Genomic DNA, 72,089 nt, shown 5'->3' on the forward strand with positions numbered 1-72,089 from the left:
TTTCAAGAAATGGTAATACCCACAGCGTCTACGAAACCTCTGCAAATAACTTTCCTAGAAGGGACTGGTGTTAAGGCCTTCAGGACTTTGATGTCCGTTAGTTTTATTTTGACATTCGAGGAGCCCTCGGTAGCTGCACGTCGTGAAAGATTCACGGTGCACGTAAAATCGGGTAATTGGGCATTCTGGATCATGCTCTTCAAATCATCTGGTTGCTAGCGCTATATCCTTTTGATTACTCTTACGTAAATATTAATACATATAATAACCTGAGAATTATTTAGTTTTATTTGCAGTGTAAGAAACTTAAACTCTGAAATTAAAAAAGAATCTGAGGAGGGAGTCGACCCCACGACCTTACGATTACCCTCTTTTCACTGTGCCAACCCCTGCCTTGAAACTAAGGCATCAAAGATGGCTCATACTTTGACCTGGGCTAAAAATGCTGCATTTTTGTCAACGCTTAGTCATCTGTAGCTCTCATTTTGGTTTCGCTGTGGTATTTGGTTCTCCTGAAATGTCAGTTGTGGTGAAAGACTGATCTGGACGACAGCCCGAGGTCTCCGTTAAGTTGGAAGTGACAATTTAGTAGTGAGTAGGAGAAGCCAGTCTACATGACGGCCAAATAACGGTTACGGTAACGAACTGACCTGTAGCGCACCCTATTATTTACATCCTCTCCATATTCTAAAATGCAATACAATATCTTCACTCACAGATCTGTCACAATAATTTCTGGCCAAACCCTGCATATACCGTAAATTAGGATGAAATCTGTTATGAAGCGTAGACAACTTCACCTTATGAGTTTGGGTGAGAAATATGGGACGACCTTCCAAGCTGCTTCATTTCTATGCAAGAGTCCGTCAATCTTAGTGACTGGCTGGTGGCGGCGTATCTTTCTCTTGGTAGCACATGACGAAATGTTAACAACGGCTGAGAGATCTGGAGGACGTGCTTGTCAGGGTCACAGTCGAATACCCTCTCTCAGTAGCTAGGTCAGTACAACATGGGCCACATGCGGTCTTGCGTTTACTTTCTGAAAGATAACATCGAGGAAATCTTTAAGACAGGGCACAGATAGCTTCTTCAACATGTTACAAATGTAACGGCTGCCGTTCAAATTACCGGCTATGCGAACTATAAATGATAGGATTGTGCGTTCAGTCGCGCCCCGTGTGACGCCCCACATGCTGGGTCTGTATGGCCATTGGAATTAGGAAAAGATGGTTTTCATCGGATCCTCTGCAGATAGATACGTATTTCGTGATGCTGAACGCTGAGCCGGGACTTGTTTGGAAGGACCGTGTGGTACCACCCCTGTGTCCAGAGGTGTAGTTGGGCGTGCCTTCCTCCGCTTCCACGGCACGAGAAACTGCTATAATGGTCACCGTGCTGACGGCCCTTGGCACTGCAGCCGTCGACGCACTATCCTTGTGAACAACTTACCTTGCTGCATACAAACACATTTTCTGACTCAATGTACATGGTGTGGTTGTACGATCGACCACGATACGTGTCTGTCCTCGTGGATGCTATTCGCTAAGATACTCTGTAATCCTGCATAGCGTTGGGTATGGCCCTCGTAAATGCAGTGAATCAGTATAAGTATGACAGTCGTTCAAACCCGTGTCCGCCATCCTGCTTTAGGTGACTGCCCTAATTCACTTCAGGCAAATGCCGAGATGGTTCCCTTGAAACGGCGGGGCCGATTTCCTTCCCCATCCTTCTCTATTCCGAGCTTGTGCTCCGTCTCTAATGACTTTATTGTCGAGGGACGTTAAGCACTACTCTCCTCCTCCTCCTAGTACGGCTTCGAATACCGAGACGTGCTGATAGACATTTCTCCTTAATATACGAAGTATACCACAATCTTCTCCGTAGAATCGCCGAAGAGAAGAACATATGGGGAACACTGACAAGAAGAAGGAACTGTATGATAGGACATGTGTTACAACATCAGCGAGTAATCTCTGTGATACTAGGGGCGGAGGGGGGGGGGGGTGTAGAGGGCAAAATCTGTAAGGGGAAACCTGATATTTGAATACACCCGACAAGTAATTCAGCGAGTAGGGTGCAAGTGCTTATCTGAAATGGCTCTGAGCACTATGGGACTCAACTGCTGTGGTCATAAGTCCCCTAGAACTTAGAACTACTTAAACCTAACTAACCTAAGGACAGCACACAACACCCAGCCATCACGAGGCAGAGAAAATCCCTGACCCCGCCGGGAATCGAACCCGGGAACCCGGGCGTGGGAAGCGAGAATGCTACCGCACGACCACGAGATGCGGGCGTGCTTTTCTGAGATGGAGAGGTTAGCGCAGGAGAGGAATTTGTGGAAGGCCTCATCAAACCAGTCAGAAGATAGATGCTTCCTTATAAATAAATTGTAGATATTGTTTCTTCTAACTACTCTGCGCGGTTGCGCTTAAATATCAACCATCCACGTACCAAGAGTCTATTGCCTTTTATGCCAGTTTGACGTTTGTTTCGCGTTATCTTCATAGTTTTGCAATTGCCAGAAGTCCACAAAAGCACCTGCAGATCACAGAAGTTAAAGACGCTAAGGTACAAAAACACAGTCACTGTTGAAGTTAGTGTACTTTATCTTCCCGCCTTTCAGCAACATGCACATTATATTATACACACACACCAAAAAAATTTTTGCGTCACCTCGTTTCTGAGAGTTCCGGAATCTGTACAGAAAATTAGAACAGAGATCAACCTAAACATCATTTCCGCCCTTTTTGTTGCTCATGAAAACACACATTTCGTGTTTTACCACCATACAGCGAGACCTCAAGATAGCTGTACACACCGGTACCTCTAATACCCAGTAGCACGCCCTCTTACGCTGATGCATGCCTACATTTGTCGTGGCATACTATCCACAAGTTCATGAAGGCACTGTTGGTCCACATTGTCCCACTCCTCAACGGTGATTCGGCGTAGATACCTCAGAGTGGGTGGTGAGTCATGTCGTCCATAAACAGCCCTTTTCAATCTATCCCAGGCACTTTCGATAGGGTTCGTGTCTAGAGAACACGCTGACCACCCTAGTCGAGCAACGTCGAATCCTGAACGAAGTAATTCACAAAATGTGCACGATGCGGGCGCGAATTGTCGTCTATGAAGGCGAGTGCCTTACCAGTATGCTGCCGATATGGTTGCACTACCGGTTGGAGGATGGCATTCACGTATCATACTGCCATTACGGCCCCTTCCATGACCAAAAACAACAGGGAACATCCACCTGACTGCATTCGCTTGACAGTGTGTCCCGCAGTGTGTCTAAGGCGTTCAGCCTGACCGGGTTGCCTCCAAACACGTCTCCGACGATTGTCTGGTTGAAGGCATATGCGACACTCATCGGTGAAAAGAACGTGATGCCAGTTCTGAGCGGTTCATTCGGCATGTTGTTGGGCCCATCTGTACCGCGCTGCATGCTGTCGTGGTTGCAAAGATGGACGCCATGGACGTCGGGAGTGAAGTTGCGCACAGTTTGAAGTCGCAACACGAAGTCCTGTGGATGCACGAAAAGCATTATTCAACATGGTGGCATTGCTGTCAGGGTTCCTCGGAGCCATAATCCTTAGGTAGAGGTCATCTACTGCAGTAGTAGCCCTTGGGCAGCCTGAGCGATGTGTGTCATAGACAGTTCCTGTCTCTCTGTATCCCCTCCATGTCCGAGCAACATAGCTTTGGTTCACTCCGAGACGCCTGGATACTTCCCTTGTTGAGAGTCCTTCCTGGCAAAAAGTAACAATGCGGATGCGATCGAACTGCGGTATTAACAGTCTAGGCATGGTTGAACTACAGGTAAGACGAGCCGTGTGGCCCCTTCTTGGTGGAATGACTGGAACTGATCGGCTGTCGGACCCCTCCGTCTAATAGGTGCTGCTCTTTGGGTGGGTTTAGTGACATCTTTGAACAGTCAAAGGGGCTGTGTCTGTGATACAATATCCACAGTTAACGTCTATCATCAGGAGTTCTGAGAACTGGGGTGATGCAAAACTTTTTTTGATATATGTAGTTCCTTCATTCATGAACATTCAAGTCCGTCTATCATGCAAGAGCTTAAGCTCGATCAATTTATGCCTCTTAAGCTTGTTGCAAATCCGTCAATGGCGCATTGGCATATTGAATTCTTTGATGATAGGATATTTCGCGGCTGTGACCTAAGCCTTACACATACCGCTGTTACCGCTTCTGGCAACGAAGTGTGTGTGTGTGTGTGTGTGTGTGTGTGTGTGTGTAGTTGACGATTCCTCAAAATCAGCCCTTCTCTAGCCACTGGTTTTTTATCATGAATGATAAAAATGTCCATGTTTTATACAGTGTCTGCCTTTTTACAGTACTAGGTCTTTCAGACATGTATGCAAGTCTGAAGGAACAGTCACTGTTCTTGACGAATACAGCTGTTGAAATAATTACGAAATTTATTAGCAGTTAGCGAATATGTATTGACGTCAGCTGTTTGTGATACGTGAAAATGTCGGCTATTCGTGCACACCTCCAGGACCAGTCCAGACCCCCATATACCACGTTGTAAAGTGGTTAAGACAACCGCTCACGTTGAGTCCCGGTCCGGCACAAATATTCACGAGCTAAAAACAGCTGACGTCAATACATATTCGGAAATTGCGAATCTGTTTCGTAAAACCGGTTTTTAGTCGAACGTTCTCCTTGGTGAACTATAGCCGTCAGATTTCTACGGAAAACGGTATACAAAACAAAATATATGACTTTTTCCGCTGCAAAACGGGCGCACCTGATTACCGCCACATTTCGTGAGTCTGTAAAATGACGATAGAATGTACGTACGCGAAACGGGAAGGACTGCTAAGGAACATATTAGCGAACACAAACGAGACACGCGCTTAAAACAAAATGTAAAATCTGCGGTAGCTGAACATCAGGAGAACTGCGACCAAGACATTGAATTCAGTCCACGTTTACTGGCCAAGCAAATTAATATTTATGAAGAAAATTACGAGAAACGATTCAGATTTCCAGAGACAGATGTAACTTTAAAAGAGAAGATGGCTATTTTCGAGGTCATCCGCAATCAAGGAACTGAATACACAGAGGGTGTGACTAGAATAACAATGACGGTGGTAGGAGTGAGATGGCGGTTGCCTCGGCTGCGTTGGAGTCGGCCGAACGCTCGAGCTGCGACTGCAACAATAAACTTCGAACATGAGAAGGACAGAAATGCAAGAGGTATTGAGGCAGCATATGGAATGAAGCGGAGTGCTCCCACTAATACTGAAGCCAGGTCCAGCAGTCATCGTCTTTCGTGTCACCATGTTTCATGTGATCTTCTTTCATGCAGCAAGACATTGTGTGATGCTTCCAAAACGTGTAAAATGCATCGAGGGACATGACAGCAGAACATTTGAAATGAATAAATATAGCACACAATAATTCCAGAAGAGTTTACATTTACATTGTTTTCCCGTTGGAATACCTCTTTTGGCTGTTTCAGTGACGACATTATACTGTTTTTATTGTTTTTTTCCTCGATCCATCTTTAATGGAATCAAAATTCCATGCATTTAGTTCTTCTTCCAATTCTTCTAGAAACTGTTTCCAGTTTGCCTTCTTGAAGTTCCAGTTACTTTGTGGTAGTATACTTATTCTAGCTTTTGCTTCATTTTGTATCTGAATGTTAGAAATTATCATACGGTGTCCTCCGTCAGGATTAACTATTATTATTTTTCTAGTTATATTAGAAGCAATATCATCAGATGCCAAAGCTAAACCCTGACTTTTCGTATTACTCTAACAATGCGTGCAGAGGATATGTCAGTGGAGCTACCTACATACAGTGAACAGCCAAAGAAACTGGTACACCTGGATAATATCGTGTAGGGCCCCCTTGAGCACGCTGAAGTGCCGCAATACGACGTGACATGGCCTCAAGTAATGTCTGAAGTAGTGCTGGAGGGAACTGCACCATGAATCCTACAGGGCTGTTCATAACTACGTAACAGTACGAGGGGGTGAATATCTCTTCTGAGCAGCACATTGCAAGGCATCCCAGATATGCTCAATAATGTTCATATCTTGGGAGTCTGGTAGCCAGCGGAAATGTTCAAACTCAGAAGAGTATTCCTGAAGGCACTCTGTAGCAATTCTGGACGTGTGGTGTGTCACATTGTCCTGCTGGAATTGGCCAAGTCCGTCGAAATGCACAATGGACCGCAGAGCCGTATTCTGTCTGATTACATATAATATCTGTATTTGAAAATGCATGCGTATACCAGTGTCTTAGGGGCTTCAGTGTAGAAGTTCTGTGACACTGGAAGATATGAATTCTTCAAAGATTTACCTCCTTCATTAATATTTTCATATCGACTAGAGGAATGTGAGCATTAAAATTTGCAGTTATCAGTGTTTTGGAACATATATTGATAACAACTAAATCGTGTTTTTTGTCAGGAGGATTGTGTATACAATAAATAATTTTAATCTGTAATTATAGTTTCATCACTTCTAATTTATCCTATTCATTCATTTGTTTGACTCCGGAAAAATCATTTATTAATCAATTCAAAACACCACCCAAAAATTACACTGACTTTCAGTCGTGTTTTTTGTAGCAAATACTTTTGGTATTTTGTAAACTCACAGCACCTTTTATTATGGTCATTAATGTTAGCTTCGATTATTACAAATACATCTACTTTTTCTTCATCTACTGATTTCCAAGTTCAGACGTTTTAGCTGAAGACGTTCCTTCAGTATTCCACTGTAATATGTTTAATGATTTGCTGTCTCGTCTGCATTTCAGTATCGTCCCATCCCGGAGGTCCGAAAGGAGGACCGTTTTAATCTAGATAAAGTGATATTGAAATGAATCTTGAACATCTTCTGCAGACTGTTTTCTGTTACCCCGGCTGCAACCTGCGGGAGGCGGTCTGCATTACACCCCAATAATAGTTGATTAGCTGATTTAAGTTTTCAGTTTACAGGAAATTTATTAATTTATCATGTACTGAGGTATGTTTTTTCTCGCTGACATTAATATTACTACTGCTGTATTCATCCATAAGAATACTTAGCGAGCATATTTATTTTTGTGCTTCATCAGAATGTGCATTATAATGAACAGCTGCGAACTCGATCTTGAACATGGACGCCTGACGTTCGTGGTCAGAGTACTACCAGTATTGAACACATTTGTCGGACATACTCAGTACTAAGCTCGCCACCCTCCATACCTTCCAAACCCGCACAGTCTCTCTCATTAAACTGATAGATCCTTGCGCTTGGGAGAAATGGTACAACAGAGGTTTTGAGGAATGTTTAAGAGTTGACAAAAATTTTACTCATTTGATTTTGGAGGGTATGGAAAGATTTTAATTGGTCCACGATGAGGTGTCGGTATTGACAGTGATCCTGATTCGGGGTCAACTTCTGACTCTAGAGACAGTTTCAATGCGTCGCAGTTGCTCATAATATACGTGAGGCCTTCGTCAGGGGAACGTCGTGGACAGCGGACAGATAAGATGAGAGGTACTGGCACACTGCCTATGTTGAGAGACTGCAAATGCCGACTGTTTTAGTTTATTTTGCCGATTGGACAGTTGATATTGAATCACATTTTAGGAAGACTCTGTTGCAAGGTAATTGACCACGAAATATTAATATTTCTGCTTATATTTTTATCCGACTCGCTTTTATAAGCTTTTTGTAGAATAATTCTGATGACGACGGGTTGTTCCTTCGGAATACGTCAATTTTGGTGTTTTTGAATGGTGAAATATGGATGAGTCTACATGTTACCATTCAATTTAACAATCACGTTCAGCAATCTACCATGGATAAACTAAATATAAAATGTAGGTACTGTGGCAGTAGTTGTTGTAAAACGCAGATCTAAAGATGGAAAATATAGATAATTATGCTAATTTTGTACAACCAAGAGCAGTGTCCACCGAGGTACTGTTCCAAGATGATTTGATGACGTTTCTGCACTTCCGCAGAAAGACAATTTAAAAAAGTCAAAAACAGTTTTAGTGATAAAAAAATTAAACTAAACTCCTCACGAACAGGCCTTGAAGGCCCAAATGTACCGACGGGTCGCCGTATCATCCTCAGCCCACAGGCGTCACTGCATGTGGATATGGAGGGGCATGTAGTCAACAAACCACTCTCCCGGCCGTATGTCAGTTTACGACACCGGAGCCGCGACTTCTCGATCAAGTAGCTCCTCAGTTTGCCTCAAAAGGGCTGAGCGCACCCCGCTTGCCAACAGCGCTCGGCAGACCGGATGGTCACCCATCCAACTGCTAGCCCAGCCTGTCATCGCTTAACTTCGGTGATCTGGCGGGAACCGATGCTATCACTGCGTCAAAAATGGTTCAAATAGCTCTGACCACTATGGGACTTAACATCTGAGGTCATCAGTCCCCTAGAACTTAGAATTACATCAACCTAACGAACCTAAGGACATCACAAACATTCATGCCCGAGGCAGGATTCGAACCTGCCACCGTAGCGGTCGCGCGGTCCCATACTGAAGCGCCTAGGACCGCTCGGCCACACCGGCCGGCCACTGCAGCAAGGCCGTTGGCTTTTTTATTACTAAGCTTCACATAAGTTGTGTAGAAAAGGTGAGCACAAATTCTGAGAGGTTGGTGTGTTTCTCGATGCACGAATTAATTCTAGTAAAGAGAAATTGGAAACGAGATTTTTTTGTGGGTTAGATATAACGCTCTCTTCATGGTATGATTATTGCACTATAATAACGTGACAAAAAGGGAGACTACGATACTGCAGGATATTTTCTTCAATTATCCGAATTGTCCGCTCCCAGTAGGTTATCGTAAACCTAAACTGTTTCGGAATGAGTATTAAAGCAACCTATTACTTTCAAGGAGGCTAGTTCGTTAATGACAGGCAGAGAAAATATGACCTCGAGAAGCATCTTAGAGACGCGAATAGGATTTAATAACATCGCCTGTAATATTTTCCACCTTTCTGCAACTGAGGGGTTTCGTATTTAGCGCAGAGTCTCCGTAGCAAAACCTGTTGTCGACGAAGCTTCCAGCCCTGTCATAGGCTCGGGCTGTTAGTTACGGCAGCGGCAGGGCGCAGTCGAAAGCCCGCCAGCCGTGATGGAAGGCTCGCGGTGCCGGCCGCTGTCAGTTCGATCCATTAGGCGCTGGCGTCTGCCGGCCACCGCGCATGCGGTGGCGCCGCGCCCGGATTAACTCCCAGCGGGAACCGCGGCCCACGCCGGCTACCCGCTCCCTGTCCTTGTTCATAGCTTTACGATACGACTGCCGCTTCGCTTCGTCATCCACCTACCGGTCGGATATGGTTTGCAAGTAGCTATTCATGGACTGTTATATAAATGTACAGTGAAGTGTGTAATATGTAGCACAGTTTCATGACTGTGTCAACAACATGCTACACAAAATGTACCAACACGATAACAAAAAAAACCTTTCTCAGACTAATGGGTAAATAACAAAGGACTTGCGAGAGTGGATGAACCGGATGGATAGTCCTGAAATGAGGTTATAAGTGGACATCAACAAAGCTTGAACAAGGGTTATGGAATGTAGTCGAATCACATCAGACGATGTAGGAAAAATTAGATTAGATTTAAATGTTACGAGTTCTGTCGTTCAGGTATTGGTCAGGACTGTAAGAAGTATTTGAAATGGCATGTTACAGACAAATACTACACATTAAATTAACAGATCGAGTAACTTAATAAGGTTCTGAATCCAACTGGACGAAAACAAAATTTATGACGCAACTTAATTAAAGAATTGCTCGGTTGATTGGACGAATACTGAAGCATCAACAAGCCTTTAGTTTGGAAAAGAAGTGAACTTTGGGGGGGGGGGGGGAGGGGGTAAAAATTGTAGAGGGTCGTAAAGCGATAATCAAACTGAAATGGATACACACATACTCACAAAAAAAAAAAAAAATGAAGCATCCAGAAGAGGAGGAGGAAACGAAATGTAACTTGATCGATTGAGCGACTATGTGACTTTATTGTAATGGTTATAACAATGAGTGAAATTTACAAGGAACTCGGCAATTCGAACCCAGTTGAAACCCCGCCCCCCTCCCGCCGGTCAGGATTCTTGCACTTCATTCGCTTTGGAAGGGTGTCATAAAGGCTTTGTGTCCTCTCCTGAGGTAAACTGAACCACAACTGTTGTCACTGGTCCTTGATATTCAGAGTACTGGCACTGGGATGGAGGTTCGAGCTGGTCTCACACATGCTGCATCGTTAACTGATCTGGGAAATTTTTTGGCCTCGGGAATACTCCAACATCATTCAGGCAATTCATTAAGACACATGTCATGTGTATGGACCAACATTGTTCTTTTGAAAAACTGCGCCACCGTACAACGGCGTGAGAGGTTACACAGAAGGACGCACTATCTCCGTGACGTACCATTGTGCTGTGAGAGTTCCCTCAATCACTGAATGCCGCGAGTTTATGTCATATCCAACGGCCCCCCTCACTGTGACTCCATGAGTAATATCACTATTCCTCTCCAAACTTTGGAAAAATCGGACTTCACCAGGTCTCCACCATACTCGCCGACGATGGTCATCTGTGGTTCATCGCTGACCACAGTGCGACGACATTCAACAGTTGTCCATGCTTCCCGGTCATTGCATCATTATGAACACAGCCGAATGTGTTGCGGTGCTAGCCTACGCACGAGACGGTATATCCCCACTCCGGCTGCTGTTGATCTCTGATCAATTGTGCAGGATGACGCAGAATGTTGCAAGGGGTCCATTACTTTATCTACGATGTCAGGTGCAGATGTGATGGGATTATGACGAGTCTGATACACAATACGGCGATCCTCCCTGGTGGTAGTCACACGTGGTCGACCAGAGCCTTTACGACGATTATGCATGCCCTGACGTTCCCGTATAGTCCAAAATCGTGCGACAGTCACATCCAAACGCCCCACATGTCTGGCTATTCCGCGTCGTGTCGCAAAAGGAAACTTGCTATACGAGTCTACCACAATCAACAAACGAGTGTTACAAAAAGGTCCGGCAAAGTCTATGTGCACACGTTGCCGTGCTGATTGCGACTTAGGCCAAGCACTGAATATTTGTGGTGGAGCGGACTGATTTTCAGCACATGCGTGACGTTGTGACGTGGTCTGTTCTATTTCGGTGTCCGTACCCTGCCAAGTACAGTGTCGACGCGCTAACTGTTTCGTATTAACAATCTCCCAGTGTCCTTGGTGAAGTGACTGCAACACTTCTTTTTGCAAAGCTTTAGGGATCAACACACGTGACTGTCCACTGTCATTCTTAACAAGAATCACACCTTTCTGTACAGCGAGGCTATGCCGACGTGCAAAGTATTGGCACACTACTAAGTTCTTTATATTATTCAAGAAAGGGGGCCAATATGTGCGAAAGTATGTTATCAAAATGTTCAAATCTGAATCAGCTTCCGTGACCTGTACAATTTTTCCTATAGTTCAGAGAAAAGATCGAAGCAATTCAGAATCGTGAGCATCGATGTGACAAGATGCAGCAGAAGCGTCGAAGTCTGTGTCAGGGCCAATCGGAAGACGTGAAAGTGTGTCCGCATTACCATGTTGAGCCGCCCGACGATACACAGTCTCGTACTGGTATTGAGACAACAAACCCCACCTTTGCAACTGTTGGGCAATTCCTACAGGAACCGGTTTCGTCGGATGTAACAAGGACTGCAAAGGCTTGTGATCCGTTACTAGGTAGAATTTTCTGCCAGACAATAGGATTTGGTTTCACCATACACAATAGCCAAAGAGTCTTTTTCAATTTGTGAATAGTTACAGTGAGATTTGGACAACACTTTTGATGCGAAAGCAATATGTCTGTCTTTATTACCAATTCTGTGCGAAAGCACTGCACCGATCCCGTAAGAGGTAGCGTCAACTTGCAATACAACTGGCTTGTCAGGACCAAACTGAACTAAGCGTCGATCACTGAGTAATGCATCCTTAAGTTTTTGGAAAGCTACTTGCGACGCAAACGATGCAATTGAGCTGCGAATTTTGCGGCTTTCGGTATGAACTTAATACAATAGTTCATTTTCCCTAAGACTGACTGCAATTCTGTGACATTTCGAGCAACTGTCAGGTCACGTATGGCTAACAAATGTGACTGAAGAGGATGTACATCTTGAGTGTTTATGACATGACCAAGATACTGCAACTCAGGTTTAAAAGAAAAAAATCACACTTGTCCAGTCTCCTTTAGCCCTGCATCAGATAACACTCGAAACAGAGCACGTAAATTTGCAATGTGTTTTTCAGGTGTACGACCTGCTACGACAAAATCATCCAAATAGTTTGGACACTTTGGCACTTGTGCATTCAGCTGTTCCGAATAACGTTGGAAAATGGCGGGTGCGTATGGACTTCCAAAAGGAAAACGGAAATATTTAAACAAACCCAAATGAGTATCTACTACACACACTTTTTGAGATTATTCATCGAGCGGTACTTGAAGATACGCGACGCGCAAATCAATTTTTGAAAAGTAGCGTCCAGCGTCTAATCAGTCCATGAGATTCTCTAGGCGTGGTTCAAAATGGTTCAAATGGCTCTGAGCACTATGGGACTCAACTGCTGTGGTCATCAGTCCCCTAGAACTTAGAACTACTTAAACCTAACTAACCTAAGGACATCACACACACCCATTCCCCGAGGCAGGATTCGAACCTGCGACCGTAGCAACAGCGCGGCTCCGGACTCGAGCGTCTAGAACCGCACGGCCACTGCGGCCGGCTTCTAGGCGTGGCAATGGGTAAGTACCAATCACAGTTTGGGAGTTATCAGTAGACTTAAAGCCAATACAGAGGCAGACGCGACGTGAAGGTTAGGGGAGCAAAACCAGTGGACTTTGCAAGTGACTAGTTGATGTGGGCGCAATAGCTCCGCTGTCGTGCAATTCTTTAAGTTCAGCCGCGACTTTGCCCGTAATGCAATGGCCCGGCAAAATTTTGGCAGAACATTGTCTTCCAGCATAATATATGCAACTTTGTTAGCTTTGCCTAAACCTTCAGGAAAGAGTTCGGGGAAATCTTTTAGCAAGGGAGCTACACTGTCTTTTGCATTGAATGCACTGACAACACATTTTCCTGAATGTTAAAGCCAAATAAATCAAAAGAATCAAGACCAAATATGTTCTCACAATTGAAGCACTGCAAAAGTAACTGTTAGTGTATGCGAGCAACACATGACAGCCAAAGTACATTTTCCTAGAACGGGAATGTGTTGTCCATTATAAGACGACAGTTGCGTGCTAGTTTTAGACAGGCGTGAAGAGCCTAACAGTTCACATGTGCGATGATTTAGCAATGTGACAGAGGCACTCGTGTCCAACTGAAATTTCACACATTTCCCACAGATAAGTAAAGGAACAAAAAGTTTGTTTGACTGGCATATCACCGAAGAAACTGTTCGGGTGCCAGTTTTGCGAATGCCTGTTGCAGACTTTGAATATAGATTATTAATGACATAGGCCTTGTGGGTGGGCCGAATTCTTATGTTTGTTCCGTTGCAAACATACGGATTGTACATGTCCTTTCCTACCACAAGCGTAACACTGAACTTGTCAGCTGGGGCAGTCATGGCGTTTGTGCCGCGAATAACACCGCCGGCAAGACTTGATGCTGTTCACATGTGTAGCCGCATGTTAGCGAACTGCTTAAGCGGCGTGGAGAGGCATTCTTTACTCGGCTAGGCTAGCGCAAGCTGCCGCGGAATAGGACGATCATGAGCAAGCGGTAAATAGCTGGGTAAATAGCTGGCTGCTCAAATTTAACAGCCGACAGGGCACCGAAATAGTACTGACCTAAGATGTGCACTACCTGTTGAAATGATGGATCTGACTGTTTCAAAATCTGTTCTATGAGTTTGACATCAGGTACACTGTACACGATCGCATCACGCAACATAACATCTGAATTTAAAGCACAGCACAATTGAATTTTCCATTTTCTTATCATACCCTGCAAATCTGTTTGTGCTAACCGTTTTTTGCAATTAAAGAATTGATACCGAGTTACTGCTTTTACACTCACTTGTTGGTCATAATAGTTAACGCCCCTTGCCACCTGTCCATAACTAAGTTCACTCGGAGTGGCGTTAGGGAGAAGTTTGTTTATGAGGCGGAAAACTGCACTTCCTACCGCTGATAACAGATAGCCAAGTTTCACAGTACCTGATACATTGTGGGCTATGATGTGGGCTTCAAAATGGGACAAACACTCGAGCCATTCCTCTCCTTGTTTGCAAACCTGTCGAACAAGTGGTATAGCATCTGTAGTAGATGGTGCTTGTTTCGTCGGGCGCGCAGCGTTGGCCAGTAGCTGCTGCACGGTGTTGAGTAACGTAGAAATTTGCTGCGTCTGGAACTGAAACATCTGCATTAGCTGTGTGGCATCTAACGCTTGCGGCTGTGGCCCCCGAGCAGGGGCGGGTCAACTGGGGTGGGCATGTTGGATATGACAGATGCAGCAAACAGACAAGGCAAGCAAGCAAAATGAGGACAAAAGCAAAGAAATTTTCTGCTACGCCCACATGAAAACACTGATTAGCAAAAACGACAAGAAACTGTTAAGGCGATGGTACGCCCCTGCAAAGTAAAGAACTCGTCGCCAACGTGGGGTCTTGGTCACTCGTCTCTTACAGGGTGCCTATAGGATGCTGCTTTCTCGGATAGCTATGCCACAATTGAAGCAAATCACATTAATTTCTTTATTACAATAAAAAAGATTGACAATACATAACTCTGGATTTACAACGAATTGTCGCAAGCGATGGGCGACAAGCAATCAGTGTTCTTCACTATACAGGGTGAGTCACCTAACGTTACCGCTGGATATATTTCGTAAACCACATCAAATACTGACGAACCGATTCCAGAGACCGAACGTGAGGAGAGGGGCTAGTGTGATTGTTTAATACAAACCATACAAAAATGCACGTAAGTATGTTTTTTAACACAAACCTACGTTTTTTTGAAATGTAACCACGTTAGTTTTGTTAGCACATCTGAACATATAAACAAATACGTAATCAGTGCCGTTTGTTGCATTGTAAAATATTTATTACATCCGGAGATATTGTAACCTAAAGTTGACGCTTGAGTACCACTCCTCCACTGTTCGATCGTGTGTATCGGAGACCACTGCAACATGCATCGCGTTTCTACAGAATGATCTGCCAACGTTGCTCGAAAATGTCCCACTGGAAACGCGTCGACGTATGTGGTATCAGCATGATGGCGCACCTGCACATTCCGAAATTAACACTAGGCTGACCCTTGACAGGATGTTCGACGGGCGTTTCATAGGACGTGGAGGACGCATAAATTGGCCAGCCCGTTCTCCTGATCTTACACCTCTGGACTTCTTTCTGTGGGGTACGTTAAAGGAGAATGTGTACCGTGATGTGCCTACAACCCCAGAGGATATGAAACAACGTATTGTGGCAGCCTGCGGCGACATTACACCAGATGTACTGCGGCTTGTGCGACATTCATTACGCCAGAGATTGCAGTTGTGAGCAGCAAATGATGGCCACCACATTGAACATCTATTGGCCTGACATGTCGGGACACACTCTATTCCACTCCGTATTTGAAAACGGAAACCACGTGTGTACGTGTACCTCACCCCTCATGGTAATGTACATGTGCGTCAGTGAAAAAGACCAATAAAAATGTGTTAGCATGTGGACATAATGTGCTGTTCCAGTCTCTTCTGTACCTAAGGTCCGTCACCGTTCCCTTTGGATCCCTACGTAATTCGGTGCTCTCCGATACACACGATCGAACAGCGGAGGAGTGGTACTCAAGCGTCAGCTTTAGGTTACAATATCTCCGGATGTAATTAACATTTTAGAATGTAACAAACGGCACTGATTACGTATTTGTTTATATGTTCAGATGTGCTAACAAAACTAACGGGGTTCCATTTTAAAAAACTTAGGTTTGTGTTAAAAAACAGACTTCCGTGCATTTTTGTATGGTTTGTATTAAACAATTACACCAGCTCCTCTCCTCACGTTCGGTCTGTGGAATCGGTTCGTCAGTGTTTGATGTGGTTTACGAAATATATCCAGCGGTAACGTTAGGTGACTCACCCTGTATACACAGTTCATGCAAGTTTGTCACACAGTTTTGTGGAACACTAATAACGGCTATCGTAGTGCTCTCTTCTGGGCGTCCTTTCTACCAATGTCCTTCTTCTTATGTCCGTTTATTGTCCGCTGAGGCCGGCAGGAGCGGCGCTCTTATTCTCTTCGGATAGGGGCCGCTTCTGTCGTGGAGCCGGCCTAGTCAGTGGGCTACTGGTTGACGTCGTCTCACAGCCTTCTCTGCTCTTGCGTTCTTCATCTTCATGCCGCCCCTTGTCGATACGCCGGAACAGTTATAAGTATCAATGTCTTTATTATTTTTAATTCTGTATTTACTTCATGGATTTGACAGCAGATATAATGGTACTTCATTAATCTAATTTTAACTGGTTCTGTTAATAGATAGAGGCTGTTGCACTACAATTCGGATCAAGAAGTAAGAGGTACTAAGATGACTGGTGTGCCGGGGAAAATACTGACACTGATTTGGTCTGTCTTGTACTTGTTTGTTAATTGACACTTGATGTACGATAGTTGTATAAGAGTGTATGTACTGGATTTTCTTCTTAATAAATAACGACTGCCACTACGCAAACGTCTGGTATTAATGTGGATGTATTCTGCTCTAGACGGAATACAGTACCATGGTCGAGTAATGCTTTGATTAAATCCCAGGTATTATCTGTCCTTTTAATAGCTCTGAATTATGCATGTAGGTTTGAGACTGTTGCATCAATGTAGATGATAAAATGGATAGTGCATTGGGAAGCTGTGTGATACTGTTAGATATATATTATGTAGGTATGGTCCATTTAAAAAAAAAGTGTATTTCTTACGAAACGCTGCGCTATAGACGAAGACTCAAGTACCCTTCACACTGTCGTAATTCTAGTGTAGTAATCACACGAATGCGATATAAGATATTAGGATAAGCAGAACGGGATATTTATAGACAATCATTCGATATCGGTGTTTTGTAGATATTCTGCTTCTTAATTTCTTTGTGCAGTTCAAGTATGCTCTGAATGACTGCGACTTTCCTCCTGTACATTAATGTTCTATTTTTCTAGTTGGGATAGCTACCTAGTTACTGACGCATGGAGCACACTAGACAGCCTCGTGACTAATGGAACAGTGTTGTCGGAACTTGATGGGTTTTCGGGAGACTTAGCATGGTCTGTGGCTTGGTGGGGAACGTCTCTTACAAGTCGAAATGAGGCGGATTCAAATGCTCTACGTCAAAGACTGGAAGATTCGCGAGAATATGACAGGTGAGTGGTACTCTTACGAAAGAGGAGTTATTCTAAGTGTTGTGGGCAAACATGTTATAACCTCTCACATACGTCTCGCGAAGTGACTGCTGTGAGAAAATTATGGGATAATACGAAGATTTTTACCGAGAGACAATCAGCAGCAGAAGATCCATTTTTTTTAATTTTCTCATGAATAAGAGGAAACATTCTTCCTTGTGATTTGTGTGCCTGAAAATGGGTCGTAAGGGGTGGCCGAGCGGTTCTAGATGCTATAGTCTGGAACCGCGCGACCGCTGCGGTCGCAGGTTCGTATCCTGCCTCGGGCATGGATGTGTGTGATGTCTTAGGTTAGTTAGGTTTAAGTAGTTCTAAGTTCTAGGGGACTGATGACCTTAGAAGTTAAGTCCCATAGTGCTCAGAGCCATTTGAACCTGCAAATGGATGAGTGACATCTTAATGGTTACACTATGTTTACATCTAAAACTATATTCATACTTCACAAGCCATTGTACGGTGTGTGTTGGAGGGTAACTATATTACTACTAGTCATTTCGTCTCCCATTCAACTCGCACAGAGAGCGAAGGAAAGAAGATTGACGATATGCCTCTGTATGAGCACTAATCTGTCGTATCTTCGTCGTCCTTACGTGAAATTTATGTTGGTGGCAGTAGAATCTTTCTGCAGTCAGCTTGAAATGTCGGCTCTCTGAATTTTCTCAATAGTGTCCCTCGGAAAGAGCATCTCCTTCCTTCCAGGGATTCCCATTACAGTTCTCGAAGAATCCGGCCACTAACGGTGGAAGCCAATACGAATGCTTGTACATGGCAGTATTCTGAGAGACACCCAGATCTGCCTGCTCATACGTGTTTGGTGGTGGTGGCGTTGGCTACTATCCGCATGCAAGCCGCGACGGCGGCGGCGGCGAGGCCTGGGGGCAATATTAGTTTGGGAGCAGTATGTTGGTAATCTAAGTGACGTACTTCAACCAACTGGACGAGGCAATCGATAGATAGAGCGTCATTAACGTTGGATGTCTTCAGTTATTTGATGACGGTTACCACCCATTCTGGTATTGGTGGAAGTGACTACCCAGCATGTGGGAAGCTCCAAGAGATTTTGCAGAAGTGTCTGTCAAGTTACACGTTGAATATAATCTGACTGCAGGAAAAAATTACTCAGCACCCAAATAGACTTTCATGATCAATTTAATTAATGAGTGAATCAATTTAGTATCAATGACGTGTTTCCAAGCTGGTTGAAGAGGGGGCGAGAGTACCACAGATATGATTCGTGACTTGGAGAAGTAGTGAGGCGTTTCTTCGTTGTGACGAGATCTTTCAACGAGATGTTAATCTCCCACCTACACGGGGAGAGGTGGCCATCGTAATAAAATCAGCTATATTACCGCATTTATAAAGTGATACTTAGTTGTTGTTGTTGTGGTCTTCAGTCCTGAGACTGGTTTGATGCAGCTCTCCATGCTACTCTATCCTGTGCAAGGTTCATCATCTCCCAGTACCTACTCCAGCCTACACCCTTCTGAATCTGCGAAGTGTATTCATCTCTTGGTCTCCCTCTACGATTTTTACCCTCCACGCTGCCCTCCAATACTAAATTGGTGATCCCTCGATGTCTCAGAACCTGTCCTACCAACCGATCCCTTCATCTAGTCAAGTTGTCCATAAGCTCCACTTCTCCCCAATTCTATTCAATATCTTCTCATTTGTTATGTGATCTACACATCTAATCTTCAGCATTCTTCTGTAGCACGACATTTCGAAAGCTTCTATTCTCTTCTTGTCTTAACTATTTATCGTCCACGTTTCACTTCCATACATGGCTACACTCCATACAAATACTTTCAGAAACGACTTCCTGACACTTAAATCTATACTCGATGTTCACAAATTTCTCGTCTTCAGAAACGCTTTCCTTGCCATTGTCAGTCTACATTTTATATCCTCTCTACTTCCACCATCACCAGTTATTTTTCTCCCCAAATAGCAAAACTCCTTTACTACTTTAATCGTCTCATTTCCTAATCAAATTCCCTCAGCATCACCTGATTTAATTCGACTACATTCCATTATCCTTGTTTTGCTTTTGTTCAAATGGCTCTGAGCACTATGGGACTTAACAGCTGTGGTCATCAGTCCCCTAGAACTTGTTGTTGTTGTTGTGGTCTTCAGTCCTGAGACTGGTTTGATGCAGCTCTCCATGCTACTCTGTCCTGTGCAAGCTTCTTCATCTCCCAGTACCTACTGCAACCTACATCCTTCTGAATCTGCTTAGTGTATTTATCTCTTGGTCTCCCTCTACGATTTTTACCCTCCACGCTGCCCTCCAATGCTAAATTTGTGATCCCTTGATGCCTCAAAACATGTCCTACCAACCGATCCCTTCTTCTAGTCAAGTTGTGCCACAAACTTCTCTTCTCCCCAATCCTATTCAACACCTCCTCACTAGTTATGTGATCTACCCATCTAATCTTCAGCATTCTTTTGTAGCACCACATTTCGAAAGCTTCTATTCTCTTCTTGTCCAAACTAGTTATCGCCCATGTTTCACTTCCATACATGGCTGTACTCCATACAAATACTTTCAGAAACGACTTCCTGACACTTAAGTCTATACTCGACGTTAACAAATTTCTCTTCTTCAGAAACGATTTCCTTGCTATTGCCAGTCTACATTTTATATCCTCTCTACTTCGACCATCATCAGTTATTTTACTCCCTAAATAGCAAAACTCCTTTACTACTTTAAGTGTCTCATTTCCTAATCTAATTCCCTCAGCATCACCCGATTTGATTTGACTACAGTCCATTATCCTCGTTTTGCTTTTGTTGATGTTCATCTTATATCCTCCTTTCAAGACACTGTCCATTCCGTTCAACTGCTCTTCCAAGTCCTTTGCTGTCTCAGACAGAATTACAATGTCATCGGCGAACCTCAAAGTTTTTATTTCTTCTCCGTGGATTTTAATACCTACTCCGAACTTTTCTTTTGTTTCCTTTATTGCTTGCTCAACATACAGATTGAATAACATCGGGGATGAGCTACAACCCTGTCTCACTCCCTTCCCAACCACTGCTTCCCTTTCATGCCCCTCGACTCTTATAACTGCCATCTGGTTTCTGTACAAATTGTAAATAGCCTTTCGCTCCCAGTATTTTACCCCTGCCACCTTCAGAATTTGAATGACAATATTCCAATCAACATTGTCAAAAGCTTTCTCTAAGTCTACAAATGCTAGAAACGTAGGTTTGCCTTTCCTTAATCTTTCTTCTAAGATAAGTTGTAGGGTCAGTATAGCCTCACGTGTTCCAACATTTTTACGGAATCCAATCTGATCTTCCCCGAGGTCGGCTTCTGTCAGTTTTTCCATTCGTCTGTAAAGAATTCGCGTTAGTATTTTGCAGCTGTGACTTATTAAACTCATAGTTTGGTAATTTTGGTTCAAATGGCTCTGAGCACTATGGGACTCAACTGCTGAGGTCATTAGTCCCCTAGAACTTAGAACTAGTTAAACCTAACTAACCTAAGGACATCACAAACAGCCATGCCCGAGGCAGGATTCGAACCTGCGATCGTAGCGGTCTTGCTGTTCCAGACTGCAGCGCCTTTAACCGCACGGCCACTTCGGCCGGCTTGGTAATTTTCACATGTGTCAACACCTACTTTCTTTTGGATTGGAATTACTATATTCTTCTTGAAGTCTGAGGGTATTTCGCCTGTCTCATACATCCTGATACTTAGTATTAAGCTGATATTTACAATTCCTACGTGATGAGGCATTTGGCTACTTTCAGAGAGTTCAAAGGCGAGGAGGCTTCCCGAGACGGAGATAGAACATGTACTCAATCATGAGCCAAAAATGAGTTTAATATGCTAGACCTGTGATGCAGAACGTAACAGATATTAAGCCGATAAGAACAGATTTGTTTTACCTGATCAGAAAATACTTAGAGGAAATGTGGCTTGTGCCATAATGTTGTACACGATTTTCACAACACGTATCGATATTTTAGCGATGTGAAAATGTGTGCATGCTCCGATTTCTTCTGTCTTCGAAAATAACTCATATAAAAGGAAGGAATATACATTTTGTGTGAGAATTTCGAGGCATATCAGCCACGCGGTATTAGCCGAGCGGTATAGGGCGCTGCAGTCATGGGCTGTGCGGCTGGTCCCGGCGGAGGTTCGAGTCCTCCCTCGGGCGTGGGTGTGTGTGTTTGTCGCTAGGATAATTTAGGTTAGGTAGTGTGTAAAGTTAGGGACTGATGACCTTTGCAGATAAGCCCCGTAAGATTTCACACACATTTGAATTCGAGGCATATCAACTACAACGAAGTCATTTTGGATTGGGTAAAGTGGATTTTTTAAAGGTGAAGTGTTTATACAGAGGGTGGAATTACAGTTAGAGCTATACATCCAAGCCGACCTGCTTGTCTTGCACAGTGCCGTGGCATGAGGCTTTGGTTGACTGGATGCCGTGGCTTAGTGTTGCGTGACCTGTGGCTACAAAGAATGCTTTGACCTGTCGGCTCTTGCCTGCAGTCTCACTGACAAGTCGTAGCATCCTTTGGATGGTTGAGTACCGAAGTAGCTATATGCTGGTTCAGCAGTGACAGAAGTAAACGTGTGTTGTGTGAGAATATTCAGTATGTCGAGTGTTTGTGCTACACGATTACTCCACCCGCCCACTCCCTCCCCCCTCACCCAGGCAAATTGATTGATTGACCGCTTGGTGGTCACGATGAAAGTATCTCCAGACTCTGAGCTTCTGGTGTAGCTGGCATGTGGATACCTGGAGGTGTGTGTGCAATTGCCGGAATGTCCGACACGAGTGAGGGTCTCTAGTCCTCTCCTGACAGGTGCGACCGCAGCTCCACAACAGTCAGTGGATGGTGCACGCTTTATGATCAAGAGTGTGTGGAGTTGGAAGGCTTTTCGCGCCGGATATATTTAGTGTAAGGTGAAAAACTTGTGATGGAGAAGCGTGCTTGTGTTCTCAAACATCAGTGCATAGAAGACCTCGTAAATCTTTAGCTCTGTGATCTGTTTGTGACGGAAATTTAATTACTTGATATGCAAAATCTTTGTGTGTGATTCTCAAATGCTGAAAATATGTTTCACTGCAATTAAGACTCGTTGTAAGGTGGTGTTGAGTGTTTTAAGCGATCTATTTGACTTCCGTCAATTATTAAACAATTAATTTGATGGGATAGTGCAAATGTACACTTCCCCGCCATTTTTGATTCCCCTATTCCAAAAGAATGGTTCATATGGCTCTGATCACTATGGGACTTAACATCTGAAGTCATCAGTCCCCTAGAACATAGAACTACTTAAATCTAACTAACCTAATGATATCACACCCATCCATGCCCGAGGCAGGATTCGAGCCTGCGATTGTAGCGGTCGCGCTGTTCCAGATTGATGCGCCTAGAACCGCTCGGTCAAAGTGGCCGGCGATATCCCAATTGTCCTGAGCATTAGCCAACAGGAACACAGTATTCTGAGGCGTGATGAAAACCTCATGTCTGGATGTGTGATATGGGTTTGAGGTGCAGGTGTTAAAGCAAGAAGAAGCCACTTGAGAGAGAGCAGAGGTAGTTTACCAGGTATCGAATATCACAGGACATTAGCTTCTTGTCTGTGTTCCGTGGTATTCACTAGAGTGATGTGTAATTAGTACATTGGGCAGTTTTTGAGCTCCATGACATGCAGACATGTGCTTGGGACTCTGCCTGATGTCTGACGACAGACACATGTGCAGGGGGCCCAACATCAGGACTAATATACCGCAGGTTCATTCTATTCATCGGTGCTTACAGCTATTACATCATTGGATGTGGGGGGGGGGGGATAGAGGGGGTGCTATGTGCAGATGTGAGCTCTACCTAAATTGGGGAGCCCCATGTCTCACAAAAGTAAATAAAACATATTTCCAGATGGGGAGGGAAGCTGGGGAGTGGGGAGGGGTGGGCTGGTGAATTTCCCAGAGGGGGAGGAGGTAATTAATTGATCAATTTAATTAATTAATCAATTTCTTTGGTATCTAAAGTGTGCTGGTGTCAGGGAGAGGGAGGGGACAATGAAGATTTCCCAGAGGGGCAGTGGATCAGGTGAGAGATGGGGAACTCTTCAGAAGGATTAATTATTTCCAAGGGGTCGTAAATCAACTCTCAAGGGTTATAAATCAATTTTCATAACAATAGGTTAAGGGGAGGGGATAATTTACCCCTGAATGAATGCAACCTACACATACAAAATGATCCAGAACGAACATTACCCCAACTCTTATATGTACATAAAGCTGGTGAATGAAGAACTGTGCACTAATGTTGTGCAGTACCATGATACTGATCTCAAGTTCCGATACTGTGCCGGCCCTAAGGGAGCTGTCATGGCTGGTCAAGCTGCCTTGTGGCAATGCTGTCAGTCATGTGGCTGAAACTTGGAAGACATTCGAAACCTATTGCATCCTCTAAGATATGTCAGATAAAAACTGAACTGCAGAAACCATTGCCTTCTTACCTCATTATTGCTGGCTCCAGGGCTTTCATCATGTATTATGGCCAACAATGCACTTGTTCAGGTTGTGCCAGGAAGGTCACGTCCACTCTGAATCTCTCTAACGTAGACTGGTTCAAACACTAATCAGAACAGCCACTCAACCTGTGGCACTCACTGTGCTACCTCTATCTTATGTTTCCACTGCAGGGATACCTTCTAGGCCCACTCTGTATCAGTCAGCACTGGCGCTGATTCATATCTGCCGAGGGATGGATGGTTTGTGTGTCTCTCTTACATTTTTGCCATATGCAGTAACAGTGGACGATGGACATAAGCAGATACAAGCCATCTGTCCCAACCCCTTGCTTGTTGACCATGGGGCTATACCAGCCGCTGCCTTTCTGCTGTCTGGCCGTCAGGCGACAGTTGTTCACCATATGACATGGAACAATATGTTAGGAAGGAATGGTCACTGAGGGAATGGAAGAGACAGCGCCATATCTCTTCTCATAACTGCCTGCTGGTGATGTGCTCTCCTCCAGTGCATTCACACCAGATGATGTGATGTCTATCCCCACCATCTCTGGTCAGCAGTCCACCTAAGGACACCAACCTTCCTCAACTTGTGCAAGATATGGCTACCTCTCTTTCTGTGTCAGACGCTACCTATGGGCACACCTCAGATAGTGATCTATGACCCAGGCTGGTGAGATGTCTGTCTCATGGGCGGACAACATCGATGCTGAGTATGGATGTTCTGGTGGTATACAGAGCGATGCAATGCCCTTGTTGAGGTGAGCTCCCTCCCCATCCTAGTGATGGGTCCTTCTAAAAGGGCCTAAAGGGGAGTTTCTCATGCTTCCTCCATATTTCCATTGCCTGGCGATTGCAGGTTTTTATAGCGACAGTCAATGTCTATACCATTCCTGCAGTCCACATACTGGCATTACTCCATGATATTCGGTGTGCTGGGAACCTTGACGTTGGCCTCCTTCAGGAGGTGCATGTTTCAATCTTCTGTGCTCCCCTTAGCTTCACAGCACACATCTCCCAAGCATCCCCTACTGGTGGTGGAGTGGCAGTCCTCTTATGTGACAGTATCCACACTGATACAGTTGCCTATCTCCACGATACCAGAGGTATGGCTCTCACATTCAGTGACTTCAGGATCACTCACATCAATGCTAAATTTGGTTTGGTCCACTGCTGTGAATGTTTTACTTTCTTCTCTGAGGCAGTCACATCGCTCTTCCTGGGACAACAGAATACCTTAATTGTGGGATGTGGCTTCAAATCCAACCAATGGCCTAAAAACCAACTGTCATGTCATTCTCTGTGTATAGCACTAGCAGCAATTTTCTAGCACCTCAGCCTTGTGGACACTTGGGAGCATATTTATGTTGATCATCTGGGGTGTAGGCTCTTCAGTAACGATTCTCCTACATGCCTTGATCATGTTTATACCTTCTGTGATATTGTCGGCAGGGTGCAGGCTGTTGAAGTCTGGTCCATTGCTCTCTCTAACCATGGCGCATATACACTCCTGGAAATTGAAATAAGAACACCGTGAATTCATTGTCCCAGGAAGGGGAAACTTTATTGACACATTCCTGGGGTCAGATAGATCACATGATCAAACTGACAGAACCACAGGCACATAGACACAGGCAACAGAGCATGCACAATGTCGGCACTAGTACAGTGTATATCCACCTTTCGCAGCAATGCAGGCTTCTATTCTCCCACGGAGACGATCGTAGAGATGCTGGATGTAGTCCTGTGGAACGGCTTGCCATGCCATTTCCACCTGGCGCCTCAGTTGGACCAGCGTTCGTGCTGGACGTGCAGACCACGTGACACGACGCTTCATCCAGTCCCAAACATGCTCAATGGGGGACAGATCCGGAGATCTTGCTGGCCAGGGTAGTTGACTTACACCTTCTAGAGCACGTTGGGTGGCACGGGATACATGCGGACGTGCATTGTCCTGTTGGAACAGCAAGTTCCCTTGCCGGTCTAGGAATGGTAGAACGATGGGTTCGATGACGGTTTGGATGTACCGTGCACTATTCAGTGTCCCCTCGACGATCACCAGTGGTGTACGGCCAGTGTAGGAGATCGCTCCCCACACCATGATGCCGGGTGTTGGCCCTGTGTGCCTCAGTCATATGCAGTCCTGATTGTGGCGCTCACCTGCACGGCGCCAAACACGCATACGACCATCATTGGCACCAAGGCAGAAGCGACTCTCATCGCTGAAGACGACACGTCTCCATTCGTCCCTCCATTCACGCCTGTCGCGACACCACTGGAGGCGGGCTGCACGATGTTGGGGCGTGAGCGGAAGACGGCCTAACGGTGTGCGGGACCGTAGCCCAGCTTCATGGAGACGGTTGCGAATGGTCCTCGCCGATACCCCAGGAGCAACAGTGTCCCTAATTTGCTGGGAAGTGGCGGTGCGGTCCCCTACGGCACTGCGTAGGATCCTACGGTCTTGGCGTGCATCCGTGCGTCGCTGCGGTCCGGTCCCAGATCGACGGGCACGTGCACCTTCCGCCGACCACTGGCGACAACATCGATGTACTGTGGAGACCTCACGCCCCACGTGTTGAGCAATTCGGCGGAACGTCCACCCCGCCTCCCGCATGCCCACTATACGCCCTCGCTCAAAGTCCGTCAACTGCACATACGGTTCACGTCCACGCTGTCGCGGCATGCTACCAGTGTTAAAGACTGCGATGGAGCTCCGTATGCCACGGCAAACTGGCTGACATTGACGGCGGCGGTGCACAAATGCTGCGCAGCTAGCGCCATTCGACGGCCAACACCGCGGTTCCTGGTGTGTCCGCTGTGCCGTGCGTGTGATCATTGCTTGTACAGCCCTCTCGCAGTGTCCGGAGCAAGTATGGTGGGTCTGACACACCGGTGTCAATGTGTTCTTTTTTCCATTTCCAGGAGTGTATCTGCCGCTAAAGAGTGTGGTGTGATTGGGAACTATGAAAGGTGAACACAGTTCAACTTACTTCACCCGACTGCTGACAGCTCATCACAAAAGCATTGACTATATTCTGCCATGTTGGGTGCTTCGCGGCAAGCCTGCCCTTATCAAGGCTGTGATTCATTATGGAAGGGTGGTCACAGTGTGATAACAAACCCAGGATTTCTACTTCACCATTCTGCAGGAATTTATTATGATGCTGTATTTACTAGACTATCAGGTGATGATGATTTATGCCAAAGCACAGCTCACTGCCATCTCTTGATGTCATCTTGAAGAATGTGTGGTCAGTGTGTTCATGGATCATGGATTAGTGTAGCAGTATACGTCTGTGTACCACATGTTTTTGGAATGGTGCCACCATTGGAGGACTTTGATTAATGTTCTTCTGACTGATGATGGGTGGCACATAGATACCTAATGCATTATAGGGTCTGCTCCCCATGCACATTATGTCACATTGTACACTACACTGTCACCACCCTGCCAGTATTTTGGCTGTGTCCCAATTATCCACTGGGTTAGTTTCTGGGGATGCAACAATGGCTCTGCTTGCCAATTCCCAAAGGGCAAAGTCCATGATGCTATCCAGGCAGGTTTTACAAACAAGTTTCTTGGTTCTGATGGCCTTTCATGAGACTTTTATCAAACATTTTGTCTGCTACTGGAGCCATTGTGGACAAAAATCTGTCAGGGTCTTATGTCACCTATTGTGCAGATCCCGGACAATTCCCTCGATTGTCTCTCCATTCCCATCCACAAACCTCAGGGTATATGTCACTAACATCGACTATTATTCGTTTATGTTGCTCAACAGTGACACGAAGGTCTTTATTTGCCTGTTGGCTGCACAGCTTAAACATATGGTCCATTGGTCCATTACATTGTACTCCTAATCAGACCTCTTTGGGAGGTGTCAATAACATCTGCACTGCCCTCAGCCACTAACGGGGCATAATTGTTCTTGCTCATACTCATCATATGCCTGGACTATTGGCCACTCTTGACTTCAGGCAGGCATTCGATTGGGTCGATCACAACTACTGGGAAGGGGTGCTCCACCATGTATACCATGAATACAACATTGATGTCATAATGCATCTCCCTTGTGGAGCAACTTCCCATGTACTTTACAATATCCATCTCACTCCTCGCATCTTTGTCTTTCATTCGGTGCATCAAGGTTGCCCACTCTCTGCAATGTTGTATGCTTTTGCCATGGAACTGTTACTCTACAGCCTGTCTGGGATATCTCTCAGTGGGCACATACTCAGCTCCAATGCTTATGTGGACCATCTCGTCATTCTTCACAGTGGTGCTGAGATAGAGAGTCATTGGCATGGATTACCACCTACAGTGAGGCTCCTGGTAGCTGAGCTGATGTTCACAAATCGAGCGCTATATTTTAAGTGCTGGGCTTCCCATGGACAACGCTGCTCCACTGCATGTAGCAGCTACTATCTAATGCTTAGGACTCGATTTTGAAAGTGATCTGCACTGCACGATTTCCCTCTACTGCCAGCACCTACTGACCCAATTACGAACTGGTCTCCTTCATAATCGTTTATGACACCTCAGTCTTTTACAATGGACACAGTATATAAATGTGTGTTTGGCATTACATATACCCAACGTCACACACACACTCCACAAACCACCATTCATGATCCACCACATACTAGCAGCATTGGGTTCATCACACTCCTGCAGTTCATGAGATATTTAGGCCCCTATTACATCTCCTACAGGGTGATAGCCCTTTTCAGTCAGATTTCAAATGGTGCTGTGGCTACACTGTCAAACATGCGTTTTGGGCCTATTACTGCAGGCCCATGCACTGCACACTCTCTCAATCCCTGTCCAGCTTTCGAACATCCCAATTCCTTGCTTCTCTATCCAGACTTGGGATACTCCTATTAATGGAGACGATTTCCATGAAGTGGATTTGTTTGCTGAAAGTGGGAAAAAAATCCTTCATTTTAGGTACCTCCATAATGAACGACATTGCGCATTTGTCTGCAATCCGAAACATCAACCATTTTTCTCCAATTTTCTCTGTAGTTTCTAATAAACTCACCCCAGAGTTGAGAGGCTAGTTCAATGACGAGTAGGTCCAGGTATTTTCCACTTTTAACACCATTTATTCTCAGGTCATTGGAATGTTCTTCTCTTAATAACTATGTGTGGATAGTCCCACCGAGTGTAGTACTGTGTCATTTCCTCCTCATGGCGTCAGTTCCTGATATGCTCAGCAGTATCACAAAAACCCACACAAAAGGGGAAGGGTATTTGGAGTAGTCGTATATATGCAAGGTGGTCCATTAATAGTGACTGGGCCAAATATCTCACGAAATAAGCATCAATCGAAAAAAACTACAAAGAACGAAACTCGTCTAGCTTGAAGGGGGAAACCAGATGGCGCTATAGTTGGCCCGCTAGATGGCGCTGCCATAGGTCAAACGGATATCAACTGCGTTTTTTTTAAGTAGGAACCCCCATTTTTATTACATATTCGTGTAGTATGTAAAGAAATATGAATGTTTTAGTTGGACCACTTCTTTCGCTTTGTGATAGATGGCATGGTAATAGTCACAAACGTATAAGTCCGTGGTATCACGTAAAATTCCGCCAGTGCGGACGGTATTTGCTTCGTGATACATTACCCATGTTAAAATGGACCGTTTATCAATTGCGGAAAAGATCGATATCGTGTTGATGTATGGCTATTGTGATCAACATGACCAACGGGCCTGTGCTATGTATGCTGCTCGGTATCCTGGACGACATCATCCAAGTGTTCGGACCGTTCGCCGGATAGTTACGTTATTTAAGGAAACAGTAAGTGTTCATCCACATGTGAAACGTCAAACACGACCTGCAACAAATGATGATGCCCAAGCAGGTGTTTTAGCTGCGGCTAATCCGCACATCAGTAGCAGACAAATTGCGCGAGAATCGGCAATCTCAAAAACGTTGGTGTTGAGAATGCTACATTAACATCGATTGCACCCGTACCATATTTCTGTGCACCACGAATTGCATGGCGATGAGTTTTAACGTCGTGTACAGTTCTGCAACTGGGCAGAAGAGAAATTACGGGACGATGACAGAATTTTTTGCACTCATTCTATTTAGCGACGAAGCATCATTCACCAACAGCGGTAACGTAAACTGGCATAATTTGCACTATTGGGCAACGGAAAATCCACGATGGCTGTGACAAGTGGAACATCAGCGATCTTGGCGGGTTAATGTATGGTGCGGCTTTGTGGGAGGAAAGATAATTGGCCCCATTTTATTGATGGCAATCTAAATGGTGCAGTGTATGCTGATTTCCTACGTAATGTTCTTCCGATGTTACTACAAATTGTTTCACTGCATGACAGAATGGCGATGTACTTCCAACTTGATGGATGTCCAACACGTAGCTCACGTGCGGTTGAGGTGGATTTGAATAGCATATTTCATGACAGGTGTATTGGTCATCGAAGCACCATACTATGGCCCGCACGTTCACCGGATCTGACGTCCCTGGATTTCTTTCTGTGGGGAACGTTGAAGGATATTTGCTATCGTGACCCACCGACAACGCCTGACCACATGCGTCAGTGCATTGTCAATGCATGTGCGAACATTACGGAAGGCGAACTACTCGGTGTTGAGAGGTATGTCGTTACACATATTACCAAATGCATTGAGGTTGACACACATAATTTTGAGTATTTATTGCATTAATGTGCTATTTACAGGTAATCACGCTGTAACAGCATGCGTTCTCAGAAATGATAAGTTCACAATGGTACATTTACCACCTTGCAACAACCGAAATAAAATGTTCAACCGTACCTATGTTCTGTATTTTAATTTAAAAAACCTACTTGTTACCAACTGTTCGTCTAAAATTGTGAGCCATATGTTTGTGACTATTACAGCGCCATCTATTACAAAGCGAAAAAAGTGATCCAACTAAAACATATTTCTTTACTTACTACACGAATATGTAATAAAAAATGGGGATTCCTATTTTAAAAAAAACGCAGTTGATATCCGTTTGACTTATGGCAGCGTCATCTAGCGGGCCAACCATAGCGCCATCTGGTTTCCCCCTTCAAACTAGACAAGTTTGGTTCTTTGTAGTTTTTTCGTTTGGCTCTTATTTCGTGTGATATTTGGCTAGGTCACGTTCAATGGACCACCCTGTATAATAAAAAAATAAATTGTTGCTCTGATTTGCTTTCCTTCCCCTGGTTCCTGGAGAGGGAACAGGGTATTGTTACAAGGTGGCCTCAGGTTGTGACTCTGGCTCACTTTGCCCTCACTCCTCCCTTTAGGAGCAAGGAAGGATCCTTTGCATAGAAAGAAAAAAGAGGGCTGCACCAGATACTGTGAGATTACTCAAGTTAAGCACTGATGCATGTGGCCAACACCGGGATGGGTGATCATCTGGGTATGCCACATGTGTTGACAATTTCCGCTCTGCACCTATAGCAAATGGAACACAAACATTGGTAGCATAAAGTCCCTTACCAACAGTCTCTGCGCCAGTGTCCTTGTTTAAGTTCCAAACCTCTCCACCATGGATGATGTAGGGAGGTTAAGCACCTGGTTGGTGATGCATCCATTGGATAGGGATGTTAATTTCAGCACTTATTTGATGGTCTACGAGATGGGTGGGCTATGTGATGGTATGGGGAGTAGTAGGACAGCGTTCGTATCAGCGCATTTTCCTAGCGCAGGTTGCCAACATCAGGGCCAGGTATGCACTCAGGGGCAAACCTATTGTTCACCTTCGATTGACATGACATTAACAGATTGTTCTGCTTTGATTGACAGGTCCTTCACCTATTATTCTGTTGAAAGTATCCTTCCTTTTCATTGACAGGTCCTTAACATATTGTTTCCCTACCACATCCCCTCCCTTCCCCTGCACCCTTCAGGTAACTACTTCCCTCTCTGCCACAGGTACACTTTCAAATGGTTCAAATGGCTCTGAAGCTATGCGACTTAACTTAGATCTAATTAAACCTAACTAACCTAAGGACATCACACACATCCATACCCGAGGCAGGATTCGAACCTGCGACCGTAGCGGCCGCTCGGTTCCAGACTGTAGCGCCCAGAAACCCAAGGCCACTCTGGCCGGCGGTACACTTTCAATTCTGAGTTATTGGAATACCCCCCCCCCCCTCACTCTTGTCAATTAGATTCAATAATTAATTAATTCGATCAATTAATTAACCTCTCCCAACTGGTAAATCCCATCCCCTCACCCCATCCCTCCCAGAAATTGTCGGGTAAGAGACTCAGTTGATTAGCCATTTGGAGGGAATTCTATTTTAGTGTATAGAATATTGTTTAACCGATGAAGAATATGTATACACTATTGTTGGTTTTTTATGACGGTGTGTGGAATATGGTTTATTTGTTTAGTTAAAGAATTTATCCAGAATTGTATTGCAGTGTATGGAATATTGTTTAAAAAATTTAGACAATGTGTGGAATATTGTTTATTTAAAAAATTTAGGGGATTCAAGGCAGTGTATGGAATATAGTTTATTTATTTGTTAAAAGAATTTTTCAGCAAATCGGTCACCAACCCCATCACCTCATGCCCACCCCCTTTGCCCCCTCCTCTCCCCCCACCCCTCCTATACCTGGAAACTGGTGGCTCTATGATGGAGAGGAAGGATCTCATGAAGGGAAATTCAAGGGTATGTATTCTTTACAAAAAAAAAAAAAAAAAAAAAATCGATTTACAGGGCTTGGATTTCTCTTGCTCATCGTTTTCTGTTGTTTGGAAAGATCAGGTCTTGTGAGAAGTAATTACATCGATTGTGGAAGGAATACCGTCATGAAACACACATCACATGTAATTACACATAGTTAAAAATCTTTCGATCTCGAAGCACAGCACCACCCGCCACTTCCTGTCCACTGGACCACACAGGATGTTGGCACACTCGCTCCCAGGAGTCAGGATGCGCCAGTGGCCCCCAAGGACTGAAGGCATGGCTGTCAGCTGCCGAACCACTTGCAGGTCCAATTTGGGTCCCACAAGGATGAGGTGGCGACATCACTTTGATACATGACACCTGAGAAACACCTGTCGAAATATGTGTTGGTCTAGGCACTGTTGCTGGCATGATGGCGCATAGCTGAGAGGAATGTTTGCATAGTGGATCACCCTCAGAGAGATATTGGCTTATCGGCCCACCCTCGCAGGTGCAACTAAAACATTCTCAAATTTATACTGACGTCACATGTCTATGTAAATAGGAGCCAAGTCTACCCCTTGGAAATTGTGAAGTCCAGAAGAAGTATTTAAGAGTCGCTTTTGTAGGAGCTTTCGTTATGTCTCAGCTTGTCTACATGGAAATTCTGGTCATAAAAATACTTGTTCACGAAAATAGCCCACAATAACACCGATTGCATTCTACCTCGCGATCCTAACGACACAGCGCGTCTAGTACTTATCAGCCCCTTCGCAGAATTTGTAAGGTGCTGCAGAAATAGTTAACAGTCGCTTTCATAGGAGCTTTCGTGATATCTCAAGTTGCTTGCATGGAAATTCTTGTCCTAACAGGACCTGTTTACGAAAATAGCCCGAATAACAAAAATGGTTCAAATGGCGCTGAGCACTATGGGACTTAAAATCTGTGGTCATCAGTCCCCTAGAACTTAGAACTACTTAAACCTAACTAACCTAAGGATATCACACAACACCCAGTCATCACGAGGCAGAGAAAGGCCCTGACCCCGCTGGGAATCGAAACCGGGAACCCGGGCGCGGAAAGCGAGAACGCTACCGCACGACCACGAGCTGCGAACTGGCCCGAATAACACCGAATGCATTCTTCCTGATGATCTCTTACTGAATAACCCGTCGAACCGCTGCTGCTGCCAGTGTAGGAGCATTATCTGCCTTTTTTACTGCAGTCGAGACTGAGTGGCAAAACCTATTTTCTACAGATCACCATGTTGCACTGACAACTAAACACTGCAAAAAGTGGTCTACAGATCGTCAGATATATCCCATGTAGTCACCGTGCTACAGTGCAGCGACAATGGAAGAAACTGCTGCCATAAACATGGCCCACGACAACAGCCGCAGAACCGCATGTCGGAACATAAGCCACAGTCCCTTTTCATCCAAGCAGCAGCATAACATTTCTATCGGTCACAGGTCTATAAAAAAATTATGGTGCATCCACACTTGGACCAGCTGGGTGTCGTTTTCATATTGCAAAAAAGCTTCCCACCGTCGCATACTTGTCGATGAATAAGGGTTGTAATTACAATTTTAAAAAAGCACTAGAGTCTTTTCGGTTTATCGATCTCACCACTTCCACGAAACTTTTTGGTATTTTCGGTACTCGTAAATGCAGCCAACACATAGTTGCTTCTTTTTTATATTCAGACCACAAAGTTGGGGTTCATGTCAGTGCATTCCATGCATAGGTTCCACCATCCAGATCACACAATTATCCCCTAACTAAGAAATCATTGTGAGTCCAAAATATACTAGAGTATGTTCATTTCTATTTAATTTTGGTGGATGGAGCAGGTGGGTAAAGAAACCGCAAAACTTTTGTAGTCTAAACGCATTTTTTAATTCCTGTTGCTAAGCACCATACCTGTTCAACACTTTGGAGCAGGAGGAGGGTCATCACGAGATGATAAATCTGTTGTTTCAACTGGTGAAATTGAGTTTGTTACGAAAAAACAAAATAGCCTGTTATAGCATCATACAAAGGTTTTGTTTGTTACATGTGCAAGAAACTAATTTAGTGATACAGCCCTGTTCAGATCCTATAACATGTATGTGGTGGCTGAATTTTCAAAAAGGAATATCATGTTATGTAGAAACCTCCTCTAGGCCTGAATGTAAAAAAATGCTTTATTACAAGCATGCAATAGACTTTTGGTTGTCTCTTTCAGCACGCTAGCTTTATGTAACAGAATAATCACTATGAACACATCTTCATTCAGTTATTCAACTTCAAGTGTGTGCTGGATGTCTGTGAATTGGATTGTGGCTCCTCTTTGCGGGTGAATATTGAACTAATACCTAGTTTGCATTGAGTTCCCTATGGGACCGCATGTGTAGTGTGTAAACTCTGTGGAAATTTGTGAAGATTCAGTATGATGAGAGTTTGCACTGCGAGTATTGATAGTGTTCAAACTCGTACCACTTAGGTACCCCTGGGGTGAGGGGGGGGAGGCAGGGGGTGGTTTCTCTGGCTGACATGCGCTTCTGCGACTGCAGTCATGGGTCGTGTTTATGGCGGCAGTTTCCTCCGTCGGCCCTGCACTGTGGCACGGTGAGTACATGAGATGTTGGGTTGGGTTGTTTGGGGAAGGAGACCAGACAGTGAGGTCATCAGTCTCATCGGATTAGGGAAGGACAGAGAAGGAAGTCGGCCATGCCCTTTCATAGGAATCATCCCGGCATTTGCCTGAAGCGATTTAGGGAAATCAAGGAGAACCTAAATCAGAATGGCTGGAGTACGTGAGATGCATTTGACAATGCGTAGACGACTTTTTGCAGGGTTTAATTGTCAGAGAAGTATTGCGATCTGTACAAAATATTTTTTGCCGCAGAAAGTCTCGTCCTCAGAAGAAAAGGCGGACAGCGCTGCCTCACTGGCAGCATCAGCAGTAGGAGATGGACTGTCCCATTATGATCATCAGGAAGAATGCATTCGGTGTTAGTCGGACTATTTCCACAAACAGGTCCAATTAGGACCTGAATTTCCATGTAGGCAAGCTGAGACATCACGAAATCTCCTACAAAAGCGACCATTAACTATTTTCGCAGCACTTTACAATTTCGAAAAGGTAGACTTGGCGCTTATTTACATAGACATGTGACATCAGTATAAATTTGAGAACTTTATAGCTGCACCTGTGAGGATGAGTCGCTATGCAATCATCTCGCTGAGGGTGATCCACTATGCAAACATCTCTCTCAGCTATGCGTCATCGCGCCAGCAACAGTGCCTAGGTGAAACCATATTTCGACAGGTATTCCTCAGGTGTCAGGTATCAAAGGGATGGTGCCGCCTCAGCCCTGTGGGACCCAAACTGACACCAGCACGTGGTTCAGCAGTTGACGATCACGTCGTCACTTCTTGGAGGCCGCTGGTGCATCCCAACTCCTAGCAGCTGCCTCACTGGCAGCATCAGCAGTAGTAGATGGACTGTCCCATTATGATCATCAGGAAGAATGCATTCGGTGTTAGTCGGACTATTTCCATAAACAGGTCCTGTTAGGACCTGAATTTCCATCCAGGCAAGCTGAAACATCGCGCATCATTTGTACTGCTGTGTGGTCCAGTGGTGCGTGTTCGCGATCGAAAGATTTTTAACTGTGTGTAATTACATGTGATGTATGTTTCATGATGGTATTCCTTTGCCGGCCAGAGTGGCCGTGCGGATCTAGGCGCTACAGTCTGGAACCGAGGGACCGCTACGGTCGCAGGTTCGAATCGTGCCTTGGGCAATGATGTGTGTGATGTCTTTAGGTTAGTTAGGTTTAATTAGTTCTAAGTTCTAGGACACTGATTTGAGTCACATAGTGCTCAGAGCCATTTGAACCATTTTTGGTATTTCTTGGACAACCAATGTAATTACTTCTCACAAGACCTGCATCTTTCCAAACAGCAGAAAATGATGAGCAAGAGGAATCCAAGCCCTGCAAACTGATTTGCTTTATAAAAAAATATATACCCTTGAATTTCCCTTCATGAGATCCCTCCTCTCCCTTGTAGAGCCGCCAGTTTCCAGGTAGAGGAGGGGTGGGGGGAGGGAAGGTGGCTAGGGGGGCGGGGATTGGGTGGTGGGGGTGGTGATCCTTTTCTATAAATAAGTAAATAAACTATATTCCATACACTGCCTTCAATCCCCTAAATTGTACAAATAAAGAATATTCCAAACACAGCAATCGATTTCTAGACAAATTTCTTAACTAAATAAATAAACTGTATTCAGTACACTGTCATGAGTAAGGAAACAGTATTGTATACGTTGTCTAAATTGTTTAAACAACATTCTATGCACTACAATCGAATTCTCTCCAAATGACCGATTAATTGAGCCTTTTTCCCAGAAATTTCTTGGAAGGAAGGAAGGCAGGAGGGTGGGAGAGGAGTAGGTTTACCAGAGGGGGACAGGGTAATTAACTGATCAATTTAATTTAGTAGTCAATCAAATTGATAATAGTGAGATGGGCTATTCCTGCAAGTGTACCTCTAGCAGCGAGGGAGAAGGTTTCCTGAGGGGTGGGGGCGGGGGTAGGGGAGTGGGTAGGGGAACAATATGCTAAGGACCTGTCAATCAAAAGGAAGGATCCTTTTAGCAGAACAATAGGTTAAGGACTTGTCAATCAAAGGAGAACAATAGGTTAATGACATGTTAATTAAAGGAGAACAATAGATTGACCCTGAGTGCATACCTGCCCCTGACATAGGCAATCCACACTAACCAAATGCGCTGGTATGAACTTTGCCCCACTACTGTGGGGTTCCAGCCTCTCCTTCCCTCAACATTTCCAACACAAACATGATGCTACACACACACAGAGACACACACACACACACGCACGCACACACACACACACACACACACACACATTACAGCCATCTACACTTAACAGATACACCTAGTTCACATACAGCTCTCAACTTACGTGAAGGAAAGGTACTTATGGGCTTGAACGATGATCAAAATTTTGCTCTTAGGGATCTCTCAGCCGTTCATGCTTTGCGACTTTACTTTAGTAGCCCTTATTGCAAAGCTTCCTTTATTCGCACAATATTATACGTTTCCTGTCAGCAGTAACAGTGAAGCTTGCGTGTTAAAAAACTGTTGTCACTTTTGTTGTTGAGGAGGTTGCTCTAATGTGTTCTATTGATTATAAAAGTCCATGAATGTTACGAAACGGATTAAATTGTGATCGTTCAAATGGTTCACATGGCTCTGAGCACTATGGGACTTAACTTCTGAGGTCATCAGTCGCCTAGAACTTAAAACTACTTAAACCTAACTAACCTAAGGACATCACACACATCCATGCCCGAGGCCGGATTCGAACCTGCGACCATAGCAGTCGCGCGGTTCCAAACTGTAGCGCCTAGAACCGCTCGGTCACTCCGGCCGGCAAATGGTGATCGTCATGGTGGAATCAATCACATTATGAACATTAACATTTGTCATATATATTAAGGAGACTGTATTGACACACATGAGTACTGTTGGTTTCTCAATCACTTCGATTTAAATTTTTGGAATGCACTTGGCCACTTAAATCAATGTAGCAAAATAACATTTATGTGTTTTCGACCGTCAGCGGATCGTTGTGTAACGGATATAACTGACGTTGCTGTTGTCCCGTCGTTGAAGGTTGTTTGCTGTGCTATATTAAGTCCGAGTATATACTCCATGTATGACCACAAGCGAAAATCATTTACTGCTTCTTGTTAAAATATACTTATATGTGCTTAGTACTCAGCAGTAGGTCGTCACAAGGAAAATCTGAACTGTCGTTCTACTTATCAGAGCATAGAATGTTAGATCTCGTAATCGGACAAGCAAGGTGGAAAATTTAAAAATGAGAATGGATAGTTTGAAGTTAGATATAGTGGGAATTAGTAAAGTTCAGTAACATCAGGAACAGAACCACTGGTCAGGTGAGTTCAGGGTTATAAATACAAAATCAAATAGGGATAATGCCGGAGTCGATTTAATCATGAATAAGAAAACAGGAATGTGGGTAACCTACTATGAACAGTATAGGAAACGCATTGTCGTTACCAAGATAGACGCGAAGGCCAGACACACCATTGTTGTACAAGTTTATATGCCAGATAGCTCTGCAGATGACGAAGAAATTGAAGAAAAGTATGATGAAGGAAGAGAAATTATTCAGATAGTTAAGGCAGACGAAAATTTAAATGTGATGGAGGACTGGAATTCGATAATAGAAAGAGCATATGGACTGGGTTAAAGGACTTAAAGAGGAAGGCGCCTGGTAGAGTTTTGCACAGAGTATAATTTAATCAACGCTATCTCTTGGGTTAAGAAACATGAAAGAAGGTTGTACACGTGGAAGAGACCTGGAGCGACCGGACAGTTTCAGATTGGTTACACATCGATAAGACATAGATTCGGGAACCAGACAATTGTAAGACAATTCCAGGGGATTATAACCTCCATTTATTGGTTAGGAACTGTAGATTAAATCTAAAGAAATTGCAAAAATTTTGGAAATTAAGGTGATGGGAAATAGGTTGCTGCGAGTTACAGAAGGATCACTGGGCTACGACTGACCAGGAGAAGGCAAAGGAATACAGTACAGGACGAATGGGTAGCCGTAAGAGATGAAATAGTAGAGGCATCAGAAGATTAAATTGGTAATAATACAAGGCCTAGTAGAAATCCTTGGACACCTCAAGAGACGTTGAATTTCATTGATGAATGGAGAAAATATAAAAATAGAGCGAAAGGGAATATAAACGTCCAGGAAAGAAGACTAGCTGGAAGTGCAAAAAAACTAAGCAGGAATGGCTAGAGAACAAATATAATGATATAGAAGCATATATCACTAGGGGAAAAATAGATACTGCCTACAGGAAAGTTAAAGAGGAGTTTGGAGAAAAGAGAAACAGCCATATAAACGTCAATAGTTCATATGGAAAACGAGTCCTTAGCAAAACTGGAAATGTGGAAGGAGAATATAGAGTGTCTACACAAGCGAGATGAGCTTTTAGGCAAAATTATGGAAATGGAAGAGGATGTAGACGCAGAAGATATGGTAGACATTATACAGCGACGAGAATTTTACTAATCTCCGAAAGACCTAAGTCGAAACAAGTACCCGGAAGTAGATGACATTACGTCAGACCTATTGATAACCTAGTGGGAGACAGTCACAGAAAACCCTTACACCTTTATAGTGTGTAAATGTAGTCAAGTTTGAAAGGGCACAACGTATTTTTAACAAATCAGTCATTGCATATTTACATACATCATATTTTAGAGCTCATCATCAACATTATTGTCGCCATCGTCATCACTTTCCAAATTAATAACTATGGCGTCTAGTACGCCTTAAGTAATCCCATCGTTAACCCAGTACTCTCTTTTAATTATCTGTACGTGGAGGCAGTATGCCTTCCAGTCATCTTTAGTTATAGTTCCAAAACCTGTAACAATTGGGACAATTGCTTGTATAAGCTTTTTATCGATTACTGCAAAATTTAGTTTAGAATAAAACACGGAAACATACGTTCTTTCAGTCACTGCAGTAACTTCGTCATGCAAGTAATTCCGAGAATATTTCTTCTTCTGACGAAATTTTTGAGTTTTGCCCACACCAGTTCAATTGGATTGAAGTCACTGTTATATGTTGCCAGTCGCAGCACAGTGTGTCCATGAGCTTCAAGTATTTTACTAATATTAAATATTTCGTCTTCAGGGTTATGTTGTTCAATTAAATCAAATAGTTTTGTTTTATCATTGACAATCACCTGTCACCTTATTTGCTAATAACCACTCAGTCATTTCCGTTTCATTCGAGAACCTGGCTGGAGCTTTGTTATGCTTCTTGTTGTGATGTGGGACATTGTCCATAACAGTAACACAGTTCGGTGCAAGTTCGGAATTACTTTAGTCAATACCTAACTTGAAAGATTTTCGTAGCTCATTTGGCCATGGTAGTCCTCTGTTTCACACCCCGCTTTATAAACTAACTGTGCGTTGGATCAAAACCCATCTTTGATCCAGTATTGGCCACAAATTCCTATTTCTTCCACTAACGATGTCCATAATGCCATCAACGCCAAGACTCTGTTAACATTTTCTATAAATGATATTGTTGTCTATCCAAATTTCATCAACACAAAAAAGTTTCTGCCTCACTCCCTTAATTTCCTCACTTGGAGCAGGTACTTACATCGCCAGTCAGTTATATCCATTCTCTCTACCAGAATCATTCGTTTAGTTACAGATATTTTCCAGGTAAATCCCGTTTCATGCTATTTCTTGTGTGAAACAACTTCGTGCCAAGGAGAATGGATTTTAGTTTTACGGTAGTATATAATTTCTGTAATGGCTGCACTATTTTTTGATTTGTGTAAAACTCCTCCACAGTTTGTCGAATGACCGATTTTACGAAACTGTCTATGACGATAGGTTTCCTCCCAAAATTATTAGTTGCCTTCGTGGCGATTCCAGTAAACCATGTGGTTTATTTTCGTGTTCCTTTCTTATGTACCCTATTGTGGCGATGTTGACGTTTGCGTTAACTTCAACCCTTTGATTGGGACTGGTAATATTAGTCAATAGTTCTTAATGTGTCGCACTTGAACAGACTCTGTAATAACATTAGAGACGACTCAACGCTCGTTACTCCGCAAATATCTCCTCCTCTTCTTCGTATTCTGCACAACTTCTTGCAATGCAGGGCGGTTATCCATCACTTCTGGATTCCGAAGTGCATCAGTAATTCTAAAAAAAGTTAATTGAATGACACTGGCAACTAAGATCCCACGAACAGAACTGACGTATATCACTGTAACCCGATCTACACTGCTGGGCAGGTAACGGACGATTGATTTTGGTTGCCCCCGTAGGCCAATGGCAGGGTTCTTCCGGAGGCGCCTTCTCCCACCAAAAGCGCTGCTCGCTCTTGAGTTTACAGAGTATACGATAGAGGTGAAATAGCCTCAGATATCAAGAACAATGTAGCAACTGTAATTCCACAGAAAGCAGTTTCTGACAATTGTGAATATTACAGAGCTATCAGTTTATGTTTGCAACACACTAACACCAGTTCCTTACAGATGAACGATAAAAGCCGACCTCAGGGAGGGTTTGTTTTGATTCCAGAGAAATGTGGGCACGCGCAAGGCAATACTGAAGTAGTAGGATACGTCTGGCACGAGCACACTTTTGATATCAAATTGATATGCAATTAATGAAACTGATCAATTAACCACTCTCATACCCCCACCCTGGATGACGTCATGTGTTTTCCCCAGCTGGCACATGGGTCCCAGCTCCCTCCCTCTCCCCCTCCCACCTCATCCTCTCCCCCACCTACCCTATTGGCAGGTACTTCAAATTACGGAGAGAATTTCGAATTTTGGAAATAATTTCGAATTTTGGCGAGAATTTCGAATTTTTGTGGGAATTTAATTGTCCCACGGCTGTGCTGAAGTCCTATTCCACCCCCAGTCCCCCCACCGAGGAACTGGTGGAAAATTAAAACTGGCGGTGCCTTTCCAGGATTATAACCCCAGTGTTTCTGGACGGAAACCAAAGTGCACCTGCCAACACATGGAAACTGTCCAGATGCTGGTTAGGATATTGTACATGATTTATTTTGGTTGGGAAACTGGAGTAAAGATTAGTATTAATCATGAAATTAATCATAAAGATCGGTAATAATTACACAATTATAAGCATTGCGCTACACAAGGAGCACCTAAAATGGAAATACAGCTTAAGAATTGGCCATGCCATTCAACTGGTGTTATCCTGCTGGGAAATAATTTTACAGTACCACTCAAAACTAGCGGCAGATGTACTCAAACTCTACCCTTCATCTACAAGCTGTTGGAAAAATGGCTGAAGTGGAAGGTACCATGTTTTTAGCGAGATTTGTGCTTTTTCAAATGGACAGTTTCTTGTGCTTGTGTGTGCCACCTATACTGCCTGCAGCGTCCGGCCGTATCGGCTGGCAAATTCTTCACTTCAAAGCGTCCCTGGTAAGCACATGGCTGCACAGTCCAGGAGACCGCTATGCACTAATGATGCCGGCATACAAAAAAGGTCGCACCCCACCAAATAACAAAGTGAGGTAAATGATGGCCACCCGCAGCCGATTTGTTTGTCTAAAATGTAGCCATGCTGCAACGCCCCCAGCCCCCCATGCTGTCCCCAGGTCAGACCATAGCCACCTTGGATGACCACAGACACTGGGCCGACCTCCCATCAGCAACCACAAGTCTTTCTGCGATGGAGAACACTTTCATTTAACATCAACGCACCTCCCATAACTAGTATCTATTACAAAAAAAGAAAACACGGTTACAACGATAATAAATACCGTCTTTTTACGAAAATAGATGGAGCCCATATTGTTTTAGTTTCATGAGCAAAATCTGTATAGTTCTTGTGATCAACTGCAGGATACAATTCACATCTCACATCTCCCTCTCCCCCCCCCCCCCCACCTTCTATTATTCAGCGAAACGAAGAAAAAAGAAATGCAGCACTGCCACTGATTAAAATGACCAAACTGCGGTGGTCTTTCAATGTAATGGACAAAATCACATGGTTAGAGAGCATCCATCATGTTCAAATCAGCATCTGCAAATAAGATGTCATGCACATGTGTGTTAAAAACATTTCGGACACCTGAAATAACATTACAGAACACAGTCTTGCACGCCATTTGATTTGCTTACATATCGGAAAAACACAATCATTTTACGTTCAACAACAAGCTATAATTCAAGGGGATATTGTTATTTTGTACACTATGATAAGACCCGTTTCACCAATGCAGTGCTATATTTTGCACTGGCGTTTACGAAACAAATCATGAAAGCATATCTTGTAATAGGGCGTCCTAACATTACCTAACCAGGGATCTTATAAGATTCCTCCGATACATCGGAAACAAACACTATATGCCTGATGACATCTGACTTTTTTTGTTCCAAACCTTCCCCCTACCAACCTGCGGGTAAAGTTTCTCTCATCCAGCAGTAAATCATACTCGATAGTAGCAGATTATTGCGTTCTACTTTTGTAAACAATTTGATCATCACAGATCTGCCTGTTTCACGCAACATACATTTCGAGAAAAACCTTGTCATTTCTAAGTTCCACCACGAGCAATAATTCAAGTGGTGTCTACTTTATAATTAGAGGTTATGAAATACGAAATAACACAGGACTTTCAATAACACCGATTTTTAAACACGCAATCACGAACGATAACAACAGAAACAGTCATGATTCCATAGGAATAGATACAATAGATTTCTATTAGTTTTATGAGCAAAATCGGTGTAGTTTTGAGCGAAATATCTGCATCCAAATTTAGTCAGTTATCCCACTCCTTGTAATAGAAACTCCTATAAAATTTTACTGCATCTCTCTCTTCCCATCTATCAAGAATGCAAATATTGTGTGTGTGTGTGTGTGTGTGTGTGTGTGTGTGTGTGTGTGTGTATGTGTGTGTGTGTGTGTGTGTGTGTGTGGGTGGGTGGGTGTGTTGACATCGAGTATATTACATATAATTATATCGCTCTATTAGAGCATGTGGCCAGTGCATGTGGTCGCTTGTACAGATCTGCGTGACGTTTTGCCGACTGTGGTGGATGAAGACCATGTTCAACGGACTATCAGTCACAATTGAGAATTCTGTGATGTTCTTTCATAAGCAGTTTAATACACTATTTTTTCAGCTCTAACACATCCAAGCAGTGTATGACTCCAGCTATGTATACCGGCATACATATTGTTTTTCTACCATGACTCTAAGGTCTGTGTCAGGTGCTAAATCGACATTGATATGTTTCGATACATTTGGCTCTCCAAGAAAGCTAAATGTGACATGGTGTAAACTGTTCTGCTCCCACAAGACACAGGATGGTAAAAATAAAACACAGAGGCGATGATTTGCATTGACAAAAATGTGGGAGACGTCGCAACATATGGAAACTGGAAGAGTGTGTGGAGCTGCAAAGCCTTTCCAAGCAGCCATCTGAAGATGCTGACCAAAATAGTTAATATCATCTTTCACAGTGATTGGATAGCAGTTGTTTCCATGTTCCTCATTTTGCTGTCATATACATGATTACTCTTCTGGTGTGGACCATCACTGGAACGTGATGTTCACAACACATACAGTGTAGTAGAAATAAAAAGTTGTACTGTTATTTTACTAGTGAAAAAACACATGGAAGGCATTGCAGCATACGGAAATACGAGGAGTCCGCAGCATTGATGAATGCTACAAAACAACTGTCTGAAGGTGATGACCTATATTCAATCCCATGTTTCACAGTGACAATTAGAAGATGTTCAGTGATCTGCCAAGGCTCTCTCCATGCCAAACAAGTTCTGTTATTCAGTCATTATGTGGTAATCAATAGCATACCAGTGAACAGATGGGATGTGAAAGAGACCATTAATATGGAACGAGGGACTGTAATAAGCACTTCAGTTGAGAGCGATCAGTTTTAGCAATTTTACCAGTTGTTCCATAATTTCCACCCTACAGAATGACACAGCAGAATGCTTCCCAATTTCTGTATCATTGGTAACCCACCCGTAAACTACTTTGTAAGTACCATATACTACATTGAAAATGCAGGCACATGACTATACAGTATGTCCATTCGGTCATATACAACATAGAATATCTGACAGCGTCCTGTAAAATGCAAATAGGTGATCTACATACTTCTAGTGCATCGATCATAGTGCAGAATTTACGATTTCGAATGGCCATCCTTCAGGATGGGAGTCACAGGGTATTTTTGCATTCATAGGATAAAGTCGGAGATTAACAGATTCCCCCCACATTGTCCTTTACAAATCCTCCCTGCAAAACAGTCGCCAATTTAATCTGCAAATGAAGTATGAGGCTACTATACCGATTACATTCCACATCACGTGAAGTAACAGAGAAAGCTGTGTCTGTAACTGCTTTCAGTTCATTTTCTAAATAGCCACACACAAATTCTAATCTATGCTCTATTGACCAATTAGGTGGAAAACAATGGGAAAATTGATGAAGCCAAACATGTGGAGGTATGTCATTACTAGAATTCTTGAATGTTTTAAATTTACGCGCTGCAATGAAGAGCTTATAGTCAAAGTTGTCGTGTCGGCTAGTCGCAAATTGGTAATTGTTATGTCGTGTCCGCGGTTCCATCTAAAGGCTCGGTGCACACTGATGACTCCCTTCATGATCTCCGAAATACCATATATCACTACTATGTGAGTTTCCGATATATCTAAAACTGGAAATTTGTGGTAAGTTCCAATGGGACCAAACTGCTGAGGTCAACGGTCCCTAGGCTTACACACTACTTAATCTAACTTAAACTAACTTATGCTAAGGACAGCATACACACCCATGGCCGATGAAGGACTCGAACCTCCGATGGGGAAGCCGCGAGAACCGTAGCAAGGCCCCGTAGACCACGCGGCTACCACACGCGACCCATATTTCTAAATCTCTCTCCCGGTGTCGGAGCGCGAGTATCGTCTAAAATATGTAATTCTCGTATCACCTGTAGCAACTGGTCGTGTACTTCCCGTATTTCTGTTTCCGTACTAATTTATTTTTGACTATGTTTAAATTTCCAAATTTCGTCGTACTCCTCTGCGTCAATAAAGGCTATCGGTCTTGTATCATTAAAATCACCATCTACCTTCGTAGATAAATTTGTTAACTGATCCGAAAGTTCGGCTATTTATTCCGATAATGTGCTGATTCCCTCCGTGTGTTTATCTGAACGACGTTTTAGATTGTCCATTTGTATCGTAATCGTATCCACTGTGTCCTTTAAGTTTTTCTGATTTTTGACAAGTTGTGTGACCGTATCGGTAGATGCAGCACAGTCAGGTTTAGCCTGCAAGGTGTCAAGATTTTCGTGTGCAGTGATCTGCAGTTCTATTATTGCTGTTTGATTGTTCGGTAATGTGTCTTCATGTCGTGAAAAAATAGGCTGAAAATGCTCAAAAATTTGTGTTTTTACATCTTCAGAAATGTTTTCATTTTTCGATTCGATTTTGCGTGTCTCAGCGATGAAATCTTAAGGTGTTTGTTCAACTGTTGTTTAATTTCGTCAATTGTCTCTAACTTTTGAAGTTGTTACTGTGTCTTCTGCTGATTTTGTTCGATTGTGTGCTGCATTTGTTTCTGATTTTGTTCAAATTTTTGAATTAATTGTAATAACAATGCATTGGTGACTGAAACATGTTCCTATGTGTTTTTCATCAGTGCGTTTGCATCGGCAGTATTCGTATCTTGAAAAACAGAGAGTGTGTCTTGACTTAATTGAGAAAAATGTATTGATGCAAAATCTGAAGCTACGTTATTTGCAAGATTTTGTTATGTTATTTCGTATTCTTGAGACGAATTGTTACCGACAGATCGATCGTCAATAGTTCCTTGATTGTTTCAATTTCTATTCCGTTATTTACTGTCTGGTTCATGTCCATATACATTATTATCAAATTATTGTCTTAGACATTTGTCGGTTCGTTACTAGGTGGTGTTAACAAGCTACGCTCGCCGTCACTGTCATTTCTCGGTTTGCTTTGCAGCCTAGTGTTGCGCCTTTCACACACCATGATCATCAATTTTATACGAAAACCCACAAACACAATTTGAAAACCAGAAATAAAATATAACACTACTACAGCACTGAAAATAGTAAATATCTAATGAGCTGCAAAAGCGACTGTCAGATACTTAGTGCAAACGCACATGCATGCCACAACTACTTTGCTCACGATAATACAGTACAAAAATAAGAAACTACAACTACAAAGGAAATTCCATACACACAATTAAGCGCTAGCAGCAAACAATAACTAATTTCTAATCATGCACTAATTAATCAAACTACAAGGAAATCAGAAGATTACAGTGAAGTATCCTCATCTAAGGTCGACAGGTGAAACAAAGTATTGAATTGTTTTTATTATACACTGACCTTCCGAATTCTCCCTGACAAAGACAACTCAAACTTAACCTGTTCAGTTATTATCCACAATATACAAGCCCAACGCAATCTGACTGCTAAACATTGACAACATGACTTCCAACAATTAACACAAAAGAAGGCCCTGAATTGCAAGAAATCCTTACAATAATACAAATCCAAGAAATATGACATTAAAGAAATACGAAACTACCTCCAACTTTGTTAATTGCCTAAGCTCATTAGAATCACGAGTCCCGATAGTGGAAACCCCCATTCTTTTTCATAAGTCACTTACCTCACAGAAAATCTTCATCACACGAACTACACCAATTACAGCAAGTAGCAACAACGGTAAGCTAAATAAAACGATTCTAAGTACTGTAGACTCTAGCCACTAGGAGGCATATTGTTAGCAAAAGAAAGATTTTGGTGTAGAGCAAACAATATATTTAGAAAATTTTACCTTATTCATGTGACATCCAGTTCCAAAAATTATATAGTTGTCAATAATTTCACCACCTCAACATCATCAACGATACATCCATTATCATACCTTTTCTTGCATCTTTTCCTCTAAGAAATTTCATCTCACTTCACATTGCGTGTCCTGCCAACACAGAGTCTCCACTAAGAAAAACATGTCCATACACTTCCCTATCCACTCGCTAACTACAAGTCCGCACAACCACAGAATGTCTTGCAGAGGGCGCAGAGCGCTGTCAGCGATATTAACAGTCTATAGCGCTGCCAACATACAAACAGGCTACTTACAGTCCTAGTCGTGGGGGATGCAAGCCTCTTAATATTCTAATGGAGCATATATTTGTCCAGCATCATACAATGAATCTGCAAGTTTCCTACCCCAATCACTTTGGTGACGAACTTTAAACCGATGAAACTACTTTCTTCTACACTGTTCTGGTGTGTTAGGGAGTGACAAATCTGTTCCTCGCTGTGAAGACATCGCCAGTGTATGTCCGCTGCTCGAGCAGCTTATGAATCAACTAGAACCAAGTCAGGAGGCTGCTGTTCCGTCTCTTAGGAACTTGAAAGATTTTATGTGCCCTTTTATGTTTGAAATACTTCCTGCATCAGCTGTACTTATTATTAGTAGTAGTAGGGAATTTGACAGTTGCAGCTATGCCTCAATACGAAACAGAGTGAGGAGTAAACGAACATGAATATTTTCGATAATCGATACACTGAGTTACCACCCTGCAGGGTGTAAATGCGCAGAAAGAAGCATCAGCTTTTTACGAGAGAGTAGGCACCACCATCAGCAGGCAAAGGAGATGTAACAGTCTTACTGCTGTTTACTGCCGCATCACTACGGTTCTTGTAGCATTCCTCTTGCACACAGAAGCCCTGATTTGATTTTAGGTACTTTTGCTCATGTGTAGGATAATATAGTAATTTCGTCCAAACACCACAACTCTAGAGTAAACATTCTTCCATTATTAAAGCTGATATATGTGGCATCACTCCACTCTCCACCCCCGGTAGCTGAGTGGTCAGCGCGACAGAATGTCAATCCTAAGAGCCCGAGTTCGTTTCCAGGCTGGGTCGGAGATTTTCTCCGCTCAGGGACTGGGAGTTGTGTTGTCCTCATCATCATCATTTGATCCCCATCGACGCGCAAGTCGTCGAAGTGGCGTCATATCGGAAGACTTGCACCCGACGAATGGTCTACCCGACGGGAGGCCCTAGTCACACGACATTTACATTCAGTCTACTCTCCTACAGAGCACTTTAGGGAATGGCTTAAGTCTAATTGACGCAGTGATTCTTCTCCTTGATACTGATCGAATAACATCGCTTGAGAGAACCAATCGCAACTCGATAATATCTATATTCAACTGCCTGTGCCAGAACACAGTTTTGGATTAGAATACATGTTTTGTCTGCTTCAATATAGCGCCTCTGTGTAATACTTATACCGTCTTTGTTAAAGTATGTGCTACGAAAACACGTAGTTTATGGGGGGAGGGTTAAAACTGAGTGTAGACAGAGAATAGTTTTTAAGCTTTTCTCGGTTTTGAGCGACTGGGTACCACCAACCCACCTCAGTTCCTGCAGTTGATGGTACTTATTCTCTAATGTATTCCCAGTCAATTTACGTAATTTTGCAAGTTTTTCTCGATTTTACATATTTTGTCGTATTTCCCTCAATTTTACAATGGTTGCCCAGTAATTAATGCACCGCATTTTTTTCTTCAACAATTCTTTATTTTACATAATCAGAGTTACATACACGAAAGAATGGTGTTTTATCTGCGCATCCTATTTTCACACGTAATCTCCATCCCATTCTATGGCCTTCTTCCAGAGCGAAAAAAGGGTGTGTATGCCCTGTCGGTACCAATTCTTGTTCTGGTGGCGGAGACAGTGTTTCACTATGTGAATCACCTCCTCGTCGGCCTCAAAATGTCTTCCACGAATGGCATTCTCTAATGGCTCAAACAAGTGGAAGTCCGATCGGCCTACGTCACGTATGTCAGATGTGACAGCTGGATGGTCTCCCCGACCTCTGCAAATCGTGGAGCTCCGCCGAACCGGCTTCTGATGACCTCACTCTGTGTGCCCTGCGACTAAATGTACTTCTGCGATAGCAGATGTTCCATAGACTTTGCACAAGCGCTTGTGAATAATCTCCACAGTTTCTTTTTCTGCAGTGAGAAATTCAATGAAAGTACGTTGCTTGTGACATACGTCACCTACAGATGCCAGTTTGAAACTGTCCTGCAGCTACGCTATCTGCCGAAAGTGACGGAAACTTGGCGTGCTCATTCAAATAATACATACGAAACGTTTCGCATTAGTCGTAATTATATGTGGTTTTCCTCGATTTTTAACATTTTTATGTCGTTTTTCATACGTTTTCGATAGTTTTCCCTATGTATATGGTCATATTAATGGCATACCCTGCCTTTGTTTCATTTTGCATGAGGTTATGTGTGTCTCCTTTACACCAGCCTACTAAAAAATACTATGAATTCCCCTATTCCCGATGATCTGCACTCATGTATACGAAGATCATGAAAAGTATAGTAACACTCGTCGCTTACGTAGATGAGGCTCAGCAAGTGATTGGCAACTCGAAGTGTGGAAAGTGTACTGCTACGATACATCTGAGAGCTGGTATGCAGACTCACGTAGCAACGCACCTGGCCGAAACTCAAAGTCTGGCACAGTTTTACGTGTTCATATGACTTCAACTCTTCTGTGTAGGAACCTGCAACAAGGAGCTGGCATGTGTACATTGTTGATTTCTGCTGCTGTTCAATTATTTTCCCCGTAATTCTATGCTCTTATTGCTTATGAGATGAGCTTCGCTATTTTTGTTTATATCTTCCAACTCTGATACGTTCCCACAACCCTGTCAGGAAATCTACAAAGTGTAGATTTTTTTTCATCATAGTAATAAGATATTCGTTAGTTGACAGTGTGTCGACTGCACTTAGCATTCTGGAATGTCAGAGTTTCCCTTCACCGTACCTACAGAGTGCGCCTCCGCGGCAGGATAATTTATAGACGAAGAGTTAGCAAGTTACGCATTCAAACCACAACCGTTCGCTGCTGAGATATGTATACAGACACATATAGAGACTTTGCATGCATATTACCAATCATGATGTCTCGATTTCAGCCACTTGTAAGTTACTTTCGACAGTGCTACAACCCTGCAAATATCGAAAAACTCTCCGCAAAACGGTTTTGCAGGGGACATAATCACATTTAAATTCACCCTGCTAAGGAGCATAATATCTTCCACGTAAGCTATGTTACTAATATTTGCAGGATTTTGTCTCCATTCTCAAGTAATAACAAAAAACCAAGGCATCCTGCTGCACCTATCACACCTCCCTTTACGCTCTTAAATATCCGCCATGATGGCATGTGATCATCCTATTTCCGCTATTTTGTGTGTTAGATGTCTGTTGTAAGCAGGAAGTCAGTCCCTCATAAGTATTATTCTTATGTACAAAATATAACAACACATTAATCGAACGGTATAATATAGCACTGTAATCGAATGCACCCAGGCACTCACAACCAAAAATTCAAGAGATGCATCCTCTATTTTCTTTTAAGGCTATGTCTATGCATGTGTTGTGGATGACTTCTATATACCCAACCCAGTCTTCTCGCCAGTGGATCCACCTTCAAACCCTATCCCCGACGCAACGCATTGCGAATGATCCTCTTGACACCGTTTCGGACATAATGCATGGTGGATCCACCTTCGAACCCTGTCTCAAACGTTGTGCATTGAGGATCCACATCTGTACACTATTCTGGATATAACATGGGGTGCATCCACCTACTAACTCTAATTCAAGTGTACCCTGGGTCATTAGATCCATCCGCAACACATGCATAGACATAGACATAGACATACAGAAATCAGAGCAAATGCACTGCATCTGTAGAATATTTTGTTGTCAATGACTAGGTGCATTCGAGAACACCAGAACAGTGTAGAAGAAACAAGTTTTATCATTTTAAAGTTTCTTACCATAGTGATTGAGGCAGGGAACTTGCAGGGTGTTTGTATGTCTGACTTTGGGCAATACATCCAGCATTAGAGTATTAAGAGTGCTGCATTCTGCACGACTAATACTTCGGACACCACATGGCTTTAACAATATGGCATTTTTAGGTGTCGAACTGTGTAGCAATAAGAATGTGTGTTTATTCTCAACAGTTATGTCTCTTATGCCCGTAACTTCTTGGTACTGACGCCAGACACTCGATAAATACTCTTGAATTGACAGCCCAGTTGATTTACGTGAAATCCACCTGGAGCTCTTTCATGAATAAACCACACGTTTCGTCTTAACTGTCTCTTATATCACCACAACACTCTCATGTTTATTATAAACCAATAAGGAGTGCAACCCTCCTCGACATGTACGCATCTGGAGAGATCTTGTGCACTTGGATGGGTACCACATGTAAGACTTGTGTGGAATAGTCTTCACTGAATAACAGTTATGGACACAGCTTTCCCTGTTCCTTCACAAGACGTGGGATGTAGTGCGTACAGCATCCTCATACTTCTGGTGATTTGCAGATTAAACTGGTGACTGTTTTCTAGGAAGGATTGGTAAAGGACAATGTGGGGGGAATCTGTAAATTTCCGACTTTATTCTACGAAAGCGACAATATTCTGTGACTCCCATCCACACAGGGAAGTATTGATCAGTCTAATTAATTTGCATATAGTTTGATATCAAAAGTTTCCTCATGCTGCTCTTACCCTATTACTTACTGACACTACGACTTTTCTTAGAAGATACATTAAAGAAAGGGAAACAAACACTAATGGCATCTGTAGATTTAGCGAAATCCTTTGACGATTTTGATTGGAATACTCTTTTTAAAGTTCTGAAGGTTGCAGGGTAAAATACAGGGAGCGAAAGGCTATTTACAACTTGTACAGAGACCAAATGGCAGATTCGAGGGGGGATGAATAGGAAGCTTTCATTGAGAAGGGAGTGAGACACGTTTGTGGCCTATTCAGTCTGTACATTGAGCAAGCAGTAAAGGAAACCAAAGAAAAATTTGAAGAAGGAATTGAAGTTGAAGGAGAAGGAATAAAATGTTTGTGGTTTGCCGATGACATTTTAATACTGTCAGAAACGGCAAAGTACTTCGAAGAACAGTTGAACGGAATGGACAGCATCTTGAAAGGTGGGTATAAGGTGAACATCAGCAACGATACGACAAGGGCAATGGAATGTATTTGAATTAAATCAGATAATGATAAGGGAATTAGATTAGGAAATGAGGCACTTAAAATAGTAGATGAGTTTTGCTTTGTGGGCAGTAAAATAACAGTCGATGGCCGAAGTAGAGAGGATATAAAACGCAAAAACAGTTAAAATGGCTTTGACCACTATGGGACATAACATCTGAGATCATCAGTCCCCTAGAACGTAGAACTACTTAAACCTAACTAACCTAAGGACATCACACACATCCATGGCAGAGGCAGGATTCGAACCTGACACCGTAGCGGTCGCGCGGTTCCAGACTGAAGCGCCTAGAACCGCTCGGCCACGACGGCCGTGTATAAAATGCCGATTGGCAAGAAAAGTATTTCTGAAGATAAGAAACTTTTAAAATGTCATACTGACTTAAGTGTTACAAAGCTACTTCTGAAAAGTTTGTACCTAGCATAGCACAGCCATGAATGGAAGTGAAACATGGACGATAACCAGTTTAGACAAGAAGAGAATAGAAGCTTTTGAAATGTTGTGCTACACAAGGATGCTGAAGACTGGATGGGTAGATCACGTAACTAATGAGGTGGTACTGAATAGAACTGGGAGAAAAGAAGTTTGTGGGACAACCTGATCTGAAGGAGGGAGATATCAAACGATCACTAATTTATTACTGGAGGGAAGGGAAGGGCGGTAAAAATGGTAGAGGGAGACCAAGAGATGAGTACAGTAAGCAGATTCAGAAGGAAAGAAGTTGGAGTAGTTATTCGGGAACGAAGAGGTTTGCACAGGGTACAGTACCATGGAGCGTTGCATCTAACCAGTCGTGGGACTGAAAACCGCAACAACAGCAGCATTCTTTGCGAAATTAGTGATTAGGGAACGCCTAACTATAAAAAGCGAAACAGAAACGACTAATCACTTCTCGTCGACGTGAACAGTACACCATCCTTTGGGAGATCTGCTGTTTAAAGCATTTAAAATCTGCTGCGTCGTCAATTGATTCAAGTTTGCGATTGGGTTCTTTGAGCGGATAACGGTGTCTCTGTTTCTTTTCAAACATATTTTACTTTTCTTTATTTATCTATTAGCATCATTATTTTTGTTATTATTATATTTTTATTACTGCTATCACAAATCAGAAATTATTTTCTAATACATATGCGTCACAGAGCATCACATTTATTTGATTTTATATTAATTACACGAGGGAGTATTATTGTTAGTACTAGAGTGCTAATATCTAAGATATTTCGTCTCATGACTATGACTCTAGTCTTTTTAAACGTAACGGGAACAAATGGAGGAGCCATTTGTACACTGTACTGAAATGAATAGTTGTAATCAAAGAAGTGGAGGGCCTAATCTGACTGGCTGCAAAGATCTACTAATGAGTAGAAATAAAGCATAACTATTCATATAGTTTCTGAAAGTCAGTGATCAACGAAACTTTATTCATGCAGTTCTTTTAGGTTCATAATTTCTTTTCCTAAGTTTCACGCATCCGTTGTATGTAGTTTTTATTCAAGGTATCGGTCTACACCGAGCTTTATTCCAGTGACCACGTACAAATCAGTAGAATAACCATGCGAGTAAATTAAAAGGTGTCCTGGGTATCGTTTTGGAATGTCTAGACTTTATACCAGTGACGCGTGCATGATTTTCACCTGCAAGACCATCCCGTTAATGCCCCTCGCCATTCACCTGGACCTGCGACAATCTCACAGTGGAAATACGTATTCCACGCATCGCCGATTTTGCTCATGTTTCACAGGTTTGTATTTCGTAGATGGATTTAACAATTGTTGCTAGTCTACAGTGAACTTTTGAAAAGTTTTTAAGAAACTGAGGTAGAAAATACGCTGCCTGATAAGAACATCGAAGCACCCAAGATTCATGAAGAGAAACCAGTGTAACTTCCTTCACGTTCACAGCATCGGTAGGCATATACATAATTACATATAAAATTCTTTGTAATGGATAGAACAGCCTTTATTTTTCGTGTTTAGTGTTTTTACCAGACCTGGTAGGCAAGGAGCGTGAACAGTGTTGGATGTTGAGTGACCCCTGTGAAGGACACGAAGATGCCACGTACTCCTATGAGTCAGCATTAGCAGCACCTGACAGAGTTTCAAATTGGCATCACTTTGACCACTAGTCGAGTCGCGCTAAATCCAGATTTGTGGGGCATTAAGATGTGACAGTGGACATCATGTGAAGGTGACGGCAGACATTGTATATATTGTATTGTATGGTAACCAGGGACCTAGAAACGACGGAGAGGCTCCGTCCCCGCAGCAGCCGCAGTGGTCCACAGCCCCACGACGACTACCGCTGTCCACTTCACCCCTCCGCCGCCCCACACCGAACCCAGGGTAATTGTGCGGTTCGGACTCCAGTGGACACCCCCCCCCCCGCCCCCTCCCCCCACCACCGGAACGTGTCATAGCAGACGTGTGTAGCCCCAAATGGTTGCTTGGTAGAGTAATTAAGGTGTACGTGTACGTGGAGACAGTGTTTGCACAGCAATCGCCAACACAGTGTAACTGAGGCGGAATAAGGGGAACCAGCCCGCATTCTCCGAGGTAGATGGAAGACCGCCTTAAACACCATCCTCAGGCTGGCCGTCACACCGGACCTCGACACTAATGCGACGACGGGTGGATTCGTGCCGAGGACCGGCACGCCTTCCAGCTTGGGAAGCAACGCGTTAGACTGCGTGGCTAGCCGGACGGGTTAATAGAGGCATACTTCTAGTCAGTCACATTAGATATTTACCCAAAGCCACTTGTTGTGTAGTATCCAACAGGATCATAAAATTTTGATCCTAGATTTCTGGAAAACTTCTGAGAAACCCATCGTACTGAAACAGCGTTTACTACAGTTTATTATGTACTATACTCGTGCAAAAGATGACCAAAGTGGAAGTCTTATTGTATGAATGCATCCGTGTCAGTGTGTAATGAATCCCTGTGAAAGCTAACTTACAACTATTATTAGCTTGTTCTCACCAAACTGACAGAGCTGGTCGTAAAGGTATATTCTCTGTAATTATAGGGAATTATCAATAGAGAAGGTTAAAATAGACTTCTACAGCCATGATATCTTCCACACAATGTTGTAGGGGTCAGAAGTACAATCCGCGCGTGCACACACATACACATACACGCACGCGCACACACACACACACACACACACACACACACACACACACACACACGTGTCATCAAGATCAATCTACACCTCACCAGACGCTTTGAGACATAACACAACAGACACATATCATGTTGGAAACTTTAAAATTGTCCCGGCGGACTGAATGTTCGAAAAAATTGTATGCTTGGAGCCGGGCGTCCTCTACACTCCCCGATATTTCGACGGGGCACCTGCCAGTCATCCTCATGTGAGCTGTCGAAGCTTGACAGATATGTCCTCTGTTCCTGAATATGTAGCGTGGTGTGAATATTCCGCGCATGCATCAAAATCTTGTTGATAGACGGGCAAACCTCCCGGCGGCAGCGCCCTGGGTGGTGGAACGTGGAACTCAATTGCCTTTCCCCTACAACAAATTGTCCTTCTCTGATCCCAGCAGATCGTAAAACTTAGATGGAGGGCGGGAAACAACTTACACCTGAAAATTACGAAGGATTGCTGCTATTTTAAACGAAATATGACCATGAAAGGGAAGGAAGCTAGGGATTTTGCTAGTGTGCTCTCCCTTTTATCCACTTCCTGGTTCTTAGTTTTAGCTGATAGTTCAAAATGGTTCAAATGGCTCGGAGCACTATGGGACTTAACTGCTGGGGTCATCAGTCCCCTAGAACTTAGAACTACTTAAACCTAACTAACCTAAGGACATCACACATATCCATGCCCGAGGCAGGATTCGAACCTGGGACCGTATCAGTCGCGCGGTTCCAGACTGTAGTGTCTAGAACCGCTCGGCCACTCCGGCCGGCAGCTGATAGTGCCCCGTTAATCTGCCAGTTTGAATATCCTTTCTCTTCCGACACTGTCTTTAGTCGGACAAGCTCTTTCGGCAAACTATCTGCAACTGTGACCGTGTAAGCTCTGTGTACACGTATTTTAAGCACACACATAGTCCGCAACTGGATGCTTGTAAATATATTTAGTAAGAGTGGGCTAAAAATAAACTGTAGGTCTCGGAGAGTTAATATTCTTCTGTCCAGTCGAGAAATCCAACAAGGCAGACAACCATCTTTCTCTGCTTCCGTAGTGAATCGAATGGTGTTATGAATAGACCTGAGGTAATGTAGAAACTGATTCAAATTATCATCTCCATGAGAACGTACTGTGAAAGTATCGTCCACTTATCTTCAAAATACGTTTCACTTTAGGACTGCCGATTCAAGTATTATTTCCTCATAGTCATCCATACGAAAGTTTGGCCATCAAGGGAGACAGTTATCCGTGGCAAAATCGTCAGTCTGCTCAAAACAGTCATTGTTGAACGTAAAATAGGTTGAGGGAAAAGCATAATAAAATAAAACAGTGATGTTCAGCTGTAACTTACTAGTAGTTTGTGCCAAGGAATCTGAGACAGGGACGTTTGTAACAGGAGGTGCTACATTAAAGCTGACTAAACGATCCGAAACACTTAGACGAAGCGCCCTAGTCTTTGATAAAATCAGCCGAATTTCTTACATGGTGTGTGTATTTTCCCGCCCGTGGACTCAGAAAGGAAGCAAGGTGTTTGCTAAATCATATGTGGGGCTTCTATGAACTGCACATCACTGTATTTTTTTTATTTTTTGGCACGCTCTGCCTTCTATCTATTACATGTTCAACCACTAAAATTTTGAGCACCACTGACGGCATCACCGTGGGTAGCCCACGATCTCTTCCTGGCAGCCAATCTTTTTATGAAGAACTTTGAGCAAGGAGAACTTGAATCAGCAGCCCTGAAACCAACTTTAATCGGGGGTCTGGTGGCGATGCTTTCTTAATGTGCCCACAAGGAGAAGAAAAATTAAATGAATTTCTATATCACCTCAGCTCTTTTCACAACAACATTCTGTTCACTATGGAAGCAGTGGATGTCCAGCTTAGACGGAAGAAATAATGATGGCTCTCTAGGGCACTGAGTTTCATCGCTGTGGAGAAACGCTTAACCTTACTTGAAGGTTGCACTTGCAATTAGCAACCAATGAAATCTGATATTGTCGAACACTGAGTCTCCACCGGGCATTCAATGGTGTATGATAGAATAATAAAATTTGGCCACACCAGCATCTTCCGTGGAAGTATTCTTGGCGGCAAATTGATGAACCATGAGAGTGGCTACCGGCTGGAGAATGCATGGAATTCAGTCATCACCACGATTTGCTCAAATCTAAGACGACAGAATGCGCCAACAGCCTTCATGAGCCGTAGAGCAGAGGTCAGTCGAGTTCTACAGTTCCACCAGCGAAGGCGCTGCCGCTGGGTAATGTGGTACGTATGTCATCTTGATTTTGACGCGTGTGCTGAATACTCACAGTGCGCTATGTACTGCGGGACGGAGAACATCTTCGCCAGTCTCCGATTGCTCACCTGAGGATGGCTGGCGTGTGTCCGATAAAAATGGCGTGGAGTGTATCGGCAACAACCCTGAAGTTTCTTCGAATATATATCGTGTTGTTGTTCATGTCCACAATCCTAAGGCTTAGGGGATGCAGCTCTTTGCGCTAGTTTTTCTTATGCAAGCCTCTTTATCTCTACATAACTACTGCAACCTACATTCATTTGAACCTGCTAAACGTAGTCAAGCCTTGGTCTTCCTCACAATTTTTACGTCATTGCCAAACTGACGATTCCCTTGTGCATCGAAATGTGGCCAATCAACTGATCCCTTCTTTGGTCCAATAGTGCCACACATTTCTCTTTTTCTCCCTACTTAGTTTCAGAACGTCTTTTCGTGCATGATATACCTATCAAATTTTGAGCATTCTCCCATAGGCAGTTTAAAAGGATTCCGTTCACTTCTTGTCTGAAGAGTGTAATGGCCACGTTACACTTCCGTACAAGACTAAACAACAGACAAATCCTTTCAGAAAAGAATTCAACACTTCAATTTGTCATTGTTAACGAAACACTCTTTATCGGAAATTTTCTTGCCACTGCTGCTCTGCAATTCATAATCTCTCCAAATCTGCCATCCTAAGTTATTTTGCTGCCCAAATAGGAGTTCGCACAAACAACTAATCTTATGTCCTCAGAATTTCGACTACACTATATTATTATTGTTTTTTTTCCTGATTTATATCTTAATACCGCCTTTCAAGTCATTATTCACTCAGTTTAGTCGATCTTCCAAGTCCTTTGCCCTCTTAGAAAGAACTATAGTGCCATCTACAAACATCGAAGGTTTAATACCTTCCCCACATCTACATCCACATCTACGTGACTTCTCTGCAGTTCACAATAAAGTGTTTGACAGATTTCATCGAATCACTTTCACAGTATTTCTCTACTGTTTCGGTCTCTAACAGTGTGCAAACAAAGAAAAAAAGAACAGCACTTACATATTCCCGTGCGAGCTCAGTTTTCTCTTATTTTAGTACAAAGACGATTTATCTCTACACAGGTGGGTGTCAAAAATATTTTCACACTCGGAGGAGTACCTTGGAGATTGAAATTTCGAGAAAGTATCTCACCGCAAAGAAAAAAGATTTTAATGATTGCCGGCCGAATTGGCCGTGCGGTTCTAGGCGCTGCAGTCTGGAACCGCGAGAGCGCTACGGTCGCAGGTTCGAATCCTGCCTCGGGCATGGATGTGTGTGATGTCCTTAGGTTAGTTAGGCTTAACTAGTTCTAAGTTCTAGGGGACTAATGACCTCAGAAGTTGAGTCTCATAGTGCTCAGAGCCATTTGAAACATTTTTTTAATGATTGCCACACTAACAGGCATATGATATCTACGATACTCTCTTCCCTATTTCCAGATAATACAAGACGAGCTGCCCTGCTTTGAACTTTTTCGACGCCCCTGCCAATTCCCTCTAGTAAGAATCTCATACTACACAGCAGCACTCTTGCAGAGGACGGACAAAAGCAGTGTAGGCAGTCTCTTTTTAGTACACCTGTTGCATCTTGTAAATTTTCTGCCAATCAAACGCAGTCTTTGGATGCTTTCCCCACAAAATTGTTTATGTGATAGTTCCATTGTAAGTTCTTCATAATCGTAATTCCTATGAATTCAGCACCTTTCCCAATTTTACTTGGTTTCCTTCCCAGCTGGTTCAATGTACAGGTCGAATAAGATCGGAAATAGGGGACGGGCTTGTGTTACTCACCTCTCAGCTAGTATTTCTCTTTCATGTCTTTCGGCATTAGGATTTTTGTGCACGTTGTAAACAACCTGTCACTCCTTGTATTTTTTCGCTGTTATCTTTAGAATTTCAAAGAGTATATTCCAGTCAACAGTGTCGAAAGCTCTTTCTAAATGTACAAAAGGTATAAACGTAGGTTCGCCTTTCTTTAAACTATCTTCTAGGACGAGTCACAGAGTCCGAATTGCCTCGTGTGTTCTTTTTTTTCTTGAGCTATGTTGTGTAAGGAACTCTTGTGGCGGATCAGAAACTGATCTCCACTGTGAACGGCTGTACTGACTACTAACTGCTAACATGAAATTACCCAGATCTTGTAATTTCACCAAGCCAGGATGCAAGTGTTTCTGTGAGTAGAAAGTATAAATTCGAGTACGCTCTTGTTGGAACATATTGCGTGTCTCATTAAGTGTTAAGATGCTGGATGGGGCATTAAACTGTCGGTTGCTAGAAACCAAGGCTCTGGATGAAGCACAGTAACATTTTCATAACTTATTAGGGAATTTATGGGTTATCCCAATTTTGAAAGGCTTTGTAGTCCCTCTTTTCCTCTTCCTCGTAAACCGTGCCTTCGTTCGTGAAACGCGTCGTTCTTTTCTCACTTCATTCAAAATAAAAACTGCTTATTAGCGTACTACCGTAATCGGATACTCTGACGGGTAGGGGCTCGCTATACTGACAGATAAAAATAAATATACCGGTATTAGTGAGTGCGTCCGTTAGCATTAGCCAGGGCGGGGCCGGAGCCGACAATGATGGCTGCAGGATTTCAGGCGTAACTCGTGCCTCACTAAGTGACGGATAGGCCGCCCCCCCAAGGCCATCAGCGTGTGACCTTTGACGCCGGAGGTCTCCTATAGTGCCCTCTTCTCGCATTCTGATACCTGACCTACCGGGCTGGTTACTTCATCGGCTCGCCGGTACACGCACCAGGCGGAGTTTCAACACGCATTAAGCAATACATCTACACCGGAATTCTTCTCGTAGGAAAGGGCCAACGGCCTCATATATCTATTGATCTCATTTTACTATCTACTATTGTAATAGATGCCTACGTGAAATGTCTTTCGTTAGGTATTATTGCTAGGTTTCACATATGTCTTTTCTGATAAATGTCCATCAATTGTGGATGCTGACAGTCTACCTAAAAATACCTATTAAAATTTAAAAACACTTTTTACAAACGTCTTGTAATCTCCAGGCCGCATTTATACAAAATAATTAAGATAAGGTAACTAGCTAATTTGATTGTAAGTAACAACCATCTTCAGATATGTAGACAAGCGAAAAGAGCCAAAACACATAAAATCGTCTTAGGAATAACCTCTTAATAAAGTAAATATACAAGATACAGATGGTTGAAGAAGGTGCAGAATACAAAGTTATACTGTAATGCGAAAAAGTGACAGTATATAAGATCGTAGGTAAAAACCGCCATATATAAAAATAAACCTACTTCACAGCTGACTTTGTAGTGTTGCGTCGACAAAAAGTAATGCCTACCATGCATATACTAAACGCAAGTTGAATACGAACTGGATTACTAGTAGTAATCATTATGCTGTGACATGCTTTCGTGTAGAAAGCAACTTGTGTATCGGATCTGTTTACAGAGCTGAAGATGGCTGTTACTAAAACTAAATTAGCTAGTCATTTGGCCTTAATTATCTCACATGAATGCAGTCAAGGCATTAAAATTTTACTGAATTACGTAAAGACCGCTTGCTCCATTTATTACAACGTCAGGCATTACTAAATGTATTTCATGGTATATGGTCTACTTTCGAGGCCGAAATCTTTGAAGCCATCAAAACACTTTATTTTGGTTTGCCCTTTTTCCTTGGGTGCTTGTCACAAATTGCTGTCGAGCGATGTCGTTGAGTTAGCCTCATATTTGTCGAAAGGTTCTTGAATTGGACCTCGGCATTGTAGTGTTTACGTTTTTGGTAGATCACTTAAGATAAAAGAGAGAAAACTTTGTGGGTAATGGACTATAAATATTTCGTCGTCAGACATTAAGGCAATACAATGTTGATGCAGCTTATCTCCTGTTTCTTGCCATCTGCATGGTGGTGTTATTGGTCCCACGTTCCATTCCATTTACAGTAGTCTAGTATGATGTTCTGAGTTTGTCCCTTGGGTTTTGTCAGAGGAACATTTCGTCAGTTACGTTGAGAAATCATTGTGTCGCATCAAAAGCCAGATGCACCATCGTTTTATATCAAGGACGTTTTCGTTGCTCCTCTCCGCATGCAGAAGTCTACCGCTTCTGATTTGTACTTTTCCTGTTGCCCAAGAGTTCACGGTTTTTAATCATAGCCGCGCGCGATTAACCGAGCGGTCTAAGGCGCTGCAGTCATAGACTATGCGGCTCGTCCTGCCGGAAGTTCGAGTCCTCTCTCGGGCATGGGTGTGTGTGTTTGTCCTTAGGATAATCTAGGTTAAGTAGTGTGTAAGCTTAGGGACTGATGACCTTAGCAGTTAAGTCCCAGAAGATTTCACACACATTTGAATATTTTTTTTAAATCATAAGCTTAGAAAACTACAGATAAAGGATGTGATAAATCTGTTGCTTGTTTTTAAGCTGTTGTGCTTGCGTCTTCATAGATTTCTTATAGTTTTCAATGCTTGTTCGGTTGTTGCCCACATAACAAAATTCGTTCATCTGTTTCAGTTATGTGTTACCTGTTCTGTTATTTGTTCTCTAATGTTTGTTTATTTTATCAGCAAAATGAATTTTAATTTATTTATATTTGTCTTCAGTTCACGAATGGCTAATTAATGTCATTTCATGTGTGTACTATGCCTGTAGTATTATTAGCTCATATAACACACCTATTTAACCCATTCTGATAGTTTTTGCTGTGCCTGTGGCATTTCCTCTAACTTAATTAAAAATGTACGGAGAAAGAAGACAGCCTTGTCCACCAGTCATCTTATTTTAGCGACCTTTGTATTTCAATTATCATCTACACGATTTCTGTATATTGATTTTGTGTAAATTCAGAATTAGTTTTCCGTCTTTCCAGGGTCTTCAGTTGTGACTAGCTAAAAGAAAGATCTTCTCCATTGGGCTAAGTAGCACATGTCCAGTGTAGAGTGAGGCATCGAGATCGTATTTTGGCAGCAATAAATACACACACACACACACACACACACACACACACACACACACACACACACACACACACACGTGCACACTTGCACGCACGTCTAGGCACACTATACTCTATTGATTGTCTACTCTACAGGAGCGCAGTGATGGGTGAAACGCACTTGCCACATCGCATGCCGATCACATGCGTAATCTTATACTTCATTCAATTCGTTCAACTTGCAGACTATTCAGTTCACAACAATAGAGACGTCATAGATGTCTTCTGGAAGATATGCACTATGTTTTAAGCTTAGTTATATTAGCAGAACACAAAATATTTAAGATGATATTGATTTTCGACAAACGATTTTTGTAATGGAGTTGGGCACATTACGGAAACTAAACCTAATAAGTTATTCATTTACATTTGCTCCAAAATAGTTGGTGGCCGTGACAGTCTCGCTGTTAGAGTGCTAGATAGAGGCCATGGAGGTCCTAGGCTGAATGCCTGTTAGGAGCATGGGTCTTTCGTCGTTCCAGCCCTTTGAGGACGCCTCCAGGTCTACTCAGGCTGCTGTCGACATGAACACCGAGCATTTTCCCTGAGGTGAAAGGCGGCCGTGTCGATGATGCCGCCGGCCGGAGTGGCCGAGCAGTTCTAGGCGCTGCAGTCTGGAACCGCGCGACCGCTACGATCGCAGATTCGAATCCTGCCTCGGGCATGGATGTGTGTGATGTCCTTAGGTTAGTTAGGTTTAAGTAGTTCTAAGTTCTAGGGGACTGATGACCTCAGCAGTTAAGTCCCATAGTGCTCAGAGCCATTTGAACCAACTACCAAACAACAAACAACAGCAATAACAAATGGAATGACAGCTCCCACAATAGTAAGAAATAAAAATAAAATGACAGCAGGAAATCACAGAAAGCAGCAAGGTGCCTAAAACATAAGAATCGTGCAATTGGCATGTGCTGTAGTTTTGGGGGTGAAGATTTGGTAACCACTGGTGTTGCTGCAACTACAGTTCCTGTGAGATTGGTCGAATGCATGCTGTGCTTTTCGCGTGAATTTCACCTCTAGTTCATTCATAGATCCCAATCCTAAAGTAATTCTGAACAGAATATTAGCTACATGTTTTCTGTTGGATGCTGTTGTACGAGGGAGAAACTGGAAATTGTTCCAGTCCCTTCCTCTTCCACCCCGAAAACCAACTGAGGCTTATGGGTATTTTTAATTGGTAGTAAGGGCATTGAGGTTGACGTGGACTAGCACAAATAGGATTAGCGATGAACTTCAGAACTGTGGCCCACAAAATAAATGAAAGAAGAAATTATTCATTCTTAAAGCAAAATGACACATCTCTGGCAAAGGACATAAAAATCAGACAGAAAAAGAGGATGTTCATGGCTAAAGGAAAAATCTTTCTGTTGTACAGAACTGCGTAAAAGTTGCCATATCCCCAGACTACCGCCAGCAACGACAACTAGCAGCAATACAGCTTTGTTCGGCGGGTTGCCGAACATCTGACACAGTAGCGTCACTACCTCAAGCAGATGGAAAACAAATATTCCAGACAACAACATCAACACGGCGGTGTGTTGTCGAGTGAACCTCCACCAGCAGTCATGGTAACATGTGCTAGCTTCGTCACCACAGAACAGCAGCCTCGCCACCAGCTCCAGAGAATCACATGGCCACTGAGCGCCGAGCGTATATGGTTCCACTGGGAATGTATTTTGGACGCTGCGCGGCCCCTTCGTTGACTGAGCCAAATGAGGATGTACTCATTGCAGCGTCATAGCAGCCAGCAATTCCAGCCACCTTACCAATCTTGATATCACGTGTCCACAGTCACAATGAGCTGCCAGCCCTCAACAATGAGATATATAGCCTCTGCTACTTTCGCCTCCGATGATTCTGGGCTTTAGCACTTGTTATCTGCTAGTGATAATTGACTCCAGTGATTGTCTTAAAGACAACCATCCTCAAAGTGGTCTGTCTGGATTCAGAAAAGAGAGTTGGATCATTTGAGATGTGTTACTTTAGAACGCTGTTGAAAATTAAGAGAATCGATGACGAAAGAAATGAGGAGATTATCGGCAGAATTGCCGAGCAAAAGAACATTTGAAACACGCTGACGGGATGAAGGGACAGGATGTTATAACATGTGTTTTGTGGAGAATGATTTCCACGCCACTGATTTCCACGCCACTGCAGTGAGGGAAGACAGAGTGGATTATATCCAACAAATAATTGAGGATGTAGTCTGCAAGTGCTACTCTGAGGTGAATAGAATGGCAACAACGAATGGTTGCTGCAGGGGCAGTTCTCGTGAAACAGGCCGAATGTGTGCCGTGCTTCGCGTGTGATCATTGTGACATTAGTTCAGTAATCACTAGAATGAAAAGCGATATGCTTTCTTCAGGATATTTCATTTTCATTAAGCTTCAGCAAAACTGAAAAACTTGACTGATGAACTCAGTTACGGAACGCATCACATACCTACGCAGACAGCAAATTTATTGTCAAGTGCTCTGGTTACGCTCAAAAATGACTTCATGGTGGATGCACAAGTGGAAAGGCACTCTGGACGAGAGTTTGAAGAGGGACAACAAGCCTTAAGTGAGTGGGCTGGGTAATGCAATTATTGGTTTCACCGGTTGGGCGGAAAACGGTTAATCACCCTGGGGTGGAAATAAGTAGTGCTTCTGCCAAGAAACGGAGCCAGTGAATCACAGCCCTGCCCTGAAATTGCTTACATCTTTTTAAACATAAAAGATTATTCATAAATTCGAGACACTGCAACCTATTGCTAATCTCTGTTTTCCTCTAAAGGTTATTGTCACTGTTTTCCATATATTTCTTTCCTCGCCGATTCTCCGAACAACCTTCTCACTCCTTAGCTTATCAGTCCACCTAATGTTCAAAATTCTTCAGTAATATCACACCTCAAATGATTCGAGTCTCTTCTTTTCCGGTTTACCCACAGTCCACGTTTCACTATCGTGCAATGCTGTGCTCCAAACGCACATTCTCAGAAATTTCTTCCTCAGATGTTTGATAGTAGTAGATTTTTCTTAACGAGGAATGCACTTTGATAGTGCTAGACTGGTTTTATTGCCTATGTAGTAGAACTCCTTAACTTCATGAACTTTGTGACCATCATTTCTGATGTTGAGTTTCTCGCTGTTCTCATTTCTGCTTCTTCTCGTTACTTTCGTCTTCCTTCGTTTTACTCTTAATCCATAATCTGTTCTCATTAAACAGTTCATTCCGCTAAAAGGATCATGTAATTCTTCTTCACTTTCACTGAGGATAGCGATATCATCTGTTAATCTTATCGTAGATATCCTTCCACCAAGAACTTTAATTCCACTGCTGAAACTTTATTTTCATCTTTGCTTCTTCGATGTAGAGATTGAACAGTAGGGGTGATACACTAAATCACTATCTTACACCGTTTCTTACCTGAGTACTTCATTTTTCGTTTTCCAACCTTACTGTTCCCTCTTGGCTCTTGCATATACTGTATTGTATGTCACCCGTCTTTCCCTATAGCTTGCCCTCATTTTTTGGAATTCCGAACATCTTGTACGATTTGACATTATCAAACGCTTTTTTCCAGGTCTTCAAGTCTTACGAAAAGTCTTCATTTTTGTTTAGTCTTGTTTCCATTATCAACCGTAACGTAGGAATTGCCCTCTTGTGCCTTTACCTTTTCTAAAGCCAAACTGATCGTCATCTAACACATCTTCAATTTTCTTTTCCATTCTTCTGCAAATTTTACGATTCCAGTGACTTGGATGCATGTGTTGTTAGATGATTGTGCGATAATTTTCGCACTTGCCGACTCTTGTAATATACGGAAGTTTGTGGATCATATTTTTCGAACGTCAGATGGTACATAGCCTGTCTCTTCTATATCAACTCCTGCTCCTTCTGTCACATCGTCAGACCGGACCTCCCGGTCATAGCAACCTTCAGTGTACTCTTCCCACCTATACGCTCTCTCCTCTGTACTGAACAGTGGAATTACTATTGCATTCTTAATGTTACCAACTTTGATTTTGGTTCCACCGAAGGCTGTCTTGACGTTTCTATACGTTGCGTCACTCCTTCCGATAATCATTTCTTTTTCCGTATCTTCACGTTTTTCATGCTGCCATTTCGCCTTAGCTTCCCTGCACTTTCTGTTTATTTAATTCCGAAGTGGCTTACCTGTATATTTCTGTATTCCTATCACTGAACATTTTTCTACTTCCTTCTTTCATCAGTCAACTGAAGTATTTCTTCTGCTATCCATGGTTCCTTTGCAATTACCTTCTTTATACCTAGGTTTTTATTTACAATTTCAGTGATTGCCCTTTACTGAAATGTCCATTACCTTCAATTGTACTACTTACTGAGCCATTCCGTATGTAGTATCTATACGTTAGAGAACCTCACGGTTATCTCTTCATTCCTTAGTACTTCCGTATCCCACTTCATCGCGCATTGATTTTTCCTGACTAATCTCTTAAACTCCAGCCTTTTCATCAGCACTAATAAATTGTGATCCGAGTATATATCTGCTCATGCGTGCGCCTTACAATCCAGTATCTGATTTCGGAACCTCTGCCTGTCCATGATGCAATCTAACTGAAATCTTCCTGTATCTCCCGGTGTTTTCCAAGCGTAGCTTCTCCTCCTGTGAGTCTTGAACAGAGTATTCGCTTTTATCATCTGAAATTTAAAGCATAACTCTCCTCTCTCATTCCTAATACCAAGCCAATATTTTTCCCGTAGCCCTTCCTTCTAGTCCTTCCCCTACAACCGCATTCCAACCCACGTGACTATTAGATTTTCATTTTTCTTAACGTACTGAATTACCCGTTCAATGTCGTCATATTATTTCCAGTCTCTTCATCTTCGCCTTGCGACATCGATATATGTACCAGAACTATCGTTGTCGCTGTTGGTTTGCTGTCGATTGTGGCGAGGACAACTCGATCACTGAACTGTTTACAGTAACTCAATCTCCGTCCTACCTTCCTATCCATAACGAATCCTACTCCCGTTTACCTTGGTCTCCTGCTGCTGATATTAACCTGCACTCGTCCCACCAAAATTCCTAGACTTCTTTCATTTCACTTCACTGATCCTCATTATACCTAGATTGAGCTTTAGCATTCCATTTTTCAGGCTTTCTAGCTTCTCTGTCACGTTCCGACTTCCGCCCTTAGAGTCGTAGGTCGTTATTATTTCGTTGGTTACTCAATCTGTTTTTCATTGTCACCTCCCCCTTGGCAGTCACCTCCCGGAGATCTGAATGGGTGACTAATACGGAATCTTTTGCGAATGGAGTGATCATGGCAGTTGACCACACGAATGGCAAGAAAATACCCTCACAGGTGTATTATCTTTGTCGGCAGATCACTGTAATAAAAACATTCTTATCTTGAGAACTGCTTATTCCTATTCGCGAACCAGGTGGCGACGTCGGTTCCTCCTATAAATTGTGCGGAATCGTACAAACAGAGCTCAACATGCTGGATTACACAGGTAACGAAATCTACATGCGAACAATAATAATATTTAAAGCACTCTTGCCACAAGCTACCTATACGTATTCGAATGGTAACGAAATCTACATGCGAACAATAATAATATTTAAAGCACTCTTGCCACAAGCTACCTATACGTATTCGAATGGAACGTTAAATGATTCCTTTGATCTGTACAGTAGTTATTTCCATTAGTTGAGAACTTTCCTACATCTACGTCTATATTCCGCAGGCCATCTTCGGTGTTGATGGAAGGTACTTTCCGTAGTACTGTCACTCTCCCGTTATCCTGTTGCAGCCGTGAATGGTTGGCGGAATCAACGATTGACTGCTGGTAAGCATTCGCATGAGTTCGAATCTGTCTTGTTTCACGTCCGTGGTCATTTCACGAGATATACGAATCAGGAAGGTTACCACTTCCAAGAACGCACGCTCGCGGAACTGTGACAGTAAACCATGGGATGACGCAGACCGCCTTTCTTGCAGCTTCGGCTACTAGAGTAGGCTAAGCATCTGCATGACACTTTGACGCTCCTGTAACGAAACGCGCTGGTCTTCTTCGGATCTTCTCAGTTTCCTCTAAAAATTTTATCTGGTACGGATGCCATACTGACGAGAAATATTCAAGTATTAGCCGAACGAGAGTTTTGCGAAATATCTCCATTTCCTGACGATTCTTCCCGTCAATCTCAGACTGGCAGTGCCATTCGATTAGTTTCACGTGTTCGTGTCTCGCGTAAATCGCTCCGTACGCATCCTCCTAGATATTTTAAAGAAGTAACTGCTTCCAACGAATTTTCTGCAACAATTTAATCGCACACTAATGCGTCTTTCTACTTATTATGTGAATTATGTTGCATTTGCTTATGTTGAGGGTCAATTGCCAATCTTTGTATCAAGTGTCGACACTCTGCAAGTCCTTCTCTACTCCACTATAATATTCCTGTGCTGCGACTTCTCTTTGTACAACAGTGTCGACCGAGGAAAGTCTCATGTAACTTCGGACGTTATCCAAAAGGTCATTTATATATACAGTGAAAGTTAATGGTCCTATGAGCTTCCATCGGGGCACACCTGAAGTTACTTTCACGTCTGATGGTTTATATTCGGTGAGAATAACATGCTGAGTGCTGTTTGCCAGAAACTTTAGCCCAGTCACACATTTGGTCTGATATTCGTTAGCCTCGTATTTTGTTCATTAGACGGCAGTGCTGAACTGTTTCAATGCCTTAGGAATGTCAAGGAAGACGGCGTCCACTTTGCGTGCCAGTGCCTGCTGCTTCCTGGATTTTGTGCAGGGACAGCGCCAGCTCTGTTTCTAAAATTCTACAACCGGCCGACGTCAGAGATATGAGCCTGTAATTTTGTGTGTCTGTTCGACATCCCTTCTTGAAAATGAAAATTACCTGTCCTTTTTTTAAAAAAAAAATCATTCGGAAAACTTCGCTCCTCCAGTGAACTACGTTACGATTCTGCTAGAAGAGGAGGAAATTCCTTTCCATTGTGTATGTAGAATCCTGTTGATATCCCGTCTAGTCCATTGCCATTTCTTCTGTTAAGCGATTTCAGTTTTCTCTGTAATAATTTATTTATCCGTACATTTTCTCGATAATTTTTAGTATTTTATTAATCGTTTCATTCTTTTAGTTTTAATTTTTTAATCAGCATTGTAAACTATTACCCACTCGTTCCTTAATGAAGTAAAGCTGGCTCACATGCTCTCATAAACCTGACAGAGAATTGAAAATACGACGGGTGTTCAATTTATAAAGCTACATTTCTATCCTGAAAGCAGATTCATTTTATTCTGGTTTCCACTACACCATAATATCCTCAGTCGTTTGGCTGCAAAACTCTACTTTCCAACATAATCTCTCCTCAGTGCGACGTTACACCATCTTACTGGTAGGGCCTGTATACCCGCATGGTACCATTCTACTGATGTACGTCGAAGCCAACATCTTGCTGCATCAATAATCTCCACATCATTCACGTACTGCTTCCCGCGGAGTTCATCCTTCATTGGGCCGAACACATTTGACAGTTTCCTGCCGTTATGTAGACAGGAGTGACACCACCAGCAGTCGACCAATGGTGTAAACGCCCAGAAGATGACCCCTACGTCGGGTTGAAACCGGTTGGCGTTATAATAATAATAAATTCGATTAAGACTGTTTTTGAATAATTGACGTGGAAGTCGCTGATGCGATTTCAGGTCTTTGAGGTGGATGAGAAGAGAAGTCCAGTGAAGTTTTATGAGCGCCTCTGGGGTTCTGAGACTTCTGGGAGGCCTTCCGTTGTCATGGAGACAGAGAAATTCTTTCGTATTTTTGTGCCGACGAAAACGGTGAAGTCGGTTCTTCAATTCCCTGAAGATACCACAGTACACTTCCGAGTTGATCGTTGCACAGTGAGGAGGACATCAACCACTGCAGAGTGCGAGAAGCCCATCGCCACGATTTTACCGGCTGAGGCGCGGCTTGAACTTTTTTTTTTTTTCGGAGGACAGGTAGTTCGGCGCCACTTCATGAACTGCTGTTTCGTTTCCGGTTGGAAGTGAAGACCGCATGTTTCGTCGTCTATGACGATGTACGACAAAAGTTGTCACGGTCAGCTTCGTAATGAGCGAGTGCTTCCGTATAGGTAGTTCTTTGTTGCTCTTTACGTTCTTCTCTTAGGCGGTAAGGACCCAACGAGAAACCCCCTTAGAGTACCCCTACTAGAGTCGGGTTTGTCAGCATTACCA

General features: G+C 43.1%; 1 pseudogene; it reads right to left on the reverse strand.

The window, feature by feature from the left end:
* Positions 1-21,216: 21,216 nt before the first annotated feature.
* LOC126458734 (U2 spliceosomal RNA) lies at positions 21,217-21,373 on the reverse strand (annotated as a pseudogene).
* Positions 21,374-72,089: the final 50,716 nt, after the last annotated feature.

Source organism: Schistocerca serialis, chromosome 2 (assembly GCF_023864345.2).
Source record: "Schistocerca serialis cubense isolate TAMUIC-IGC-003099 chromosome 2, iqSchSeri2.2, whole genome shotgun sequence".
NCBI lineage: Eukaryota > Metazoa > Arthropoda > Insecta > Orthoptera > Acrididae > Schistocerca > Schistocerca serialis.